General features: G+C 37.7%; 1 long non-coding RNA gene across 1 annotated transcript; it reads left to right on the top strand.

The window, feature by feature from the left end:
- The first annotated feature begins 27,382 nt into the window (after nucleotides 1-27,382).
- Nucleotides 27,383-52,989, top strand: LOC126822173 (uncharacterized). The gene is made up of 3 exons (XR_007680708.2): nucleotides 27,383-27,444; nucleotides 32,189-32,278; nucleotides 52,386-52,989. It is a non-coding gene; the product is annotated as an uncharacterized LOC126822173 (long non-coding RNA).
- Nucleotides 52,990-72,089: the final 19,100 nt, after the last annotated feature.

Raw genomic sequence — 72,089 nt, 5'->3', positions numbered from 1 at the left:
TATTTACTACAACATAATGGTAATTATAAGGTAGAGTCTTCACCCCCCTTCTACTCCTCGTAGAGAAGATAATGTGGATGAGCCGAGGGTAGTTTAGTAGTGTTAATGATTTAAAGTGTATGACAAAGATTAATGATATAGATGTATATAGGTAAAGATAAGGACCCTATACATTAAACAGGTGCTCCCTTAATATACAACCATCTGATAGACAGCTTCTCTCAACCATAACATTCTCTCTCTCTCTCTCTCACTAGCTAGGTACCATTCTCTCTCTCTCTCTCTCTCTCCCTCTCTCCTTCTTTCTCTCTCTCTCTGACTCCTCCATCAGTATACTTGTAGACTATATCACTGGATCAAAATAAAAGAATCAATTCATCAACTGAACTATTTTTGGGGATAAGATTCCTTTTAGAGATCCATCTTTCACAATCCCTCAAATGTTTTATGAAAGACATTGTATACATTGATGTATATTAATTAACATATATACTTATATGGATATGGATATACTACTTCTAAATTTTATTAAACATACATTATGCAAAATCTAAATCTGTCTATTGCTGGTCTTTCTTTAGGCCTGAAATGTTATCTAAATTATTAATTAGACATTCATTAACTTATACAGACCATAATCAACTCTCGATGGCATCGCTAGCCTGCGATTTTTATTGGATTAGGTTCCGATTTGCCGTTGGACAGTTTTTTATCCTACCGACTTTAGTAATGATGATCGAGGCTAGGCGGAAAATTCAATTGCTAAAATCTCGGTTCATAGTGGATCAATTTGAACGAAATTTTCAGCAAATTGTCTTTATATTATATAGTTTTTAACTATTATAGTGAGAACTGCCAGCTCTTTATCTAATCTCCCATAATGCATATTTAACATGCTACATTTCAATACACATACAGGTATGGTTATCAAGCAAATAATAGTGTGTTGATTTTAGTGAAATCTATTTCTATATGATTTATTTTACGGATAATTTGATAATTAGTTTCAATAGATTCATCAGGAAGTACGGATGATTAAACGATTACACATACGGGGGACCACCAACATACATATAACGGTCGTTCTCTCATAATAAAAGGCAGAAATAAATCTCACAAATTGTCCGACCCCTATCATTACGCGCGGCCTATTGTGTGGTGACCATTGACTAGACTAACCATTGTGTTCTCCCCCCACCTTGGAGTATGTTCAACCACCGTTAAGCTGGTGATTATAAGATAATTATCCACTATTAGTTGAACTGTAATTATTACAAGGGACGGTCATCTTTAACTCATGGTTTCCGATAACCTGTTTAAATGGCTGTAATAGTTATTGATGTATGCAGGAGATTCATTGAATATTAATATTAAAGAGGCATTATTCACGGACATGCGCTAACCTTTCAACTATCCAACCCCCAAATTGTATAAGATGATATTTGAGCCAATGGACAGAATCTGGCCCCATTACTGGTTCAACTCTTGCGGCAATCCGGGGGGGGGGGGGGCGGGCGCTCTCCCCCATCCACCCACCCGGCATGTGATGCGATTATTTTAAAAAAAAAAAAACTGTAATTCTTACAATCGAAATGAAAGAATATCTAACCCCAAGGATGGCGTATCTCTATCATGGATCCAAGGGATTGGTGTGGGCCCTCCTCCTCATAACACACTATACGTGGCGTGAGCCCATCTTTATAATTCGCTTCTTGTTTCAGAACAGTAAACCATTAAACCCCATTTCATTTTATTTTCCTTTTAAATGAAACTATTTTACAGTCAACCAGTTGAATGTAGCCGTGAAATGCTAAGTGCAAAATATTTTTCAAAGTTTAATTTCATGCTTTGCATTTTAAAGTATAGTCAAACAGTCATTTTACACAGTTACGTCAACTCAACTTCACAGAATGAATGAATTTCTTCGTTACTGGTGTCTATTTTTAAACAGTACTTGTTAACGCTTGTATCTACAGACTCGGAGACACTGACTCGAGATATTATAAAAAAGGAAATGGGATCTTCTGTTTGCACATTGTACCTACAACAACTTATATATATATACGCTGTTCTACAATTGTAGTCCCATGATATATGAGAGAGGGAGATTATGAATAGATTACAACAATATAACCAATTATTTAGTGTCAGATAAGAAAAGTGTGTGTAGTTGTTGAGATGGGCCGAAAAAATGTGGGACACTCAATTTATCATCAAGAAAGAGAGAGAGAGAGAGAGAGAGAGAGAGAGAGATTAATCTGTACTAACAGAAATAATGGGGACCCTGACCGGTATACACCATGCAGTGTGCCATTCAAGACATTTTGCCGAGTTTTTTTCATCCCATTCAAAAGGCGGGAAACTTTGGCAGATCAGTGTCTTTCCGGGCCATGGGGAAATCAGGTTGAAAAATCCCAAGGGGCAGAGAGAGAGAGGGGGGGGGGGAAGAGAGAGAGAGAGAGATAATAATCCACATATTGTACAATTTTATATCAATTATTAGCTAGAGCTTAGGGGTCTGGAGCCGTGGGAAGAAACCACAGTATCCAGAGAAACTGGGGATCAAAACACCATCTTTTGACTCAGTGACAGACCCTAAAGTAGTAACATTAGACAACACAATCCCATCCACTGACAACCAGGTTACCTTACTGATTCTTTCTTTTTGTAATTTTAGGTTTGGGCACGACATCACAATTTGTGATGTGTTTGGCCATTTATTTGTTTAATTTTAAGCCCAACCCACATTTTTAAGACTGAAATATGATGTTATTTTGTATTATTAGTGTTTATGCATGTAGTATTGTTTGCTTAAATATTTTTATTATTGTTAATTCATATTTCATTTTAATTCGTCATTAATAAATGACAATGTACACCATCCGTTCTTTTGTTTGTTTTTTGCTAGGGTAGGGGGGTTAGTTTGGATGGAAACACAAAAAATATTTTGTAAAGTTATTAAAAATCGGGTAGTCTTCGGATATCAATTGTAGGGAGAAAAAAAAACATTGATAACACCTTATTACATTTCAAAACTGTACCAATTAGCTTCATATCTTCGTGAGGAAATACTCAGGAACCCCTCCCAAATATTAACGTTTGGATTCCAACTAGATTTTTTACAATTGTCTTGCTAGTAATTGTGCACGGAGACCATTGTGTGAAGGTTATCTGAAACTGGCTATAAATTATAGTTGATAGTGATATAGTGTTACACAGTTTGTGACTGAATGACTTGTACTGTATCCTTTGTATTGAGAGAACGAGATTTGCCCTTAACATCTCCAGATTTCAACTGTTTTTACCGGATCTTATTACCTGTTATTCACTTGCTAGTTTAATTGGATGTTTTTGTGAAATTTTTCCTCGGAAGATTTAGTGTATATACGCTCTACATCTTTGATCTAAAGAAATCTAGTCAATCGTAGGAGGACTGCACCACACATTAATAATTATACAAGACAAACCCATGGACAGGACACAATATATATCAGAAAAAAAGACTACTAGTAAATGCAGGAGGACCGCACCACACCTTCACAGTTATACAAGACAAACCCATGGACAGGACACACAATATAAAAAAACTCTACTAGTAAATCCAGGAGGACTGCACCACACATTAATAATTACACAAGATAAACCCATGGACATGACACACAATATACACAGACATATCAAACAGTTAATGTTTATATCAGATCAAGTAAATCAATTCGTGGCCAGCCATCGGCATCCTCCAACCTCGTGGGTTTTCTCCTGGTCCTCCGGTTACCTCCCATTGCTAAAGACCCCTATGCACAAGCAAATTATTGAAATAAAATTGAACCTTATGTTTGTCATCAACTGGCGGGTCCAACATCGTGGGTTTTCTCCAGGTCCTCCGGTTACCTCCCACTGCTAAAGACCCCTACACGAATGCAAATTATTGAAATAAAATTAAGCCATATGTTAGTCCCGAAATTACCTAGTTTTGTCGAATGGATGTTAAACCCTCTCTCTCTATCTCTCTCTCTCTCTCTCTCTCTCTCTCTCTCTCTCTCTCTCTCTACTCTCTCTCTCTACTCTCTCTCTCTCTCTCTCTACTCTCTACTCTCTCTCTCTACTCTCTACTCTCTCTCTCTCTACTCTCTACTCTCTCTCTCTCTCTACTCTCTACTCTCTACTCTCTCTCTCTCTCTACTCTCTCTCTCTCTCTACTCTCTACTCTCTCTCTCTCTCTACTCTCTACTCTCTCTCTACTCTCTCTCTCTCTACTCTCTCTCTCTCTCTACTCTCTACTCTCTCTCTACTCTCTCTCTCTCTACTCTCTCTCTCTCTCTACTCTCTACTCTCTCTCTACTCTACTCTCTACTCTCTCTCTACTCTCTCTCTCTCTCTCTCTCTCTACTCTCTACTCTCTCTCTCTCTCTACTCTCTCTACTTTCTACTCTCTCTCTACTCTCTCTCTCTCTCTACTCTCTACTCTCTCTCTCTCTCTACTCTCTACTCTCTACTCTCTCTACTCTCTCTCTCTCTACTCTCTACTCTCTCTCTACTCTCTCTCTCTCTCTACTCTCTACTCTCTCTCTCTCTCTACTCTCTACTCTCTCTCTACTCTCTCTCTCTCTACTCTCTCTCTCTCTCTACTCTCTACTCTCTCTCTACTCTCTCTCTCTCTACTCTCTCTCTCTCTCTCTACTCTCTCTCTCTCTCTACTCTACTCTCTACTCTCTCTCTACTCTCTCTCTCTCTCTACTCTCTCTCTCTCTACTCTCTACTCTCTCTCTACTCTACTCTACTCTCTACTCTCTCTCTACTCTCTCTCTCTCTCTCTCTCTCTACTCTCTACTCTCTCTCTCTCTCTACTCTCTCTACTTTCTACTCTCTCTCTACTCTCTCTCTCTCTCTACTCTCTACTCTCTCTCTCTCTCTACTCTCTACTCTCTCTCTCTCTCTACTCTCTACTCTCTCTCTCTCTCTACTCTCTACTCTCTCTCTCTCTCTACTCTCTACTCTCTCTCTACTCTCTACTCTCTCTCTCTCTCTACTCTCTCTCTCTCTACTCTCTCTCTCTCTCTACTCTCTACTCTCTCTCTACTCTCTCTCTCTCTACTCTCTCTCTCTCTCTACTCTCTACTCTCTCTCTCTCTCTACTCTCTACTCTCTCTCTACTCTCTCTCTACTCTCTCTCTCTCTCTCTCTCTCTACTCTCTCTCTCTCACTCTCTCTCTCTCTACTCTCTACTCTCTCTCTACTCTCTACTCTCTCTCTCTCTCTACTCTCTACTCTCTCTCTACTCTCTACTCTCTCTCTACTCTCTCTCTACTCTCTCTCTCTCTCTCTCTCTCTACTCTCTCTCTCTCACTCTCTCTCTCTCTACTCTCTACTCTCTCTCTACTCTCTACTCTCTCTCTCTCTCTACTCTCTACTCTCTCTCTCTCTCTACTCTCTACTCTCTCTCTACTCTCTACTCTCTCTCTACTCTCTCTCTACTCTCTACTCTCTCTCTACTCTCTCTCTCTCTCTACTCTCTACTCTCTCTCTACTCTCTCTCTCTCTCTCTCTCTCTACTCTCTACTCTCTCTCTCTCTCTACTCTCTACTCTCTCTCTCTCTACTCTCTACTCTCTCTCTCTCTCTACTCTCTACTCTCTCTCTACTCTCTACTCTCTCTCTACTCTCTCTCTCTCTCTACTCTCTCTCTCTCTCTCTCTCTACTCTCTACTCTCTCTCTCTCTACTCTCTACTCTCTCTCTCTCTCTACTCTCTACTCTCTCTCTCTCTACTCTCTACTCTCTCTCTCTCTCTACTCTCTACTCTCTCTCTCTCTCTACTCTCTACTCTCTCTCTCTCTCTACTCTCTACTCTCTCTCTCTCTCTACTCTCTACTCTCTCTCTACTCTCTACTCTCTCTCTTCTCTCTACTCTCTACTCTCTCTCTACTCTCTCTCTCTCTCTACTCTCTCTCTCTCTCTCTCTGATGGAAATGTAGCTCAGTAATAAACTGTAATTGTAGTCCATACAATTGTCACCTGTGTATCTCAAGTTCAATTACTAACAGCAGGTTGATGACGTTTGTCAAAATAAAAATAACAAACTATATTTTATTAATTTTATTATTTCTTAAAGATAATGAAGTTATTATAATACAATAAAACTAGTCAAACAATACTGAATACCCATCAAGAATGTTACAGACGCAATTCAATTATTGTACCGTCAATACAAACCAATGAAAACAAAATCTTGTAAAAGGATTGTAACATTACATCATGTCAGTTAAAATTCAGATGCCAGAAAATTAATTTGAATACCCCTGAGTAAAATAAATATTTCCCAAGATTTCGGTTTACAATTTTGTTTATTTATGGTTGATAGATTGTTGATGGACTCCAGGGAGCTGACTTGATCCCTTCCCCCCCGAGGGGATCAAGAAGCGAACCTCACTGGGTTTGGCCTTACATATTGTATAGAGCTGAAAGGGTTTTTGTACTAATCAATTTATAATCTAAGACGTGTATTTATTGTAGCTCAGCATCTATTTAGATTCTAAACAGAAGCCTTGAAGCATTTCCACTCTAATGACTCTAATTAAATCTTGAGAAAAATTCCAGACAAAAAAAGTATAAATTATTTATTTTTTTTATCTTTGGTTATGATTATTATATATTTATTAGTATTTGATGTTTACATGAAAACTAAAAAGCAACCAGAGCAGAATGTATCAAGAAACAGCGGCTTCTGGTTATTCCCACCACCCCCTGGTAAAACTATAAGCTGATGCCATTGCCCCCACCCCCTGGTAAAATTCATAAACTATATATTTCAAGCCATTCCCCCCACCCCCTGGTAAAATTAATAACAAACTATATATCTCACGCCATTCCCCCCACCCCTTAGTAAGATTGATAACAAACTATATATCTCATGCCATTCCCCCAACCCCTTGCTAAAATTCATAACAAACTATATATTTCACGCCATCCCCCCACTCTCCTGGTAAAATTCACAGCAAACTATATATTTAATGCTATTCCCCCACCCCTTGACAAAATGACCCTTAGGAAAAATCAACTCCAGCTTTAAATTTATCTAGAAGGAATTTTTCCCAGAGTTGGTGGGGGTGGGGGGGTCGAGTGGGGTGTACATTTCCAAACACCTATATTTCAATTAAACTAAAATACATGTTTTCGTGTTTTACAGATGTTTATAGTCGTCACTTGATCGATGTCAATCTTGGATTAGAGAAATAATGAAATAAATGACAAACAGAATGTCAGATATCATTGTCACGTCATAGTTTAGAGAAATCACCAACACAACAACTCCAGGCTCGTATTTTCTCTCTCTCTCTCTCTCCTTGAAATGCATCCAGAAAAACAATTAATCGTACGTTGGCCTTGGTAATACACCTGTTATAATTTAAAACTCCCATCAAGAGTCTTATGTAAATTTCTGTGAAATTTAATATCGACTTGAGACCGAAACCCCTGATAGCCAAACTCACGTATGTTTCTTCAGTTCCAGTATTAATACAAACACCAACCACTTGTCTCAACAAATACTTCGGCATTCAAATCTGGTCCTAGTTAAACCAGGAGACGATTCCAATGTGGTCAAGCGTTTTAATAGTTTTGACAGCTTTTCTTACCCGGCGTTACTCAACCCGAAGCAATCGAGCCCCCCTGTCTCCATTACTTGTGATATCCTCCACATTTCCGATTAGCTACGATACTTGAGTGTATAAAAACGTGGGGCGAAACAATGGCCGTGTTTCTATAGCGATAAGAGGAAAAGAAGATAAGACTATACGATGATTATTACCATAAACTCCCCTGATAAAACTTTTAACACCAGATTCGCATCTTGTGTACGGTTCCTTGAAATGTTTATGGAGTGTTTTCTTGGTTTAGATTACGAGGACGTGACTGAAAAACAACGTAAATGTGTGAACGCTTTAGGGTCTGTAAGACATTTAAATAAGATTCACACCAAATTAACGTGACAGAGTTACAACCTTGGGATATTGAATAACCATTCTGCTCTTCAAGTCTTTTCTTATTTGGGAATAATTTACTAATAACACGGGAGAGTTGTGTATCAGATTTTTTATACCTCGATCGTTATATTAAATTTTGAGTTACAACCTTGGAATTTTGAAGTCTTTTCTTATTTGGGAATAATTTACTGATAACATGAGAGAGTCGCATATCAGATTTTATTATTAACGATATTTTATACCTTGATTGTTATATTTAAGTTTGGACGTCATCCAGAAACCAGCGCTATCAATGGGCCATCTTTTCTTTTATTGTGAAACACCTCAGGTGAAATCACACAGGTAGCAAAATAAGGTAGGGTATAAAAATGGGATTTGTGCGTTGATATCTAATGACAGGTAATTACCTGACCGTTAATGATAATAAACTATAACCCATTGTGTAGTCATGAATAACCAGAATAATATAACACAGCATTTCTTATATATCTTTTTGTTACGATGAAACGACTATACCTACTAGACTGTCACTCAACTATGCGTACCTGAACAAATGGTCTATCACAGTGACTGATTACTTGGAGCCATAGAAGACATTAAATATATGTTACTTCTTTCTTTCGCTTGTTTTTTTTTTTAAAAGTTACAAAAAAAGACACTGTGTGTGTGTGTGTTAAAGGAAAAAAGTATTAAAGATCATCCATTTTTTTCTAAAAATATAAATTTTTTAAGCTGGTTTACCGTGGCGATCAGTGGAGCTTTAGACGACATTAGATATTTTACCATATAAAAGACCATGTATGTTAATGTGTCATCATCTTTTTCTGAAAATATCAATTTTAAATATATTTTGCTTTTTAATTTTTTTTTGTTTTTTAAAATACAAAAAAACACCCTTCTGTGTGTAAAATTAATAAAGGATAGTTGCTTTTTTATTTATTGCAATAGTTCAGTGGAGTCTCAGAAGAAATAAGATATTTGTCAGTAAGTGCAGGAGGACCACATCACACACAAACAAAACCCATAAGACAAACCTGTGGACATTATACACAATATACACAGACATTTCAAACAATAAACAACAAATTAAACATAGTATATACCATATATATCGGGGGGGGGGGGGGAGAGGGGGATCTCGCTGGCTAAGTGGGTAAGAGGCTGGCTCACTAGCCTGGAGGTCGGGTGTTTGATCCCTGCATTGGCCGAGAAAGTTCATCCAGATTTTCCAGCGTGGTTCCCCCTTGTCAGTGATGCAGGATGGAGGGCCTGTCAAGGACAGCTGTCTAGTCATTTGGATGAGACGAAAAACCGAGGTCCCGTGTCCACAATGACGTGCACGTAAAAGATCCCTTGACAGTCGAATTCGATAAAAGAGTAGGCCGTAGTGCCGCTGTCCGGGCAAAATTTCCCTCATAGCACACTGTATAGCGTATGTCCGTCTTCATTAGCCCAGTTCGGAGCAGAACAGTAGGACGTTAAACCCCATTTCATTTCATTTCATATATCGGGGGGGGGGGGTAAATAGATCCTAGGAGGGGGGGGGGCTTGCTGCATGTGTCTACTCTGCTGGTACAGTCACAGGCCTTTAAATGATAAAAGTTTCACTCAAAATAGTCCGCTATGATGATAACTTGAAGTCTAATAACACACAAGATTTCTCTTTCTTTTCAAAAAAAAAAAATACCATAAAAAACCTGTGTGGTGTGTGTGAATTATTAGAAGGTCTTTCTTTTTACGACAATGTGTGACTTTTTTTTTTATATGAACTTTCAAAATGAGCAAAGAAACCCTAATTCACGCCTTTGTAGATATCAAAAACTATCATTATGATCGATTATAGATATTTCTCTTTCTGTTCAAAAAGAAAATACCACAAAAAACCTATCTGTTAATTATTAGAAGGTCTTTTTTTTTTACCACAATGTGTGACCTTTTCAATGTACGAACTTTGTAGGTATCAAAAACTTTCATTACGATCACTTATATAGATATGTATCTTTCTTTTTTAAAAGATAAAAATACGACCAAAAAAACCCTGTTTGTGGTAAATATTGGAAGATCTTTCTTTTACGACAACACGATATCATTTTCTCATTTATCTTCTTATCATATGAGCAAGAAAACACCTAATCACATGTTGGTAGGTATCATTAAAATGTTTTTGAAATGTAAATAAGAACTAGTAGTTGATATAATCTGATCATAAATTAATAATATTTCTATGTATATATTTAATATGTTACACGCCATGCTTGACTTTTTATAATCTCTAGTCTTTGAGTATGAAGGTGGGGTTGGGTGGCCGTGAGGTTAACCTGTGCACATTGTTGGATCATAAGGTCTGTTATTGAGTCGCCTACTCAACCTTGTGGCTTTTCTCCGTGTCCTCTGGTTTCCTCTCTCTCTCTCTCTCTCTCTCTCTCTCTTGGGTTTTCTCCAGGTCCTCTGGTTCTCTCTCTCTCTCTCTCTCTCTCTCTCTCAATCTCTCTCTCTCTCTTTATTCAATACACTGAACACAATACTATAAAATTATCAGATTTTGACTAGGCTTATCCCATCCTTATCAAAATACATTGGTCTCTCTCTCTCTCTCTCCCTCCCTCTCCCTCCCTCCCTCTCTCTCTCTCTCTCTCTCTCTCAGTGAGTATGGTGCCGACTCACTAACCATTATCAGTGTTGTTTGACGGATGGCCTGGCCAGGAACCACGCCATAAAATCCTAATGAAGGAATCGAATGCAGGACCTCCAGGTTAACGAGCCAACTTCTTACTGACTGAGCCACCGTGGCTCCCCCAGGCCAGACACGTCTAATTTCTCATTTCTGTATACTATTGACAGCTTGTTAAAGATCCCATGACAGTTAAAAATCAAAGTATTAGTAGACGGAACTGCTGCTGCTCTGGCAAAATGTTCCTCTTAATAGACTACTTGACACATTCTAATATTCATTAGCCCAGTTGGTGCAGAAAAGTAAGTCAATAAAGCCCATTTTATTTTATGTAATCAACTGGCATGGTTTCGAATCCCCGGTTGTATGTGACAAGGAGTAGGGTCGCCTGTCCAACCTGGTGGGTTTTCTCCAGGTCCTCCAGTTTCCTCCCACTGCTAAAGACCCCTACGCGCAAGCGAATTATTGAAATAAAATTAAACCATGTTAGTCCCGAAATAAACTAGTTTGTGTCGAGTGGACGTTAAACCCCACTCTCTCTCTCTCTCTCTCTCTCTCTCTCTCTCTCTCTCTCTCTCATTTTATGTAATATTTTAAGGGGGGTTGGATGGCTGAATGGTTAGCGTGTGCGTTGTATCATAAAGCCTGTCATTGAGTCAACTGGTGTGGTTTCGATTCCCTGGTTGTACCTGACAAGGAGGAAGGTCGCCTGTCCAACCTCATAGGATTTCTCCGGGTCCTCCGGTTTCCTCCCACTGCTAAAGACCCCTACGCGCAAACGAATTATGGAAATAAAATTGAACCATATGTTAGTCCCGAAAAGACCTAGTTTGTGTCGAGTGGACGTTAAACCCCATTTCTCTCTCTCTCTCTCTCTCTAATAATTTAAACACTTTTCAGATCACCCATAGAAAAAAAAAACGAAATTTATCATCTGTTTAACAAATGTAGGAACAAGAGAAATGGAATAATAGCCATTCTATCAGTGCTATTTTTCGTGCTTTGTTTTATTTTTTTTTGAGTTTTGTATGTCGACAAGCTGCACTCAATTCTCAAGGTCAACTATTCCATATTGTTACGGCCAAGTTAGATGACAGACAAGTCTAATTTTATCAATTATTGAGTACTGTAACCTGCAGACACAAGTATCCATTACATAAAATTTTTCTATTTTTTTTATGTAGATGTAGCAGTATTTTTTTTTTACCAATTTAATTTGATTTCTTCCAGCTGTTTTTGCGATTAGTGTAGCAAACAATGAAATTTATTATTTTATTGTTTCAATTCTTGTAAATTTCGAAATCAGAGAACTCGAGAATTTCACTAGGTAAAGGTCAAAACATTTTGTTTCATTTAGGTCTATGTGAGGAGAATTTTGACAAAGCTGCATTAATAGGCGTACTCGTGGATTTTTTTTAAACCATCTTTTTGGTGCAAATTATATGATAATGGTACCATTCGTTGAATAATTGAATGAAAATAGACTGAACAGCCATGTTTCCAGGGGGTGGATCCAGAGGGGGCATTTGGGGGGTCCAAACCCTCCCTGCTCAGCTACATAAAAAAATTGTAAAACAACACTTTTTATGAGAAAAGTGCCGCGTCTTGTGGCTTATCCTTTATCGTCAGATGGTTGAATTGGGAAACAGTCAAAGCCTTCATAATCCCTCTCACCTACTTTCAATTTCCTTTGCATTTCACCACCCCAAATTGGTAATGATTACCACTAGAAACCCCCACTTTCCTGCCCCCAAAAATTCCTGTTCGTTGCCCTCTACAGACAATTCAAACAAGCCAGAGCCACCAATAAATCTTGGGATAACATCTTTGAAAATTCCTCTTTTAAATCCACTGTTGATAAATTATCAGTTTGGTTTGGGAACATTTTAGAGTGGATTTAACCATGAAATATTAAACATTGTCCAAAAATAATCCTTGAGTGGCATTTAGCGATTGAACACATTAAAAAACACAACACAATTTACATGGAAATACAGTCTCGGTTTTAGAGGCATAGCACCATGTTTCGATAAATATTCTCTTATCATTTGTGCTTGATAACGCTATAATAAAAGAATACTTGTCAAAATGTCGTGCTATGCCTATAAAACGGTGATTGTATTTCCATACAAAATACAAATAACCCACAGAGACCTTGCATTCATTCATCCATTCATTCATTCATTCATTCATTCATTTTATTTGTTATCCTATGAATTTTTTTTAGCTGTGTTATTCCACATGCACTTCCTCCCTAGCCTTCTAATTCCATTTCTTCCCCCTTTTGAAAAAAAACAACCTTGATTAGCTTTCTAATTACCAGGAACAAACACCACCATTTTAAAATTAGCAGATGTCAAACAAAGCCACAAGCACCATAAAAAAACATGGTTGGTGTACATAGGAATGTGAACAATATTTTTTCTTTAAACTAATTTAATTTATTTTGGTGGTAATAGCGAACGGCATTGTGTTGTAATCTGTTTGTGCAATGGCTTCCAAGTCACGAGTTCTTGTTATTGCGTTGGCTGTGTCATTAAAACAGGACCACCAAGTACATAATTCTGGCATGTTTTGACACTATGTCTTGTTTGGTGGGAACCAAAATGGTGTCAACATCCTGAGATTTCAACACAAAAGTGCAACGTTAGTTTTGGGGAATTCCCTTACATGGGAAGTGGTATTAGATGTTCTTGAGAGAATCAGAGCCATGGTGACTCAGTGATTAAGGCATTGGCTCATTAACCAGGCGATCCAAGGTGAGAGAGAGATGGGATTTAACGTCCACTTGACACAAAATAGGTCATTTTGGGACTAACATATGGTTCAATTTTATTTCAATAATTCGCTTGCACGTATGACCCGGAGAAAACCCAAGAGGTTGAATAGGTGACCCTACTCCTTGTCGCGTACAACGATGACAGACCTTGTGATGTAACCCACACACATTAACTAACTTTTGATGAATAGAGAAGCTTCGTCATGACTTGGCTTAGAATTACGTCCTGTGTAAGCTACCAACAAGTTTCATATATAGATTACATCAACACATAAGGAATGTTTTTACTTGCTCGGATTCATTTTTTAAGTTTATGAGTTAATAAAATACGTTTATATATACAATATATCAGCCATATTGTCATCTTGTGTCAACACGAAGGTCTGAATATCAGCTCATAAAAATGTGAAACTGTCGCCATATTTTTCCTTGGAGAAACCTCTTGAGGTATCAATGAACGTTATTAAATGTTGCTTTATCTTATTGGTCACTTGAAACTCGTGTTTTTATTATTTGTTTATCAGATTTACGGACTTTATTTATATTCATACTTCGTTCCGCGATTTATTTATCTTTTGATCTGCCAGGGAGCCAAGTGGCTAAGTGAGTAAGGCATTGGTTTACCAACCAGGGAGTCCAGGGTTGGTGGAGAAAGATCCTTGCGATTTTTTGCCATGATTCCCCAGCGGTTTTGAATTCCAACTTTCAAGGGTTCTTTTACGTGCACACCAACCTCATTTTTTGTTCCATCCGCATGACTAGACACTGCCATTGCCATGCCATCTGTCCTGCACATACTGACAAGGGGGAACGGCACTGGAAAATTCACAAGAAATCGACCAACACTGGGAACGAAACCAGATCTCCCGGTTGGTGATCCAGTGCCTTTACTTACTGAGCCACTCACTGAGCCACTTAGCCACTCACTGAACATCTGCTGAGCCACTCACTGAACCACTCACTGAACCTCCACTGAACCACTCACTGAACCTCCACTGAACCACTCACTGAACCTCCGCTTAGTCAATCATTGAACCACCCACTGAGCCATTGCTACTCCCATTTAGAAAATAGATGAGTTTTGAATATGCAGGTTTGAAAAACTCTCTTTAAATACAAGAGTACTTGAGTTCAAAACTCAAAAATAAAACCCTTTATCTACTTTAATAATTACTGATACTACAATGAAACAAGTTATCTCCCTCAGCATATTTTAAAAAAAAAATTCATTTTAATAATTTCTTATAATACAATAAATGAGTTGTTGAATTTTCGTGATAAGAAGATGTTATTGAAATTAATCTACCCATCCTTTAAGATGCATGCTTCAATGGCTTTTCTTTATAATAGGTTGACAAGCTCTTAAACATATGCGAAATTTGATCAGGGGCACCCAGTAGTTAAACGCAGTTGTGTGTTAGATTCGTATCAAGTCTGTATTCAAATTTTCTATTCATCGAAATAGGTGAGAAGATGATCGTCCATTTATAGATGGTGATGAAGTGTAGGAAATTTATTCTCCATATCTTACGATCTTTCAAACTTGTTATTCATTGCTTATCGACAAAGCTATGTTACATTATGATTCGTCCAGATATGAAGTGATGTCTTCAACCTGTTTTCAATTATAAACCCAACTTGTTTGAAACAGGATTAACGTTATGCTGACATCTCTTTGTCAATGTATGCTTTAGTTACAGAATTTAGAAATGCGTTTTTGATTCTTATGCACTTTTATGAACCTCCAAAATCTAAATTTTTAATTTTTGCCCTTTTGTGTCTTGTAAGGGGGGGGGGGGGAAGAGAAATGGGTTTTACAGTTCACTTAAAATTAGAAATGCGTTTTTCATTATTATGTACTTTTATGAACCTTCAAAATCAAGATTTTTTCATTTACCCTTTTGTGTAGAGAGAGAGGGGGGAGGGAGGAGAGAGAGAGGGAGGGAGGAGAGAGAGAGGGAGGGAGGAGAGAGAGAGAGGGAGGAGAGAGAGGGAGGGAGGAGAGAGAGAGGGAGGGAGGAGAGAGAGTGTGAGAGAGAGAGAGAGCACAGAATGGAGTTTACAGTCCACTTGGGATTTAAAATTCGGAAGAAAGAGACAGATAGAGAGAGAGAGAGAGAGAGAGAGAGAGAGAGAGAGAGAGAGAGAGAGAGAGAGAGAGAGCACAGAATGGGGTTGACAGTCCACTTGGGAAGAGTTTAGAAAGAGAGAGTGAGAGAGAAAGAGAGAGAGAGAGAGAGAGAGAGAGAGAGAGAGAGCAAGCACAGAATGGGGTTGACAGTCCAATTAGGATTTAAAATGGGGAAGAGAGAGACAGATAGAGGGAGAGAGAGAGGGAAGGAGGAAAGAGAGAGAGAGGGAGAGAGAGAGAGTATTGAAAATAATACCATATGTTAATCTCGAACTGACTGGTAGTTTTGTGCTAAAAATATATTTTAATCTCATTTCATTCCTTTGATAAAGGAACAAAATGTTTTTCTTGACATATTGTCCTGCCCCCTTTAATCGGACAAGTGTTGAGGTGACATTACCTGTTATTTTATAAAGGTAGGCTTAACGATATAATGTTATTGTTGTATGTTTCACCTGTCAGTTCATAGGTCCGTTATCATTCACCTGTTCCTCATCATAACATCATCTTTTATCAACACCCTACCTGAAGACAAGTGTCACGTCTGAAATACCACCACCATATACTGGCTATACCTTGTCACAGGTGACATCAGGTGTAATGTCTTTTATATCAAGATGAAGCAATAAAACCTCTCTATACAGACCACATCATTAAATATAATCTTCAGGGAGTCTGTTTTCTTTGTTGAAAAATTAAATCATAAAACCTTTCCATACAGACCATGCCACTGAAATTAAATGTAATTATTACGTGGTCTCTTTTCTTTGTTAAAAAAAATTTTAAAATACAATGTTATAAAAATATGAATAAAAATATTTCTGAATCAGTATTTCTTTTTAAAATCTGATTGATGATAATCATTCATTTAAACATACATTATGACGTCACATTAACCCTTTCACTGCGTATACCCGGTAGTACCGGGTATTATAAAATGTCGGTAAAATGCCCGTACCCGGTATTACCGTGTACTCAGTAAAGCCCTCGCTAAAATTAGTACCGTAACTGCAAGTGCCATCTATTGTATTTTCTATACACTAGAACATATTTCCACGTGTTTCAAAGCAGCAAACCGTAAAATGGCGGAGTGCATTGTGACAACGTAGACGATGCACTCTCGACGAAGTCGTGAATGACGTCTTGCTGACCAACATGTGGACAATTTCGAGGCGGGTGATACACATAATTCGTTTCCAGTTACTTGATAATGATAGTAGTCAGGACAGTGATTGGTATTATGAAGTGTGTGATTTTTTGCGCGACGTTCCGCCCATGGCTAGCTATGTCTCCCGTGCATGATGAACAAGCCCAGTGTGAACACGATAGCCCTGTGTCTGCAGTAGATTCTGACAATAATTCTGATGTTGATAATAATGCTGACCTGCTGGATCGTAAAATACGTAGGTAATTCCTGATTCCCGAACGTTTAGATCTATTGACTGACTATATTGATAATGATATGGGACTTGGGGATGAAAGTGAAAGTGAAAGTAAAAACAAGGTATTGCAATCCGCACGTGGTCATGGCAGCGGGAGACGTGATGCGCGTGTTCGCGGCGGCATTGCTCATGGCTGCTATTGATATTTTTGTTCATTTTATATATCTTTATCAAAATCCAGTAAAAAAAACAATATCTTTTAAGTATTTCATGGAGAAAAATTCGTTTTTGTGTTAGCTTTAGTGTGAAATGAGAAATCCAAAATGGCCGCCATGACGTCACGTGACTACATTATTATGCAAATTTCCAAAATTCTATTTTTTCCTCTTAGCCCAACCTCATGCCCATCCCAACAGACAAAAAGATTTTTCATAAAAGCTTCCATAAGTACTGCTTGGCATTCAGTTCCAACCTCCCTTTTTTCCTCATTAAAGGGTCTAGCACAGGCAGTGGATTTACGTCTAGCATTGAAAGGGTTAATAATGACGTCATTGTATTAATCATTCATTTAAACATACATTATGCAAGAAGTAAATCTGCCTATTGCAGGTCTTTCTTTCTTTAGGCCTAAAATGTTATATAAACTATTAATTAAAGAATTATTACCGGTAACATGAAAAGACCTTAATCAACTCTCGATACCGTCTTATGCATCATTGGATTTGAATCCGACCTGCTGCTCAATTGATGATTAAATTAAAAAATTGAAAATCGGGACTATGTTTTTTTTATCGTACAGACTTTAGTAAAGATGATCGAGGCTAGACCGAAAATCCATACACTAACACACTAATTTGACTGATATTTTCATTATATTCTATTTACATTATCTAGTGTTTAACTATTATAGTGAGAACTGCCAGCTCTTTATCTAATCTCCCATAATGTATCTTTAATATGATGTTTTTTTTAGAAAAAAAAACTGTCCATTTTATTTCTTGATATTTCAGTTGGTACCTATGGCTAATGAACAAGCATTAGTGCACTCTTTGGGCACTTGTTGACAAAAGGGCGGATATTCATAGATCTGTGTTTTGTCCTTGGCATTTATCGTATTACTTCAAGTTTATTTCAACATTTTTTTCATTTAATGTTGGGTTTTTCTTTGTATATAATATCCCTGATCCATGTCACGTCTCATGTTTAAAGATGCATAATGTAAGATTTAGATAAAGAGTAGGCCGTTCTTGCTATAATAGTTTACAAAAAGAAAATGAAAACAGAATATGCTGAAAATTTCAGTCAAATTGCTTCCCTCTGAACCAAGATATTAGCCATTCAATTTTAGGCTAGTCTTGGTTTTCATTACTAATGTTGGTATGATAGCAAACAAAGTCTTGATTATCCAGTTTTACATTAAATTATCCATCACAAAATGTATTCTAATCCAGTAAATATCACAGGCTAACAATGGCATCGAGAGTTGATTATGGTCTTGATAAGTTAATTATAATTTAGATAACATTTAAGTCCTAAAGAAAAACCTGCAATAGGCAGATTTAGCTTACATTATCCCGCTTTAGACAAGAGGGGTTGGTTGGCCGAATAGTTAGCGTGTGCGCTGTATCATAAGGTTTGTCACCGAGTCAACTGGCGTGGTTTCGATTTCTTGGTTGTACGTGACAAGGAGTTGGATCGCCTGTTCAACCTCATGGGTTTTCTCCAGGTTCAACGGTTTCCTCCAATTGCTAAAGACCCCTACGCGCAAGCGAATTATTGAAAAAAAATTGAACCATATGTTAGTCCTGAAATAACCTTGTTTGTGTGGAGTGGACATTAAACCCCATCTTTCTCTCTCTCTCCCATTTCATCTCATTTCCTTTTTTAGTCAAGGCCTAGAGCTAAATGTCTGTTGTAATTCTAGTTTATCATTATGTCATTATCTCTCTCTCTCTCTCTCTCTCTCTCTCTCCTCGGCTCACTTTAAACAGTGTATAATAATTTTAAAAATAGAAAATATGAGTGAGTTAAATTTGAAAGACGGGTTTTAAATACATGAGTGAATCGTTGAAGCAATGAAAAGGTATTCATACATGTTTTTGTATAATACAGACACCTGATCGCAAGTGGAAAGGGTTAAACGAACCAGTTAAAGACGTTAGGAGATTAAAATAGTAGAGTAGGAATATCTTCACGGCAGGACGTACAATTGAAAGATGCGTGGAGGACTGTATCTCTACCCCTTGGGACTCATTTATAATCGCTTGAAGAATAATTCATTTTATTCCCCTCACAGCAGGAGTCAAAATCTCTCTACCACACTTCACTGGTCTCAATAACATCATGTCTGTAATTACTGTTAAACCTCTCCATTAAGACCACTTGTTTGTCTTGTCAGTGGGGATATTTTTAAATCTTTTTCCCCTTACCGCAATATCTTAAAGTAGTCTATACACTTCTAGATTGGTGCAGCATTAGAATTCCTGGAGTGCCTTTCATCACATGCATACCTTTCATTAGAAACACTTGTATTTTTAGCTATTTTTTAAGTCCGCTGATACTCTTACATTTTTATTTTTTTAACCTTATCAATGAGACTGTCCATTTCTAGAGTGGTTTTAATCGGGGGAGGGAGTGAATGGATAACACATGAGTGTTTAATCATAGGGTCTGTCATTGAGGCAAGTGGTGTGGTTTCGAATCCCCGGTTGTACGTGGCAAGGAGTAGGGTCGCCTGTCCAACCTCGTGGGTTTTCTCCGGGTCCGCTGACTGCTAAATACCCCTACACACAAGCAAATTATTGAAATAGAATTAAACCATATGTTAGTCCCGAAAAGACCTAGTTTGTGTCGAGTGGACGTTAAACCCCATTTGTCTCTTTCTTATTTTAAAAAATACCTAACCATATCAATGAGACCATAGATCTCTAGGCTCTAGACTCAACCTTTGTTTGGCAACGGCACACCTTGAAACACATGAAAAAATATGGCTAAATATATATGAAAAATATTTGAATTTTGCAAAATAAAAACATGGCACGTCATATACAGCATACAACCATAGACACAGACTAGTCATAGACACTTAGAATGACTCGAACAAAATAAAGAAAAAACACAGCTATGAACTTATAAGTAGACACCAGTGAATACTCAATTGGGCTCATGTGGATTTTACCATTTTCTTAGTGTGCTGTTTAAAATTTCGCGGCACACTTAGAAAGATCTTGCGGCACACTTAGAAAGATCTTGCGGCACACTTAGAAAGATCTTGCGGCACACTTAGAAAGATCTTGCGGCACACTGGTTAAGACCTTAGACGTCTAGAGTGTTATAGAATTATTATTTGAGGAGTGCCTTTATTCATGGTCAATCCTTTCCATTAAGACAGCTCGTGTTTGTGGTTTTTAAAGTAAGATCCTAGTATATCCATCTTACAAAAAAACCACAAATATGCAATAATTTGGGTCTCTTTGTGAGTTTGGGGGTACGACACTACAAAAAGAGATGTGTTTGGTCATTCATTCATTATTTTGTTATGAGAGAGAGAGAGAGAGAGAGAGAGAGAGAGAGAGAGTAGGATGTAGCTTGCTGTCTAAGTGCAGAAAAGTTTTAACTGTTTAAATAAGAATTATGTACAATATTAATTGTCTTCTTTATCCTTTCTATAACAAAGTTGGTATACATAAAAAAAAAACTTGACAGTTAGAATTTGAAATAAAGGGAGAGAGAGAAATGGGGTTTAATGTCCATTCAGCACAAATTAGGTCATTTCGGGACTAACCTATGGTTCAATTTTATTTCAATAATTCGCTTGCCCGTAGGGGTCTTTAGCAGTGGGAGGAAAACCGGAGGACCTGGAGAAAACCCACGAGGTTGAACAGGCGATCCTACTCCTTGTCACGTACAACCGGTGAATCAAAACCACGCCAGTTGACTCAATGACAGACCTTATGATACAACACGCACACACGCTAACCATTCGGCCATCAACCCCCCCCCCCCCCAGTTTTTATTCATGTACTATCTTTGAAGTTTCTTTTTTTTAAATTGGAATTTATATAAAATTTCTATAGATATCCCATTTTTTAACAAGTGCTAATTGCCTTTGTAAGATTCATTATGTTTTGGGATGTATTCCTTTGTGTTAAGTTTTTTTTTTTTTTACATTTATACAAAATACAGCAATTAGTTCGGTTTCAATATTTCTCGTATATTCTCTGATAAATTGAAAAAAAATAAAGATGAATATAAATAACAAAAAATTAAATTTTGATAATTTGAAATAAACATAGATTGTGATAGATAGAGATTCTCGAAAAAACGACCTTTTATCATTTTTAAATAGATAAATTGCGATAGAGATTCTCAAAAAAAAAAAACTTTGTTAAGTTTGAAATAGATAAAGATAGTTGTGAATTCTATAGAGATGTACAAGATAGACGCTGATAATTACTTTTATAAAGTAATTTAGAGATAGATAATGACTCATTAACATAATAGTTTGGGTCGTCATTCTCGAAAAAGTGAATTTGAAGTGGAGAGGAATAATAGAAGACGTTGGGCTACCACCTGTAGACCAGGAAAAATATTAAATGTATTTTCACATGTCATGTGGCAGGCCCAGCGTTTGTACGCCACTTGTCTCTTCACAGTGATAGTACAGGTATTTAAAGAGACAAAAGGGGCAGATAATACAGTTAGATCTCATCACACTAGCAGAACAATTCACCGAATAATAAAACCCCAGCCTCCATATTTATTAACTCAGTTAATGATGCAGAAAAATATCAACAGGGATAATTATTTTACGTTACTATCATCCTTATCGTTTTTAAAACAACATTGGTGTGCACGTTAAGGAACCCTTGACAGTTTGATTTCAAAATAAAAGTAGACTGTAGTGCCACTGCCTGGGCAAAATTTTCCATCATATATACACTACATGGGGTATTGCCATCATTATCCTAGTTAGTACTAAGAAGTGGTTATTATTTTCATACAATATTATTGTCTTTATCCATTCTGTAACAAGGTTATAACCCTTGACAGTTTGAATTTGAAATAAGAGTAGGTCAGTAGTGCCACTGCCTGGGCAAAATTTTTCATCATATGTACACTACATAGCGTATTGCCATCAATATCTTGGTTAGTGCGGAGAAGGAGTAATTATTTTCATACAATATTAGTCTCTTCTTTATCGTTTCTGTAACAACCTTGGTATGCATGTTAAATAACCCTTAACAATTGGATTTTGAAATAAAAGTAGGTTGTAGCGCCACTGCCTGGGCAAAATTTTGCGTCATATGTACACTACATGGGGTTTTGCCATCAATATCTTGCTTAGTGCTGAAAAGTAGTAATTATTTTAATAATAAGGTAACATCCTTGATGTGCATGTTAAAGAACCCTAAACATTTGGATTTTGAAATGAGAGTAGGCTGTAGCGCTGCTGTTCAAGCAAAAGTGCAGAAAAGTTGTTGTAATTATTTTAACAAGCCAACAGTGAGGCTGATGTCCCCCGCCGAAATAGGAAAATAATTAGAGGACACATATAAAAATCAAATTGCGTATCGCTCTGCTTACCCTGAGCAGAAAATGCTCATTATCAAACTTAGTCAAGGTATTACTGTAATGAAACTATACACCAAGTTTCATCAATCTCACTTAATTAGAACTAAAGTTATCGTGTCCCAAAGCATCAACCAATCAAATTGCTTATCTCTGCTTACCCTAAGCGGAAAATGCTCATCTTCGAACTCCATCAAGGCATTGACCTAATCAACACATACACCAAGTTTGAACATTCTAGCTCAATTAGGAAGAGAGTTATCGTGCCCCAAAGTATCAACCAATCAAATTGCTTATTTCTGCTTACCCTAAGCGGAAAATGTTCATTTTCGAACTCCATCAAGGCATTGACCTAATAAACACATACACCAAGTTTGAACATTCTAGCTCAATTAAAAGTTATCGTGTCCCAAAGCATCAACCAATCAAATTGCTTATCTCTGCTTACCCTAAGCGGAAAATGCTCATCTTCGAACTCCATCAAGGCATTGACCTAATCAACACATACACCAAGTTTGAACATTCTAGCCCAATTAGGAAGAGAGTTATCGTGTCCCAAAGCATCAACCAATCAAATTGCTTATCTCTGCTTACCCTTAGCGGAAAATGCTCATCTTCGAACTCCATCAAGGCATTGACCTAATAAACACATACACCAAGTTTGAACATTCTAGCTCAATTAGGAAGAGAGTTATTGTGTCCCAAAAAGTGTGACGGACAGACAGACGGACAGACAGACGGACAGACAGACAGACAGACAGACAGACGGACGAACCCATTTTAATAGTCCCCTGCTTTCTTCGAAAGGCGGGGGACAATAAGAATTATGTACAATATTAATGGGTTTTTTTTACTTTCAATTACAACGTTAGTATGCGAAAAAAAAAACCCTGACATTTGGAATTTGAAATAAAGAGTGAGAAAGAAATGAGGTTTAACGTCCACTCGATACAAACTAGGTCTTTTCGGAACTGTGCGTGCTGTATCGTAAGGTCTGTCATTAAGTCAACTGGCGTGGTTTCGAATCACAGGTTGTACGTGACAAGGAGTAGGGTCGTCAGTCCATGCTCGTGGGTTTTCTCTGGGTCTTTCGGTTTCCTTCCACTGCTAAAGACCCCTACGCACAATCAAATTATGAAATAAAATGGAACCATATGTTAGTCCCGAAAAGACCTAGTTTGTGTCAAGCGGGCGTTAAACTCTCTCTCTCCCCTATGACAAGGTAATTATATTATTCTATTGTTCTGTATAACTTTTTATGTATGTAAAATAATTTATCTTATGTCAACATGATTAATGGATATTTTTCAATTAATATTTAAAAAAAAAAAAAATCTTATTTTGTATATAAAAATAGAAGGAAAAATGTTAAGTGTTAAGTCTGACATAATGACAAATTAGAACCACATTTAGCTCCAGGCCTTGACTGAAAAATAAAATGGATCAAAATGGGAGAGAGAGAGAGAAATGGGGTTTAACATCCACTCGACACAAACTAGGTCTTTTCGGAATAAACATATGGTTCAATTTTATTTCAATAATTCGCTTGTGCGTAGGGGTCTTTAGCAGTGGGTGGAAACCGGAGGTCTGGAGATAACCCACCAAGTTGGACAGGCGACCCTACAACCAGGGAATCGAAACCACGTCAGTTGATTCAATGACAGACTTTATGATACCACGCACACTCGCTAACCATTCTGTCCAACAAGATACTGTTCCTTGTCTGTCCTATTTATATATATATATATAGAACCAGTGGCAGCTAATATTTGAAGAACCACTCCATGGACAAAATTCTACACCTCACATGAAACACAGAAATAGATAAATAAAAAACTTAAAATAGACGATGGATTTTACAGATGAAGCAGATGAAGAAAATGATGAAGCAGTCATTAATTAGGGTGAGAATTATTATAACATAGAAATATATGAATAAAAGATTTAAAATAGACGATGCATTTTACAGACCAGACATTGTAAATTTGTAAATTTATAAGGAAATGATGAAGCAGTCATTAATTAGGGTGAAAATTATTATAACATAGAAATATATAAATAAAAGATTTAAAATAGATGATGCATTTTTCCGACCAGACATTGTACCCCATAAAGGAAATGATGAAGCATTCATTAAGGGCGAGAATTATTATAATATTAATGGGAAAGTTTGTTGATTTATATGATATTGAAACAATGTTGCCTTTTTAGCCATCTCTCATTGTAAGTAATAGATTATATAGAGTATTATTATTATAATGATGGTATGTGTAGTGAGAAACCACACCGTGTTGTATAGTTACACAATATTACATTATTGTATGCATTGGGACCAATTTGTGTCAATTTCTATGTCCCAAATATTACCGATTTAACATGTCATGTCCATGGGTTTGTCGTATTGGTTTCTGTGTTATGTTGTATGTGTCGTCCACGGGTTTGTCGTATTGGATTCTATGTTGTGTTGTACATGTCATCCATGGGTTTGTCGTATTGGTATCTGTGTTGTGTTGTATGTGATGTCCACGGGTTTGTCTTATTGGTTTCTGTGTTTGGTTGTATGTGTCGTCCACGGGTTTGTCGTATTGGATTCTATGTTGTGTTGTCCATGTCGTCCATGGGTTTTTCATATTGGTTTCTGTGTTGTGTTGTATGTCTTGTCCATAGCTTTTTCGTATTGGTTCTGTTGTATGTGTTGTCCACGGGTCTGTCTTATTGGTATCTGTGTTGTGTTGTATGTGTCGTCCACGGGTTTGTTGTATTGGTTTCTATGTTGTGTTGTACATGTCGTCCATGGGTTTTTCGTATTGGTTTCTGTGTTGTATGTCTTGTCAAAAGGTTTGTCGTATTGGTTCTGTGTTCTGTTGTATGTTTTGTCCACGGGTCTGTCCATAGGTTTGTCGTATTGGTTCTGTTGTATGTTTTGTCCACGGGTTTGTCATACTGGCTTTTATTTATTTATGTATATGTGGTTCCTCCGCACTTACTACTAATCGACAGTGTGATCTCGATATGATACGAACCACTTATTGATATCCGACTACAACCACAGGCTGATGATTGTGATAAAAGATGTATTATTTCCTCAAGTCAACTCAGTATTCATTTCAGATAGAAATTCTAGAAAAACCTTGTCACGATTTCCTATGAAAGCCAGCGTAGAAAACAGACAAGTCATCCAAGCCCAGAGTTTACAAAGTATCTCGGACTTAAGTTAAGAATTTACTCAACTTTCAATCACTGTTTATGAGAAATATCTTTGATCCAGAAACACAATACTTTGCACATAGTTTGGTAATGATGTATTTGATACATTAAAACAATAAAAGTTTTATAAAGCGTTATTTTTAAGTTAAATTAAGGCAAACAATGCTTTGTGAACTTGGGATAAGATATTTGTTAAGGCCTACTGCAGATTTTGTCGTAGGTCGCTGAAATGTAAATAAGGTTAGGGCATGTGATTGTTGGCTAGATTGTAGGTTTAGGTTAGGGTAAGCATTGGGGCTATGTCCAGGGTTAGGGTTAGGGCTAGGTTATGGTTAGGGGTTAGGGTTGGGATTAGCGCTAGCCCCTGTTTACATCTTGTGACCTATGACGAAAAATTGAGCTGGCCTTATCATTTAGTACTAACCCCCAAAATATGTAACGAGACCAGACATATTCACAAACTGTTAAAATGTACGGGGGGTTGAATGGTTTGCACGTTGTATCATAACGCCTGTCATTCAGTCAATTAACTGGCGTGGTTACGTTTCCCTTGTTGTAAATTTCAAGGAGTAGGGTTTCCTGTCCAACCTCTTTGGTTTTCTTTGGGTCCTCCGGTTTTCTCCCACTGCTAAAGGCCCCTACGTGCAAGCGAATTATTGAAATAAAATTGAACCATATGTTAGTCCCGAAATGACCTAATTTGTGTCGAGTGGACGTTAAACCTCATTTCTATTTCTCTCTGTTAAAATGTAAGTAGACCATTGACCTCTGTAATGAGACCCCTATGATGGCGAGACATATTAAAAAACCTGTCTATTAAAATGTATATACACGGACAATGACCTCTGTCATGAGACCACTACAGGGGCAGATACAGAAATTTTTTGGAGGAGGGGGTTTGCCAGATTCCTGTTAAGAAAATTTGACAGTTTCGATTCCCTGGTTGTACGTGAGAAGGAGTAGGGTCGCCTGTCCAATCTCGTGGGTTTTATCTGGTTTCTCTGGTTGTACGTGACAAGGAGTAGGGTCGTCTGTCCAACCTCGTGGGTTTTCTCTGGGTCCTCAAATTTCCTCCCGCTGCTAAAGACCCCTACACCCAAGTGAGTTATGTAAATAAAATTGAAGCATATGTTAGTCCGAAAATGACCTAGTTTGTGTCGAGTGGACGTTAAACCCCATTTCTCTCTCTCTCTCTCTCTCTCTCTCTCTCTCTCTAATTTCCTCCCGCTGCTAAAGACCCCTACACCCAAGTGAGTTATGTAAATAAAATTGAAGCATATGTTAGTCCGAAAATGACCTAGTTTGTGTCGAGTGGATGTTAAACCTCATTTCTCTCTTGTTAGAAAGATAAAGACCAAGACCAAGAAAGAGAGAGATAATAATCCACTGAACTATATGTTAGTCCCAAAATGACCTAGCCTGTGTCAAGTTGACATTAAACCCCATTTCTCTCTCTGTGGTTCCGCCACTATATATCCGAACCCACAGTTTATATCGTTATAAGAACTATGTATAATTGTGTCGAGTTGCCATCAGGAAATCACCAATTTTACACACCGTTCTCAAATGTCATATAATTTCAATAAGTACTCGCCAATCACTGTTCCTTTTAACTCACCAATCATAAGGTCAAAATTAATGTAACCTTTAACCTTTGACATATTGTAACATTTTCTCTGAGTGAATTAATCAGCAATGGCCATTCTATTTATTTTATAAAAAGGTATTTATGATTATTATTTGATAATGGTTACATATTATATGCGGATCAGCTGTTCGTTTTATAGAAAGATGAAAAGGGGTATATAGCATCCTACTGTTCTACTCCGAACTGGGCTAATGACGATGGGCATACAGTGTTCAGTGAGAGAATTTTTGCCCCTGACAGCGGCGTTGATGATTGCATGATACATAAGCTGTTTAGTTTTCATACAAAGATGAAATGAAATGGTGTTTAATGTCATACTATTCTTCTCCGACTGGGCTAATGACGACAGGCATACAGTGTGCTGTGAGAGAAAGTTTTGCCCCGGACAGCAGCGTTGATGATTGCTTGCATGATACATCAGCTGTTTAGTTTTCATAGAAAGTTGAAATTTTACGAAATGAAATGGGGTTTAACATCCTACTTTTCTGCACCAGCTAGGCTAATCAAGACCAGGCATACACCAGGGGCCTGTTTCATGAAATTTTAACTAAGATAAAATCCAAATTTTAGTAATTTGATTGGATAATATTAGATTGATTTTAGTGCTTAGCCAATCAAAATTGAAGTATCTACTAAAATTTGGATTTTATCTTTAGTTAAAATTTCATGAAAGAGGGCCCAGGTGTTTTGTTTGATATAATTGAACCATTTTTGGACAAATATTCGTTTTAAAGATTCAATTTTCACAATATTGTACTTTGCAAGATATTAACAATACTCAAATGAAGGTCATCTGGAAAAAATTTGAATTAACCCAATTTCATAAATGAAAAAAAAAATTATGTTTCAGAATGAACTTTCATAATGTGTAGTTTATAAAGTATTTTAATTCAATCTCGCCAATGGAGGCGGGTTGGATGGCCAAATGGGTAGCACGTGCGCGTTGTATCATAAGGTGTGTCATTGAGTCAACTGGTGTGGTTTTAATTCCCCGGTTGTACGTGACAAAGAGTAGGGTCGCCTGTCCAACCTCATGGGTTTTCTCTGTGTTCTCCGGTTTCCTCCCACTGCTAAAGAGCCCTACACACTGAGTGGGCGTTAAACTCTCTCTCTCTCTCTCTTTCTCTCTCTCTCTCTCTCTCCCTTCAATGACAATCAGCTGGAGTTAATTTCAATTGACACAGTTTCATTAAATGAAATAAAAAAATCAACATACTTCTTGCCGGAAAATATAAAACATCCCACGATGGTATCAATATCCTGACACTGCCATTTTTGTCTGTGAATATAAATGCCTGTTTTAGTTGTATATATATTATTGTCAAGGATCTTGTTTTAGGAAGTTATGATGTAAACAGAAGACAATAGGAAAGACTGTTTCTTGTTAATATATTGCCAGGAATATTCTATAAATAAATATATTATTATGTTGGTACCATTTAAAGCTCTACACACGCAAGCGAATTATTGAAATAAAATTGAACCATGTGTTAGTCTCGATATGACCTAGTTTGTATCAAGTTGACATTAAACCCCATTTCTCTCTCTCTCCCTTTTAAAGTTTGGCATTGCCAATTTTTTTATGGTATCTAACGAAATGGTATGAAATGATATCTGCACTATGCAGGCTAATAAAAAACGGGCCTACGCCATAAAGTGTGCTATGAGGGAAATTTTGCCCAAGATAGTGGCATTGTGATCTACTCTTATTCCAAATTCCAACTGTCAAGGGTTAATTTATGTGTACACCAAAAAGTACATAGGAAATTTTACCCAGACATGGCGCGATGGCCTACTCTTATATCAAATTCCAGACGGCCCATGGATCTTTTACATGCCCGTTAATGTGTCACATCCGAACGACTAATCAGCTGTCATTGTCAGGCCTTCCGTCCTGTATCACATCCCAATGAACTACCGAGCCAGTGTGTGATACTCACTTAGCCAATGTGGCTTCCTGATTGAACATATTAAATACAATCTGGATGACAATACAATCTCTCTCTCTCTCTCTCTCTCTCTCTCTCTCTCTCTCTCTTTCGACTATGAAATAAAGAAGTATATGGTCCAGTGTATATATAGACTTACATATACGCGTTGCGGACCATTTTTGTCTATTTCTAGGTCCCAAATATTAGCGATTTAGCTCCTTTAAAATTTTAAATTCGACCATGAAATGGAGAAATATAAGATCCAGTGTATATATGTAGTGTGACCCATTTGTGTTTATTTCTAGGTCCCAAATATTAACGATTTAGCTCCTTTAAAATTGGGGGGGTTGGATGGCCGAATGGTTAGCGTGTGCGCGCTGTATCATGAGACCTGTCATTGAGTCAACTGGCGTGGTTTCGAATCCCCGGTTGTACGTGACAAGGAGTAGGGTTGCCTGTCCAACCTTGTCGGTTTTCTCAGGGTTCTCCTGTTTCCTCCCACTGCTAAAGACCCCTACACACAAGCAAATTATTGAAATAAAATTAAACCATATGTTTGTCCCGAAATAACCTAGTCTGTGTCGAGTGGACGTTAAACCCCATTTCTCTCTCTATCTCTCTCCTTTAAAATTTTAAATTCGACCATGAAATAGAGAAATATATGATCCGATGTTATAGTGTTACATATATAATATTATACAATACAAATCATTGTCAAGATCTTGGTATATTGCCAACACTACTTATAGTTTAAACTCTTTCTCGTATTGTTCCCAGCAAACTCTTAAAGTATTACAATCTGTTATACTTATGTCGTAAACTGAGAGTATTTAAACGACATCTTGACGAACACAAGTGCGCGATCATCTACTTTTCTATATCAGCGCATTTTGTCAACAGCGATTTTTATTTAAAGTAACGAACGCATGATTTTTAGATTTAGTCATTAGTATTATTAATGGAATTTTTAAATTTGGTTACTGACGGGCCACTTGGTGTTTGTAAGTGAAAATCTAGAAAGTTCAACAGTGAGAGAGAGAAATGGGGTTTAACGTCCACTTGTGGTTCTAGTTTGTCATTATGTAAGACTTAACACTTAACATTTTTCATTTTTACTTCTATTTTTACATACAAAATAAAAATTATTTTTATTAAAATAATAATTGAAAAACATCCATTAATCATGTTGACATAAGATAAATTATTTTACATCCATGATAAGTTATACAGAACAATAAAGAGGGAGAGAGAGAGAAATGGGGTTTAACATCCACTCGACACAAACTAGGTCTTTTCGAGACTAACATATGGTTCATTTTTATTTCAATAATTTGCTTGCATGTAGGGGTCTTTAGCAGTGGGAGGAAACCAGAGGACCCAGAGAAACTCCACGAGGTTGGACAGATGACCCTACTCCTTGTCACGTACAACCGGGAAATCGAAACCACACCGGTTGACTCAATGAAAAACCTTATGATACAACACTAACCATTCGGCCATCCCCCTAGAAAGTTCAAGTAAAATCTTTAATAAACTATAACACCATGGACTTTATAATACATGGACTGGTAACAGCTTAATGACGACCTAACCAGCGATGGGTGCCCTGCGGTAATTTGAGACAGTCACTCACGATTAAACGGAAGTTATTAACAAGTCATGTCCATATTATAAGGTCCATGATAATATATATATAGAAAAATGATAATAATATATATATTTAGGTGACATTTTATAGAATATGCTCTTTATATTACCTTAATTCTGACGTTTAAATATATTCATAGAATTTTTCCTCGGTAGTGCAGCATGGAGAGAGAGACTGGCAAGGAACAGCACACAGTTAGGATAAAAAGTATCCAAGGTCCCTTGTAGACATTGGTCTGTACGAGAAAGAACCCTTCACAATTTTTTCTGACGTGGTTTCCCCTTGTCAGTGGTGCAGAACGGAGGGCCTGACAAGAACAGCTGTCTAGTCCTTCGGATGAGACGAAAAACCGAGGTCCCGGGTATATATTTGAATGCACGTAAAAGATCCCCTGGCAGTTGGAATTTGATATAAGAGTAGGCCATAGTGCCGCTGTCCGGGCAAAATTTCCCTCATAGCACACTGTATGGCGTATGCCCGTCTTCATTAGCCCAGTATAGGAGCAGAACAGTAGGACATTAAACCCCATTTCATTTCATTTCATTTCCCTTCACAATTTGAATTTGACGAAGAGTAAACACAATCTGGTTAAAACACAGATCCTATTTCGTTTCGTTTTTTATTGTTCAAAATTTCGTTTTACTTGTCTTTACTACACTAGGATCTAGAAGAGTTGTTATGTAACCCGCGTTCTGGATGATGTGAGGGATTAGCCAATGAAACGGTCTGTTACAGCAAGTTTTTAGCGTGAGTTTCACGGAACTGTAGGTAACCCACTAGAAACATCAACGCTCATTGGTTAATCAGATGTCTGACATCATAGGGTCAAAAGCCGCTCGTATGACCTCTGACGCGACCTCCCACTACAACTGGTCAGATCTTCATGTAGTATAAGAATTGGAGTAAACATAAATGCTGCTGTCCGGACAAAAATATCCTCATCATACACTGCATGAAGTATGGCCATCTGCTTTCACCAGGTTGATTCAGAAACGTTAAACTCTATTTCGTTTGATTCCCTATTTGTGAGAGCGGTCCAGTTGGTGGAGATTCCCTATTTGTGAGAGCGGCCCAGTTGGTGGAGAAATCGAGAATGTTAAACCTCCATTTCATTTACTAATTGCAGGAGGACGAGTCTACTGTCAACACAACTCGTTTTGTGCCCTTTAAATCCTGAAATATAAAAATATAAACAATGTCTATAAGGTTAACCAATTTAATTTCTTTTTTTGTTCTTCAGAGTCTTTATCAATAAATGGCTTACTCAATTCTTGTGCGTGAGGTTTTATTAAATATTTGGAACTAAAAGATTTTAAGAAGAGCAACTACCGTAAGTATGTTTTGTTTTCAAATTACATGTAGTTTTTTTTCGAGAAGAAATTGGAGGTTGAGTTGGTATTTCAGAAGAAGAGAAATTCAAATTGGTATCAATCAGGATAGGTTTTGATTCAGTCCAACGATTATTTGATCCTCAGAAGCATGAGGTTCTTTTGGTAATTGCTACGTAGTTCTAATAAGTACGTATCTTTATTAATGCAATCTTAATATATTTTAATTACTGTAAGAACCCTTGCTTCATTTGTCATTTAATAAATAACATTTTACACCAAACTTCTTGTGTTTCTGTGTTGTGTTCTATAGTATAGAGAGGACAAATTGGAGTGGCCTATAATACGACGAACCCGTCTGACGATGAATATGTATAACGATTGACATAACAATTGATCTATGTGTAATAAAAATAAAACAAAGAACAATAGAAATAGAAGGAAATGTAGACCAAAACTTTATATCAATTAACTCAGATCTTGTTGAAAATCAGAACAAAATGGGCTTAACATCCACTTAACGCAAATTTAAGATGATCTAGTTTGTGGATTTAAATCTCTCTCTCTCTCTCTCTCTCTCTCTCTCTCTCTGCCCAGCATGCTCATTCACTAAACATCCCTGAAAATCAATGAATTAGCTCAGATCTTGAATATTTTTCTGGATTGGTTTCCCCTTGTCAGTGATGCAGGACAGAGGGCCTGACAAGGACAGCTGTCTAGTCGTTTGGATGGGATGAAAAACCGAGGTCCCATGTATACATTAATGTGCACGTAAAAGATCCCTTGGCAGTTGGAATTTGATATAAGAGTAGACTATAGTTCCACTGCCCAGGCAAAATTTCCCTCATAGCACACTGTATGGTGAATGCCTTATATTAACAGAATAAGAAATTAATTTTTTAGGTGGTGGGGGTGTTTGACGTGCCCTTACGGTCCCTACCGGGAATCGCCACTATGTACTTATTACTACCATTATCGCAAAAACATAACACCAACACTTGTGATTGTTATTCATTAAAATTGAGGGGAGGGGGGAGGGGCCCTTCGCTAGGAGCACAAAATTGGGGTTTCATTGGTAATTTGTAGCACACATCTGGACCCAAATATAACAATAAATGAAATGGGGTTTAACGTCCTACTGTTCTGCTCCGAACTGGGCTAATGAAGACGGGCATACACCATACAGTGTGCTATGAGGGAAATTTAACACATAATAAGTGAATTTTTTAGGGGGTGTGGGGGACGTGCCCATGGAGTCCCCGTCGGGAACCGCCACTACATTCGACACCTATTTACCTATTACTACCATTATCGCAAATTGGTGGGAAGGGGTCCTTCACTACGAGCTCAAAGTGTGCTATGAGGGAAATTTAACAGAATAAGAACTGAATTTTTTAGGGGGTGTGGGGGACGTGCCCATGGAGTTCCCGTCGGGAACCGCCTCTACGTTCGGCACCTATTTACCTATTACTACCATTATCGCAAAAACATAATATAATTTCCAGCCTTTAATCAATTCAATACTTGGAGAGGAAAGGACGCCTGGTACCAGTTATTCTAGTGTTGATATAAACTCAATGTACCTGTAGTCCTGGTCAAAGTTTTAGGCTCAATTACCAAGTTATAAAATCATTAAAGAGACACTTTCAACCCGAGAAAATGTCAAGTTGAAGTTTCTATTAAGTGAAAATATTATGTTGCTGGGTTTTTTTTGTCAAGAGGAAAATATTTAATAAATTTTGAGGGTTCTGGGAATTAAATATGTTGTATTTTAAGTCTTGACGTAAGTTGAGCCGAATAGATAAACTTCTATATTTGGACGGCACCAGAGAATAGGACAACAATTGTTGGTTTATTTTTGTCCTGTATAAGTATCCTGTTCTTGTTGTTGTAACTTTTATGCTCTATGTACATCATATACATCCAACGTCGTGGGTTTCTCCGGGTTCTCCAGTTTTCTCTCACTGCTAAAGACCCCTTTGCGCAAGCAAATTATTGAAATAAAATTGAACCGTAGTAAGTTCCCTATTGACCTAGTTTGTGTTGAGTGGACTTAAACACCTCTCTCTCTCTCTCTCTCTCTCTCTCTCTCTCTCATATATAGACCTTTCAGTTGACAGCCACCCAGGTGATTCTGGTAGAAACGGGGGTTGAAAAATCTTGTGGTTTGTCAGAGAACATGACAAGACTGGATCCAATGATAATCTAGTTGAAAATCTATTTCCCATGGCGCTTAACTACTGTGACGTTTTCTGCCTAATTCCAAAAGTCAAGTGGGTTTTTTTTATGCACACCAACAACACCAACGGCTAGACATCACATTTTTATCGTGTCAGAACGACTAGAAAACATTTCCCTTGACAGCCAGACAAGTGCTACCAATTGGAAGAGGGCTTGAGAAATGAGAAATGCTGAGATTTGTCAGAGAAAATGACCAAATTCGAACCCAAGGCAATGTTGTCCACAATCCAGTTTCCTTACCCCGCCCCCTAGTGTCTGTAATAAAGACGGAATTTCAGGCGGCAATCTTGTCCACAATCCAGTTCCCTTACTGGTCGAATACCACAGCCCCCTAGAACATGTATTAGATGAAGTTAGAATTTCTGGCTTCTTTTATGATATGATTGGCTCAGAGATGCTTGGGTGACGCTACACCTATTTTTGTTCAACTTCTGTCCTGGATTGATTTAAAGTTGGCAACCATTATCCGGAAACGTGCGGCCAGATTTCTACAATTTGAAAGAAAGTATATAAAAAACGTGTGTTAATGTGTGCTATATTGCTAGATAAACTTACTTTGTCAATATGGTTTGGTCGTCTTGGTGACATTCTAGCTGCTACCAATTTTATACGACAAAATGGTCATAGGATATAGTTAACGGTCTCTAATAATATTAATAATAACGTAAACATATGGAATTCATATTTATTTCCATTATGAGCAAATAAATAACACATGCTCCCCACCCCCATCCCTTTCTTTAAGGTAGAAAGGTTGCAGGAGTTCCCCCAGGAAACTGTTAAAAGATTTTTAGATTTGAGAATCATGCCTTTTGTTCTGTCATTATTTTCAATCCATTTGCAATAAGTTCATGATCGAGGCTCTAGAAAGGTTGGAGAGGTTCCTCAAGGAAACTGTTAAAGAGAGAGAGAGGGAGAGAGAGAGTTTAAAGTCCACTCAACACAAACTAAGCCATTTCGGGACTAACATATGGTTCAATTTTATTTCAATAATTCGCTTGCACGTGGGGATCTTTAGAAGTGGAAGAAGGAGGACCCAGAGACGAGGTTGGACAGGCGACCCTACTCCTTGTCACATACAACCGGGGAATCGAAACCACACCAGTTGACTCAATGACAGACCGTATGTTACTACGCACACACGCTAACCATTCGGCCATCCAACCCCTTAGGTAACAAACAGAACCCATGACAGTCGGAATTCGAAATATGAGTAGGCTATAGCTCCATGACGGGCAAATTTCTTTCATAGCACACTGTAAGGCCTGAAGATGGCCCATCTTCAATAGCCCAGTTGTGCAGGGGGGGTGGGGGGGGGGGGGTTGGTTGGCTGAATGGTTAGCTTGTGTGTGTTGTATCATAAAGTCTGTCATTGAGTCAGCTGGCGTGGTTTCGATTCCTTGGTTGTACGTGACAATGAGTAGGGTCGCCTGTCCAACCTTGTGGGTTTTCTCCGGGTCCTCCGGTTTCCTCCTGCTGCTATAAACCCCTCCATGCAAGCGAATTATTGAAATAGAATTAAACCATGTTAGTCCCGAAATGACCTAATTTGTGTCGAGTGGATGTTAAACCCCATTTCTCTCCCTCCAGTTGTGCAGATAAATAAGATGTAAAACCCCATTTAATTTCACATTTTATTCCCAGTTAATAAGTTTTTAATGATTTATTGATGTTGTCATATTGTCATATTAATATCTTTTCAAGTTGTAACATTTCCTGCTCAACAGAATCTTTCTATAAAATTATTTTTCAATATGGGTTATAAAAGTTATGATATTATGTTGATATGTTTGCATGGAGTCTATTATAAAATAATTATAGTAGGGGCCAAATCAATTTAAATTTAAATTTTACCTTTTCTTGGTCCTTATCGATAAATAACACACTTAGTTCTTGTGTGCAATATTTTGTTAGAATTTCCAAACTAAAAACTTTTGAGAAGAGCTACTTTTTGTTTTTGAATTATTTTTTTTCCGAGAGAAAGAGAGTAAGAAATGGGGTTTAATGTCCACTTGACACAAACTAGGTCATATCGGGACTAACATATGGTTTAATTTTATTTCAATAATTCGCTTGCGCGTAAGGGTCTTTAGCAGTAGGAGGAAACCAGAGGACCAGGAGAAAACCCATGAGGTTGGACAGGCGACCCTACTTTTTCCTGAAGAAATTGTAAATGAAATGGGGTTTAACATCCTAATGTTCTGCCCCGAACTGGACTAATGAAGACGGGCATACACCATACAGTGTGCTATGAGTGAAATTTTGTCCGGACAGCGGCACTACAGCCTACTCTTATATTGAATTCCAACTGTCAAGGAATCTTTTACATGCACGCCAATGTGTACAAGGGACCTCTGAACGACTAGACAGCTGTCCTTGTCAGGCCCTCAGTCCTTCACGTTTAAGGGCAGCTTTCGCTCCTGCTCCTCTCGACGCACGTTGGCTTTCCTTCGAAGGAGTCATTAAAGACTCCTGCAAATTAGCTAAATCTCTCTCCTAAATATTGAGATAAATAAATTACTTTCAGTTTTTGTTTACTTTTAAACTGCATATATTCAAGGTATCAGGAGCTTTTTATGGCTCCCGCACAATTTTATAAACATGAAGGACTGGGCCCTCCGTCCTGAATCACTGACAAGAACAACCACGACGGAAAGAAGAAATTGTAGTTTAAATTTTTAATCGGTGATTGTGAGGGACATAAAATCAAATTGTTGTGGCCTAGAGAATGAAATATATAGTTTATGGTATTATAAAGTGGTGTTTGAGTTATACTAAGTATATATAAATTGATTAATTTTCACCTTTCTAGATCATAAACTGGTGTTTATTGATTAGGAATCTAGTAAACATCCTTATTGAATATATATCAACTTATTAAATATATATCAACTTATTGAATATATCAACTTATTGAATATATCAACTTATTAAATATATATCAACTTATTAAATATATATCAACTTATTAAATATATATCATCTTATTGAATATATTTCAACTTATTAAATATATATCAACTTATCAACTTATTAAATATATATCAACTTATTGAATATATCAACTTATTGAATATATCAACTTATTAAATATATATCAACTTATTAAATATATATCATCTTATTGAATATATATCAACTTATTAAATATATATCAACTTATTAAATATATATCAACTTATTAAATATATATCATCTTATTGAATATATATCAACTTATTAAATATATATCAACTTATCAACTTATTAGATATATATTAATGGTCGAGAGCGAGACATTAAGTAATACACTGATACTGCAAGAGGCGTTAACCGAGTGTTGTTTCAATATATTACGCAAAGTCTTTAGCTCGAGACCATTAAACAACTTAAAATACAGACACTATTCCGCACGTGCTTTTCAATGAAAGACGTCACGCGAGTCCAATATTTCACCTAGTATAGATAATGTACGATAAGCAAGTTGCCCGTACATTATTGGAAATAATGGTACGCTAACATCAAAGGATGACGTCACATCTGTATTTTAAGAAGTAATAAAGATCTAAATCTGCCAATAGCATTAAAAACCGAATTGAAAATACACGATTATTATTTTTCCTTTTTAGAAGGGCAGAGTGCAAAAACTTAAAGAGCCACAAAAACTCAAAACACATAGTGCAAAGCATGTCATTGCATCTGTTTACATTAGCCCTGGGTAAAATGCATTCATCATTTTCTATGCATTCTTCTGTATTCATTAGTAGATTAAGTACGATTTCATTTTCCTGTAGTTATAGTAACTGTGGTATATTATTGTTCTATTCTACACCATTTTTTATATCAGGATTCTAATTGGGATAAATTCAGAAAACATGAAGGGGATAAAACGCAGATTTACACTAAACCCTGCTAATTTCTATATACAAATGATTTAAAATCTAGAAAAATTCTCATCTCGAGCAACAAAACAAAAACCGTTGGTGGGCCCCACCTCGAGTTACATCCAGTGTTTATTTAAGATGATGGCTGATCCAACTTTATCCCCTGTTATTCCACTAATGGCAGATAATTTGATGTAAAGGACTCGATGTTTAACTTATCTTATTGAACCTGTTTGAGTTTCCAAATCTCCCTAAGTAAGTGCTGGGTACCTTATCTGGTAAATTGTTAGTGGGGGCTTAATTGATGGGATAAGAAAAGCAGTCAAAATTCCTGATGTATTTGTTACTTCATTGTTGGATCTATGTTGCCTGGGAGATAAAACCTCTATTAATGTCTGGTTATCAACCTGCGCTGAGAGAGAGATAGAGAGGGAGAGAGAGAGAGAGAGAGAGTGGATCATTTTGGTACTACCATATGGTTAAATCGAAACCATGCCACTTGATTCCCCTGCCCTTTGGTTTAACATCCTGCTGTTCAGTCCCAAGTGTTTTTGTGCCTTTATTATACCGTTACTACAGAGGAGGTTTGTTAGTGGTTGGCTTGCTAACCAGGTGGTCTTCGGTTCCCTTCCAGTGTTGGCCGAGAAAGTTCTTTACCCTTGCCAGTGGTGCAGGGTGGACAATCTGACACTGACCAGTGCCCAGTGGTTGGTACGTCTCGAACCCTGTACACATTGGCGTGCACCTTAAAGAACACTTGACGGAATTCGAAATAAAATTAGGCAAAATTTGCTTCATAGCACACTGTATGGTGTATGCTTGTCTTCATTAGCCTAGTTTAATAGTAGAACAGTAAGACGTTAAACCTCATTTCATTTTGGGGAAATTTGGGATTATGCTTTTAAAGATATAAAATGGGAAGGGTAGCCTAGGCCTAAGAACAAAAGACTGGTTAATCATGGATAACATGACAAACCACACTGGTTAATCATGGATCAAGTGATAAACCAACAGAAGACCTTACACCTGATTAGAGTTATCAGTCCAGAGATAGACATAATCTTCTCTATGACATCATCCTTCAATAATATAGATCACATCAAAGGGGCTTAACTCTAAACAATGATAAAGCTAAGTGTTTGTTTTAGAGGAATTGTTTTTGGTGAGGATTTTAAATTGTCATGGTAATTATCAACTTTAAATGATAACAATGGTGGTGAGTGACACACCTCTACACACCTACCTGCTATATTCTTCTTCATCTTCCTGATAATCTGATTACAGAATTTTGGACAAGTTTCAACAATTTTAGTGTCAAGGTCTCAGGGAGAGAGGGGATCACAGTGGCTAAGTGGGTAAGACGCTGGCTCGCTAGCCTGGAGGTCGGGTGTTCGATCCCTGCATTGGCCGAGAAAGTTCATCCAGATTTTCCGGCGTGGTTTCCTCCTTGTCAGTGATGCAGTTAGGAGGGCCTGACAAGGACAGCTGTCTAGTCGTTCGGATGGGACAAAAACCAACATCCCGTGTACACATTGCCGTGCATGTAAAAGATCCCTTGACAGTTGGAATTCGATAAGAGTAGGCCATAGAGCCGCTGTCCGGGCAAAATTTCCCTCATAGCACTCTGTATGGTGTATGCCCGTCTTCATTAGCCCAGTTCGGAGCAGAACAGTAGGACGTAAAACCCCATTTCATTTCATTTCATTTCATTTCTCAGGGAGAGAGAGAGAGAGACACCACCCAACCCCTATAGGGAGAGGAACCTGTTGATAATAGAAGTGATCCAGAACAGAGAGAGGAATCCGTTTTTTAATTGGGAATGATTCATAACAGAGATTGGGATCTGTTGATAATGGGGAATGGTCTAGAACAGGGGTGGGAACCCTTTGATAATGGGGAATGATCCAGAACAGAGATGGGGACCCGTTAATAATTGGGAATAATCCAGAACAGAGATGGGGACCGGTTGATAATGGGAAATGATCCAGAGACTGGGACCCTTTGATAATGGGGAATGATCTAGAACAGATATTGGGAACCCGTTGATAAAGGGGGTGGTCCAGAACCCTCCAGATAAACCTAATCTTGTTGACCCATCAATCTGTTAACTTGACAGTCGACTCCTCATCTGTTAATATGAATGATAAAATTATGCGTATAATTGTGTGTGTATCGGCTAAATTTGATTAGGACGTGACAAAGATGCGAAGAACGTTGAGTGACAGGGAGGAGTGGATATTATAATATTTAATCTCGACTACTGTTCATGACCGTCCAGGCCTGATTAATTGGACACTGTATATACGATGTAAGACGATTTCACGTCTAATCTGATCACGTCACGTCAACCAGAAGTATGGATTAGTTGTATTATTTTCTCATTGTCGCGATTAGACGCTTCTTCATCTGAGTTAAAGAATGACGTATGCTTCGTTGATTCCGTTGCAATTGTCGTGTCCTCTCTCAGATAGATCCCCTCTCTCTCTCTCCTAATATAGACAGATTGTCCTTCTATTAAATTTCGTTCAATCCACCTGCTACAATGACAATAAACAGCAAGACTTCTGCCATAATGTTTTGTCATCTGCCCCCCCACACGGGAAATATAAGCCAACAGTTGAGCTCTAATCTTATTATATATGGTAAAGTGGTCAACGAAGCTCATTATTTAGATGAAAAAATAAAAAAATAATCTAAGTAAGAATAATAAGTGGTTTTGAGTATTTTGACCCGTATATTTATCCGTAAACATGTTTATTAGACGATGTTTGTTTTGTAATTTTATCTGTGAATATTGATGATGTTTGTGGCTGTCGATAAACGGACAAAATTACATATTGAATATAGATTGAAGTACTTAGACTGATAATATATATATATTAGGCCAAAATAAGAAATACATTTGTTTACGGTTACTCAACTGAACCGATTATATTTTTTAGGCAATATCGCTGAGCCTTAACTTTTTGTCTCTCAGTTTCAAGAGCTAATAATTCGATCTTGATTAGCTTTTATGTAGACAAATTCCAACACTCAAATTTTGGTAATATTTTCCAGAACCATATTTAGTAATTAAACTGTCTAAATCTGCCTATTGCAGGTCTAAATTATTAATTAGACTTAAATTAACTTATTCAGACCATAATAAACCGTCGATGCAATCATTAGCCTGTGATATATTCACCGGATTGGATAATTTAACGTAAAAATGGGTAATTTAACGTAAAAATGGATAATTGAGACTTTGTTTGTTATCATACCAACATTAGTAATGATGATCGAGGCTAGCCTAAAATTCAATGGCTAATATCTCGATTCAGAGTGAAGCAATTTGACTAAAATTTTCAGCATATTTTATTTTCATTATCTATTTTTGAACTATTATAGCAAGAACCCTCAGTTCATTTTACCTAAGGTAGAAATACAGACGTACTGATGCTTTGTTTTGCGGCAAATTAACCATAAACACAAGTACGATTTAGCTTGGCCTAATATATATACTTCTTATGTAGATAATGTTTAAACGATGTAAATCACTAAGACAAGAGACGTATCCTGACTTGTTACATTTTGTTTACGAACAATATGATCGAACTTGCTTTTGTACGAATTATTGATTTAAATTCATGTGAATTTATAAATTGATGTTTTGTTGACTCCCACATGAACTGTCGTACATTAAAAGGAGGAGGACTACACCACACACAACCAGAAATAAACTGGACGGACTAGGGAAATATTCGAAGAATAAAATACTTTCTTTAAGACAAATATGAAAACTATGGGTATCAGCGGGAGGAAACCGGAGGACCAAGAGAAAACCCACAAGGTTGGAGACAGAAATGAAAACTATGGGTATATCAGTGATGTCCAGGCTTTAAATTAATAATATTAGCTTTACCTGGCAAAATAACAGGTACTAATGAACTGTTACCTGACATTTTTAAACTTGATATCTGACATGTATTAATAAAAAAACATTAAAAGCACTGAAAATAGACAAATCAGTGATTGACAAAATGACAGAGAGCCGAGGTATTGTGCATGATAAATCTTCAATATGTTCTTGACAATATCTGAGACAGGTGTCGTAAAATCCAGGTAGCCCCCACCCCACCCCACCCTCCAACAGCTCTACGAATCATGGCCCTAAATCCGTGCTACGTCACTAAGCATGTTTAATGTGTATGTATATATGCGTAGGATGGGATGAATAAAGCATCTGTATTTAAATAAAGTAACCATTGACAATGTGACGGTCAAGCAGAAACGGTTTTATTATGATTTGACATCATGGAGGGTGCAATAAGATTATGTTCAGTGAACCGTGTCAATGATACAGTGACTGGATCACATCAAAGACCTGGGGATAGGTTAAACCTATAGTTAAATCAATAGATTTATATACCTTTGATAACAAAATCAGTGAACCAGATAATCCATGTCTTAATATCCTTTAGTTTTAACCAATCTTTACCTGTTATCTTCACATATATATATACATACTTACATGGGGTATTGTTTGTGTATTTTACGTAGATTTTGGGTTGAAAATAGTTCACGATTTTATTGCTTTACTCGTCTATGGTCTGTAATAAACATTAATCCGATCTAGGGTCAAAAGATAATTTTGATCTTCTTTGTGCTTGCTTGATAATTATGTGTAGGATAAAGCAGGAGGCTGAGGTTAAGCTGTGGAAAGAAAGACTGAAGAAAATAACCAGAGAAAAAGAAAAACCGAGGCCATAGGTTTATAATTCAGAGTATAAATTAAATGAAATGAAACGAAATGAAAAAGGGTTTAACAACCTACTTTTCCACACCAATATGCCATAAAATTGCTGGGCTACTTTTCACCGATTGCAACTGCCGAGGGTTCTTTTATGTGCAAGGAGGTGGGGGGTGGATGGCTGAATGGTAAGCATGTGTGCGTTATATCATAAGGTCTGTCATTGATTCAACTGGCATGGTTTCGATTCCTCGGTTGTACATGGCAAGGAGTAGTGTCGCCTGTCAAACTTCGAGGGTTTTCTCTGGGTCCTCTGGTTTCCCCTCTCTCTCTCTCTCTCTCTCTCTCTCGTTTTACTCAGATTAACATGTGCCCCTCTCCCCGTTTGGCACCATCAATCATCCATTGTAAATTTTACACTAGTAAAAAAACCTGTAAGGGGGCCCCTCATCCTTTGAGGCCCTTGGCACGTGCTTATTTTGTGTAATGGTTAATCCAGGGTTGGTTAAATATTTACCTGCAGATGTTGGTTTATAAAGTGGTGTAATATATATACATATAGGTATAGGTATTTACATATACACTCCTTATACTTATATACATATACATTGTATATATTTGAGTTTATTTTGATTTATGTAGATACAGAAATAATACTTTATTATATGATATTATAAATTCCTATATACTGTACACAAGACAATAAAAACATTAGATTGTTCAAAAGAGAGAGAGAGAGAGAGACAGAGAGAGAGAGAGAGATGAGATGAGATGAGATGAGATGAGATGAGATGGGGTTTAATGTCCTACTGTTCTGCTCGGACTGGGCTAATGAAAATGGGGGCTAATGAAAATGGGCATACACCATACATGTACAGTGTGATATCATGATATGAGGGAAATTTTGCCCAGGCAGTGGCACTATGGCCTACTCTTACATCAAATTCTAACTGCCCAGGGATCTTTAATGTGCACGCCAAAATAACGTATACATAGGACCTCGGTTTTTCGTCCCATCCAAACGACTAAACAGTTGTCCTTGTCAGGCCTGCGCGTCCTGTATCACTGACAAGGGGAAACCACGTCCTAAAATCCTGATAAACTTTCTCGGCCAATGCAGGGATCGAACACCCTACCTCCAGACTAGTGAGCCAGTGTCTTACCCACATAGCCCCTGTGGCTCCCCTGAGAATTTAAAGTAGCTAAGTCTCTAACTCAGTATCATCCAAAGTCTTCGACATAAAAACACGAATTATTTGTCAATTTAAATCAACATTGATGTTCTGAGAGAGAAATGGGTTTTAACATCCACTGGACACTAATGCATTCATTCACTCAACGACCGTCATTACTTTTATAGAACCAGCTTTAACAATATAACTCTCAGCGGCTTTAAACAGGCTGTTTGCTAAATCTGTCAATTGCAGGTCATTCTTAGACATTTATTAACATGGCAAGACCATAATCAACTCTCGATGCCATCAGATGGCTCTGATTTTAAGTAAATTAGACGGGTTCGGCCATTGAATGATTTAATTTAAAAATGGAGACTAGAATAACCAGTACAATGGCTACGATCAATGCACACATCTTGTCAAAACTACAACTATTGATAAGTTCCTCCAGAATAAAGTACCAGTAATTTGAATGAAATTTTCAATGTATTCATTTTACATTATCTATTTTTGAACTATTATAGCAAGAACCACCAGCTCTTTATCTAAATCTTACATAATGGCCCTTTAAGTTCTAATTGGTATCATTTTGTAGTATGCTGACGATGTAATACCATATCAATTTATTGTTAAATGATGGATTTATCTTGATAAAGTCGTCTCAGACGTCAAGTGACATGAACTTATTAATAATTATAAATGTGTGTCAATGACGTGTGTCGTCAGTGTTATATAATACAGACACGTTATATCTACCGGTGTATATCTATAACAAATGACACCCTTATCAAAGGTGTTAATACACGGCTATCTATTCCAGTCAGGGAGGGGGGGGGGGGTGGATGACCGAATGGTTAGCATGTGCACGCTGTATCATAAAGTCTGACATTGAGTCAACTGACATGGTTTCGAATCCCTGTTTGTACCTGACAAGGAGTAGGGTTGCCTGTCCAACGTGGTGGGTTTTCTCCGGGTCCTCCGGTTTCCTCCCACTGCTAAAGACCCCTATGTGCAAGCAAATTATTGAAATAAAATTGAACCACATGTTAGTCCCGAAATGACCTAGTCATGTTAAACCCCATTTCATTTCATCTGCTTCTACAATCAGATCTTTTACTCCATTGGTTAACACTCCCTGATGTAAGTAATTGTTATGTATAAAGACATACAGTCATTAGAATGTCATCCATCTTGATATAGACAAAATCTAATTAGCTATTACATGTAGATATATATAATCAATTATTCTCTAATTGTTGACTAGAGGCTATAATAGACAGGGTCACGTATTGTATTAATATATAACTATAGATATTGTATCCGTAATTCACAGATTGACAGGCCTTTAACAATAGACAATAGTTGGTCGCCAGCCAATTACATGTCCATTAAAAACGAGCTAGCGATGGGTACAGTCTTCTCTTCTTACTTATTGTTCTTTTTCGTCTTCAGCTCCATTCATAAAGTCCTTTAGGCTTCCCGTGTATTATTTTCTTTTAACATTTTCTTTTCATTTTAGAAACAATGAAAGTAGAGGATTGAAAATAGCCATTAGTCTGCGGATCTTGCGAAAACAATCGTGTATTATTATTGAACAGGTTCTCAACTATTGAGATTCTGTTAAAATAACCTCTTCTGTTGAAACACCTGTAAAAGGAAATGGTCCGAAGTTGTTGATGAATGAATGGACGGACGTTATATTGCAACAGGTAGTAGGGACCAGTGATTCGATGCTTGGCCTTACTCCACGTAAAATAAACATCATAAACTGTTAGCATTCATCGTCATCAACAGACAACATCATTACATCAGACGGTATTATTGGAGCAGACGGCCATCATTTATTGCAGCCGTTGACATTAAATACAATAGATATAACGCTGTAACCTCCATAATCAGATTCAGACGGAGGGAAGAATATAAAAAATATATCGAGTTTCAACATTTTAATTCAAATGTCAAAGTCAATCTGATCTGAAAGTCGCATGATTTTTTCGGATATTAAGTTGCTGTCAATTTCTTGAATTAAGATACTGTAATCATTAAAGGATGAACATCGTTGTTGGATTTGTTTCGCTAGCTCGTTCACCAGAAGGTCATGGTGTTGGTTGAGAAAGGGCCTTCTCATTAGTGTGACGGAGGATCACGGTGGCTAAGTGGGTAAGATGCTGGCCTGCTAGCCTGGAGATTGGGTGTTCGATCCCTGCATTGGCCAAGAAAGTTCATCCAGATTTTCCGGCGTGGTTCTCCCTTGTCAGTGATACAGGACAGAGGGGCTCTGACAAGAACAGCTGTCTAGTCGTTTGGATGGGACGAAAAACTGAGGTCCCGTGTACACATTGGCGTGCATGTAAAAGATCCCTTTACAGTTGGAATTCTATATAAGTTTAGGCCGTAGTGCCGCTGTATGGGCAAAATTTCCCTCATAGCACACTGTATGACGTATGCCCGTCTTCATTAGCCCAGTTCGGAGCAAAACAGTAGGACGTTAAACCCCATTTCATTTCATTTCATTTCATTTCATTAGTGTGGCACTAGCTCATGCACCAGAAGGTACGGTGTTGCCTGAGATGAGAAAGTGCCTTGTTATAAGTGTGGCACTAGCTAGCTCACCATAAGGTCACGGTGTTGGTTTAAAAAGTGCCTTTTCATTAGTGTGGCACTAGCTCACTCACCAGGTCATGGTGTAGCCTAAGAAAGTGCCTATTTTCCAGCATGATTTCCCCATTTCAGTGGTGTAGGACAGAGGATAGTGTCAAGTAATTCAGTTGGCAGTTTTTTCAATATTAATTTACATAATAAAAAAACTATCTGTAATATTGAATTGGTACTACTAATAATAAAAGGTGGGTTGGATGGCCGATGGTTAGCACATGCGCGTTTTGATTTCCCGGTTGTAAGTGACAAGAAGTAGAGTTGTCTGTTCAACCTCGTGGGTTTTCTCTGGTCCTCCAGTTTCCTCCCACTGCTAAAGACCCCTACGCACAAGCGAATTATGGAAATAAAATTGAACCATGTGTTAGTCCCGAAATGACCTAGTTTGTGTCGAGTGGATGTTAAACCCCATCTCTCAAAATCATTTATTCACATCACAAAAAATATATATTTTATTACATTGTGTGAACAGGAATTAACTCAGAATTGACTCTGTACCTATATAACAAGTGGTATAAACATTAATATTTATAGTATTTTTTTGTAAAAACAGGGTGGACCATTGATAAATTTAACCTTTTCTCTAAGTGGTTTGACATTATTAAAAAACTTTTTAACTCCAAATGGTCTTCATCGACGTTCTCATGATAATGTTATAACAAATACCACGGTTTGGTGTATCGTTCTTATGTCGTGTCTATCTCGGTTCGGAATAAAATTAATTTTATTGTTAAATTGTATTTTTGTTAGATCAAGTCTTTTTATATTCTAGTCACATCTTCTATTAAAATAGAGAATGAACGAAGAGAAATGTCAATGAATATGGTAGCATCATGGAAACCGATAGCTTGAATATATGCAAGTTTAAAAATAAACAAAAACTGAAAGTAGTTTATTATGCTCAATATTTAGGAGAGTGTTTTAGCTAATTTGCAGGAGTTTTTAATGACTCCCGCGAAGGAAAGTCAAGGTGATCGAGAAGAGCAAGAGCGAAAGTGCACCTTAAATGTGAAGGACTACTTTTTTTTCTCCAACTGGGTTAATGAAGATGGGCATAAGCCGTATAGGGCGGCAGACCACCATTAATTTCAATCCCTCTTCGCTAGTCTGGAGAGAGAGTTTAATATCCACTTGTCTACTCGACACAAACTAGGTCATTTCGGGACTAACACATAACATAGTGGGAGAAAACCAGAGGACCCGGAGAAAACCCACGAGGTTGGATAGGCGACCCTACTCCTTGTTTCATCTTTTTAAATTATTTATTGGTTTATTGTTAAAAGACTCTCTACAGGGATATTGCAAAACTCTATATTACTTATGGTGGTCTATTATCAGGTGTCCTAGAAATGTGTCAGAAGTGATATCTGATGCTCTAGAAATGTACCAGAGGTGGTATCAGATGTTCTAGAAATGTATCATAAGTGATATCATATGTTCTATAAATGTATCATAAGTGGTATCAGATGTTCTATAAATGTATCATACATGGTATCGGGTGTTCTAGAAATATATCATAAGTGGTATCAGATGGTCTAAAAATGTGCCAGAAGTGTTAAATGACCAAGCCGTTGTCTGTTATCAGGTGTTCTAGAAAGATGTATAAGCCTCTTTAAATGACCTAACGGTTTCAGAAGTGGTATCAAGTGGTCTAGAAAGATGTATAAGTCTCTTTAAATGGCCTAGCGGTTTGTTGTTGAAAGAGTCTATACATTGGGGGATTACACTGATATAACAAACCTGTATATTACCTAAGGTCAGCCATTATACATCGCGGTCTTTCAAGTGGGTTTTTAGATATGTTTGTATGTTATTCAAGTGTGAGCGTCTCAATGGTGAACGAAAAAAAACCTTCCCTCCCCGAACCCATTCTTTCACCGATGAGCGGACATCTTTTAAAGCACCTCACGAACGTTACACATCTATAGCAATCAAAATATACACAGATGAACCACAGAACGTGGACTCTCTAAACCTACTTCATCCCAATGCTCTAAATTTAAGGGGATTAAATTTCGTGCACATAAAACCCTCTTTTATTTCATTCTTAGAGGATTAACAAGTGACAGAGCCGAGAATGTGCTGTTTAAACGTCCGTTTGGTTTAATGAGGGTGGCGATGTCCGGTTTAGATTTACCGATAACGTGATCAATAATGCCTACAACGATCATTATATATTCTTCATCCCGTCTCAGATTTAAAATCCTGCTGCAGGTCCTGGTGTTAACCCCTTAAAATACACACATATTGTACACCATCAAAGGTGAATTAAAATATTGACCCTAGTTAATGACACACCCGTATCCATAACATGAGATTATACGATATCTTAACAAGTCTCTCATAAACTTTACGTTATTTTAAAATGAATTTGATATGAAAGAAACGGCAACTTTAAGGTGTGAAAACCATTGGTATATATCTCTTATTATCAAAGGGGGTTGGGTGGTCGAATGGTTAACGTGTGGACGTTAGATCATAAGATTTATCATTGAGTCAATTGGCGTGGTTTCGATTCCCGGGTCGTAAGTGATAAGGAGTATGGTCGCCTGTCCAACCACATGGATTTTCTCCGAGACCTCCAGTTTCAAGCCACTGCTAAAGACCCCTACATGCAAGCGAATTATTGAAATAAAATTGAATCATATGTAAATGATCTAGTCAAGTGGACCTCTCTCTCTCTCTCTCTCTCTCTCTCTCTCTCTCTCATTTTCGGTGTTCAAGTATTGTTTAACAGTATTCACCCTGTCAACACCCAACTTCCATCTGTACTTCTCAGTCATCCATTCCTTTTGTTTACATAACCAAGAATTCTATCAGATGAAGTCCTCCGCCAATACTTGACAATAGCAATTGGATGTAGAATAGTTGCAAGGAACAATGTATAGTTGTTAGGATGGAATAAAAAGAACACTTTGGCATGCACGTAAAAGAACTCTTAAGTGTTGGATTTCGATATAAGAGAAGACTGTAACGCTGCTGCCCGGGCAAAATTTCCCTCATAGCACACTGTAGGGTGTATACCTGTGTTCATTAGCCCAGTAGGAGCAGAAAAGTAGGACATTAAAATCTCATTTTATTTATGCTCAGCACACTGTATGGCACATGCCCGTCTTCATTAGCCCAGTCGATGCAGAAAAGTAGGACGTTAAACCCCATTTCATTTCTGCTCAGATTTAGAATAATTGAATGTAAATACTTGATAAGACATGAGACAATATCTGTAAATATAAAACCAGACATTGTAAATATACGTGTAATTATATTAAAATAATAATAATAGTACAGATATATTATAATCCTACTTATAAAATAATAAATTATCATTTTTACTATCAATTATTTACAAAGAAATCTGATATAAATGTTTTCAAGTTGTTGATTGTCATTTGAAAGATTTTCATTCCTTTAAAGTTACACCCAACACTATTGTGTGTGTGTGTGAGAGAGCGAGAGAGAGAGGGGGAGAAAGAGAGAGAGAGAGAGAGAGAGAGAGAGAGAGAGTGGGGGAGAGAGAAAGAGAGAGAGAGAGAGAGAGAGAGAGAGAGAGGGGAAGAGAGGGAGAGAGAATGACAGAGAGTCTAATGGCCATTAGGTCATTTCGGGACTAACATATGGTTCAATTTTATTTTAATAATTCATTTGTGCATAGGGGTCTTTAGCAGTGGCTGGAAACTGGAGGACCCAGAGAAAACCCATGAGGTTGGACAGCCGACCCTACTCCTTGTCACGTACAACCAGGGAATCAAAACCACGCCAGTTGACTCAACTGATACACTAACCATTCGGCCATCCAAGCCCCCAAGAAATAAAATGAAATGAAATGGGGTTTAACGACCTACTATTCTGCTCCGACTGGGCTAATGAAGATGGGTATCCGTCATACAGTGTCAAGGGTTTATTTATGTGCATGCCAACGTGTAAACAGGACCTCATTTTTTGCATACCCTCCGAAGGACTACACTTAAGAAAACATTGTGTCTCTTTATGCGCTTATCAATGATAATTCCATTCAAGATCATTCTTGCATATGCTGTACAGTGTACTACAACTACAATCAGTCAAGGTTTTTTTATATGGAGGACCTCAGTTTTTACATCCCATCCGAACAACTACTCATTCTAGAAAACACTGTGTCTCTTTATTCGCTTATCAATAATAATTCCATTCAAGATTATACTTGCCAACATCTACATGATGGCCTACAGCTGGTCAAAAGTTCATAAGTTACTAATAAATTTATACATTGATTTATTCAGCCAGAGGTCGTGTGGGGTCAATGAATGACATAATGATAACGAGCGTGGGTTTTATCTACCTGTTTATCTCACCTGTAGTAGGTGGATGAATAAATCATCTTTTACCTAAAACCTCTCTTTCCACCTTTACCTGTAAATTTTGAAAACTGTCATCTTTTACCTAAGACTCTTCTTTCCAACTTCTCTGAAACCACTTTTTCCATCTTAACCTAAAAATTTTGAAAAAAAATTGCTTTACATTTATAATTATTATGAAATACACAAGAATAGTAGAATGGGGTTTAACGTCCTACTTGCAATCTACTCCGACTGGACTAATGAGAGAGTAAGAGAAATGGGGTTTAACATCCACTCGATCAGCACAAACTATGTTTGTTTTCCATTTTGAGTGAAGTCTGTATGACTACAGGCCCGGGACTGTACAGCGCAGTGGACGCTTACGGCTAGCCCCTGGATCCATCCACTTAATCTGATATAATGTACGTTTGTTGTTTGTGGTTTCAGTATATTGTGTCTTGTCTATAGATTTGGTTTGTATAATTGTTTGTCCCCCTGTACTTACTAATAATATATGAAATGAAATGGAGTTTAACGTCCTACTGTTTTGCTCTGAACTGGCCTAATGAAAATGAAATGAAATGGGGTTTAACGTCCTACTGGTCTGCTTCTAACCTCAGTTTTTCATCCCATCCGAACGACTAGACAGCTGTCCTTGTCAGGCCCTCTGTCCTGCATCACTGACAAGGGGAAACCATGCCGGAAAATAGTGATGATCTTTCTCGGCCAATGCAGGGATCGAACACCCGACCTCTGGCCTAATGAAGACGGACTAATAATATATAGTTTGTGTGTGGTGCAGTCATCCTGCCCTTAGTAATAATACATTGTTTGTTTGTTTACAATGATAGGCTGATTGTCACCATGTATAAATAAAGTTCATAGAAAGTTGAAAGTGTCGTATCAAGTAGGATTATATGATTTACATCTAATCTGTTCACTTGTCATTCAATTATAAAAATTACACGACATATGATGATGACGTCCGTGAACACCATCTTCACACGATCAGTTTCTCCATGTTTCTGTACTATTAATTATATCGGTGGATTTAAATTGTCAGATTATGCAACTATAAATCTGTCATTTTAATAATGATTATAACAAATTGTCCTGTCAAATATTTCCAGGTATGAAAGTGAAAGGTCAGGAGTTTTGCTTTTCTGCTCTGACTGGGCTAATGAAAACAGGCCTACACCATATACAGTGTGCACTGACTGGGCTAATGAAGACGGGCCTGCACCATACAGTGTGCACCAACTCGGCTAATGAAGACGGGCCTGCACCATACAGTGTGCACCGACTGGGCTAATGAAGACGGGCCTACACCATACAGTGTGCACCGACTGGGCTAATAAAAATGGGCGTACACCATACAGTGTGCACCGACTGGGCTAATAAAAATGGGCGTACACCATACAGTGTGCATCGACTCGGCTAATGAAGACGGGCCTACACCATACAGTGTGCACCAACTGAAGTAATAAAGACGGGCCTGCATCAGTGTGCACCGACTGGGCTAAGGAAGACACTCCTACACCATACAGTGTGTTGAGGGAAATTTTCCCCTGACAGCGACTCTACAGCTTCTCTTTTTTCAAATTTCAACTGTCAGGACCTCGTTTTTTTGTCTCATCCGAACAACTAGACAGCGGGGGAAACCAAACTAACACTATACAAAAGTATTTAACATAAATATAAATTAATACCTTTAAGAATAAAAAAATAAGTTCATATTCCATTTTAAAACTTTGGTTTGGTTTAATGAATGAATGAATGAATGGCAAATCACTAAGTCAAGTCTGATGGTTTCGATGTACGTGTCCAGAAGTTTAATTGGTTGTCCAACCTCGTGTGTTTTCTCTGGGTCCTCTGGTTTCTTCCCACCGCTAAGGACCACTATGCGTAAACAAATAGAAATTATCCATGTGCTATGACGAACATTTTGCCCAGACAACAGCCCTAAGGCCTACTCTTATATTGAATTCTGACTGCCAAGGGATCTTGCACCAATAACAAGGGGAAAACACTGAGTCAAGTGTTATGGTTTCAATGTACGTGACAAGAAGTAGGATCGCTTATTCAAACCTTGTGGGTTTTCTCCATGGTCCTCCGTCCGGTTTCTTCCCACAGCTGAAGACACCTAGGCGTAAGCAAATAAAAATGATCCATGTGTTAGTTCCGAGATAAACTAGTTTATGTCCTGCAGACGTTAAACCACATTTCTCTTTTCTGAAGACAGATAATGACAGAGAAATTAGATGAAATGGGGGTTTAAATGACCGCTAAACGCAAGCGAATTGTTGAAATAAAATTGAACCATATGTTAATCCCGAAATGACCTGGGCTAATAAAGACGGACATCGACTGAATATAAAATTAGATAAACAATAACCAATAGTTTATGTTAATATTGATCTACGTTCTATCCTGACGACAAACATCCACGTCAAAAGTACGGCCGTGACGATTAAACCATCTGCATAAATAGTGGATATTCTTCTACCACAATACAAGCCAACACATTCCAACTCCCACTACAAGTATTTAGCACCAATTACAATCCATTAATTGATAGGCAAACATTATTCTCAAAGATGATATTTACTCCATACAAACCAATTCACAAAAGACGACGGGCAGAGAAAAAAGGCATATTGATACAAAATTTACCTTAACCACTTATCACTATTTGTATGTTTTCATATAAAAATAGCCATTGTTACTGCTTTATATATTCAATGTCTAACCCGCGTTTGATTAAATAAAACTCGAAACTTCTTTCAATCAGTTGACAAATAGAATCATTTAATTATCCTATAGAATGTCGTCTAGTATTCGTTGGAATTTAGAAAAGTTTGAATTTGTATGTTTTTGTATGAAAATAGTCATTGTTACCCCGGGATATAATTATATATCTCTCCCCTCTTAATAAAAATAAAAACTCTGGTCCTTTTAATAAAATAAAAAATTAACTCGGCTCATTTTTAGTCAATACACATCAATTCTTTCAAATGCTTAAAATGTTTGTCACTATAACATAGACCATTTAGTTGTGGGCTACCTGTTTTTTTATACATTTCACCGATATGGTTACTTGTATAGGTAATATAATTTACTTCAATATGCTTACATTCATATTTCATGTGGCATATAGCGAGAGAGAGAGAGAGAGAAAAATGGGGTTTAACGTCCACTCGACACAAACTAGGTCATTTTGGGACTAACATATGGTTTAATTTTATTTCAATAATTTGCTTGCACGTAGGGGTTTATAGCAGTGGGAGGAAACCGGAGGACCCGGAGAAAACCCACGAGGTTGGACAGGCAACCCTACTTCTTGTCAAGTACAACCGGGGGTGGCATATAGCAGATCATGACTCGTACTAGTATTATACAATGTTTTTCTCTGGGATATATTCCTACTTATTGTTAGTTTTTATTTTTGAGTGAAGTCTGTATCAGTCCAGGCCCAGGACATTCAGCGGAGTAGACACGTACGGCTAGCCCCCAAATCTATTCACTTAATCTAATATGTACGTTTGTTTGTGATTTCTGAGTCTGATTTGTTTTGTGTAATTATGTATGGTGCAGTCCCCCTGCAATTACTATTTTAATAACATAAAATAAAACACGAAACTTCTTTCAATTAAGGATGAATAGAATCATTATATTATCTACAGAATTGAGGGGCGTACTCAGGAATTTGAGCAGAGGGGGTCCGGTGTGAGGAAAACGTCATTTTCTGCGGGGTTACTCGAGAGTTTTTTATAAAATCAGAACCTCTATGACAATATTTCTACTCATTTAGATGTATAGGATTGGGGGATGGGGGACTGGATGGCTAAATGGTTAGCTTAGCATGTGTGCACTGTTTCATAAGGTCTGTCATTGAGTCAATTGGTGTGGTTTCAATTCCCCGGTTGTACATGACAAGGAGTAGGGTCGCCTGTCCAACCTCGGGGTCCTCCAGTTTCCTCCCACTGCTAAAGACCCCCTACATGCAAGCGAATTATTGAAATAAAATGAACCATGTGTTAGTCCCGAAATGGCCTAGTTTGTGTTGAGTGGACGGTAAACACCATTTTTCTCTCTCTCTCTCTCTCTCTCTCTCTCTCTCTCTTGCTCTCTCTCTCTCTCTCTGTGTATAGGATTAGAATGTGTCATGTTTACAGCTGACCATTCAATTTTGATAATGAGTGGCCAATTTACACTGTTAAAAAATAAACAACCCAATTAATTATTGATGTATAATGATTAATTTTTGAACAGTGGTCAGAAAATTAAATACTTGTAAATTGAACACTCATTATCAAAATTAATCAGTCAGCTTTAAACAGGACACAACTACAAATTAGATGATTTTTGGCGATTTGAAATGATTTTTACGTATTAAATGAATGTGAAAGAAATTAATGATACTCGGGTTACAGTGTAGTTAACTTTATTTCACTGTTTTGTTAAAATTGGGACCATAAAATATTGATGTAACTATATTCAATTTTGAATTGGTTTAAATATAAGCGTCTGAAGAAGCTATTTTTAATTACTTTATCACACTGGAGCAATGTAAAGACAACCTTTCCCTTTATTTTGTTTTGTTACATTCGTGACCATAAAACATTGATGTAACTATATTGAAATTTGATAAATTTGAGATTGTTAATGTGTTAAGTTAATCGAGGTTATATGATTTATAACAAACATCCTGTGCTTATAGATAAAATATTCATATCTCCCAGAGAAACAAATATCCTGTCGGTTCTTCGAAAACAACCAAAACTTGCAGATTAATTCTACTATGAAATGAAATTAAATGGGGTTTAACGTCCTACTGTTTTGCTCCGAAATGGGCTAATGAAGACGGGCATACGCCATACAGTGTGCTATGAGGGAAATTTTGCCCGGACAGCAGCACTTATATCGAATTCCAACTGTCAAGGGATCTTTTACGTGCACGCCAATGTGTACACAGGACCTCGATTTTCCGTTTCATCCGAATGACTAGACAGCTTGTCCTTGTCAGGCCCTCCGTCCTGCATCACTGACAAGGGGGAACAACGCCAGAAATTCTGGATGAACTTTCTCGGCCTATACATAGATTGAACACCTAACCTCCAGGCTAACGAGCCAGCATCTTACCCACTTAACCACCGTGATCCCCCAAACTGTTTACAATATTGTAGTTGGTCGATAAATTTTACTATTTCTATACACTGTTTGATGAGTCTCTTGTAGTTTTCATCATAGGTGAGCCACGATAGCTCATTGAGTGAGGCCACTTGCTCACTAACCCTAATCTTAACCCTAACCAGTAGGTACTCGGTTCGATACTGATGTTGGCCGAGAAAATGTCTACCAGAATTTCTATCCTGGTTTCTCCTTGAATGGAGGAGGGAGTTGGATGGCCAAATGGTTAGCGCGTGTGCACGTTGTATCATAAGGTCTGTCATTGAGTCAACTGGCAAGGTTTCAATTCCCTGGTTATACGTGACAAGGAGTAGGATCGCCTGTCCAAACTCATGGGTTTTCTCCGGGTCCTTCGGTTTCCTCCAACTGCTAAGGACCCCTACGCACAAGCGAATTATTGAAATAAAATTGATCCATGTGTTAGTCCCGAAATGATCTAGTTTGTGTCAAGTTGACGTTAAACCCCATTTCTCTCTCTCTCTCTTCTCTCTCTCTCTCTCTCTCTCTCTCTCTCTCTCATTTCATTTAGTGCAACGTTCATCGTTCTTCTTATGGCCGGCATCGCAGAGTTTCAAAAGTCACCAAGACCTACTAATACTAATCTTGACTTATAAATCTTCAAGGATACATCCCTATTTGTACCAATTCCAAGAGGTTTTTATTGTATTTAAAAGCTTTTTATTGTTGTAATATGATCAAGAAGATTTAAGATAATCCATCAATAACATTGATAAGGGGATTAAGTAAGATACATGTATATTTGAATAACGGTAAACTGTATGTTTCACAGTCAAGGTTAAAACCAACGCCAGATTATTATTAAGTAAATAAAGTATTTCAAGTGTTTTGAATGAGTTACGTGTCAACTCACTATTATACGATCATAGGTTATCTTTCTCACACTTAAAAATCTTCACACCGGAAATAATAACACAATTACCTCCCAATTACCTCCCTTGTTTTCCTATTCCCACCATGAAATAGCTATATTCAAACGTTTGAATTTGAAGTTGAAAATGATATTTTTGCCAATTTCTCAACTGGCAATAGTGAATTATAGGATTAATAGAATTATTCTTTAACAAGGTAGAACTGTTTATAGAATCCATCTATTTTAGGGCTTTATTTTAATGCATTTTTAAAATATATCTTAAAAATATGAAATTGTAACTTTAAAGACGACAACTTCTGGGGTTATACTATCGTCAGCCGGTTAAAGTTCTTTTAGTAGTTGGATTTCGATATTTTGGACCACAATGAAGTTGCTGTATTCATGAATCAGAATAACAGGAAAATGTGTTTGTGGCCTTCAAATTTTCCAAATTATCTTGGTAGGTCCCTACACGGTAAGCCCCACAGATTCGCCTCTCGCAGAAGACTGGCGACACCATCTGTAACACAAAATTTTTTTCAGGTATTTTGGGCTGGAGTCTGTACGCCTATGAATGCCATCCATGTGTACTGGACACTAAGCATGGGAATTCAGTTGGAAAGAATTGACAGCCAACTGTCATGGGATGTCTCATGTGCCCCCAATGAATATACGCAGGACCTCAGTTTTTTGTCCCATCCAAAGGACTAAACACTGTTCCTTGCCAGGCGTTATGTTCAGTACCCAGTGCCCTCCACCCAGTTCCCAGCTCCCTTCGCCCGGCACCATTGACCATTGACCAGCACCCACTGCCCCCGCTCGCCGGCACTTTTGACAAGGGGACACCAGACTGAAAAATCTCAATGCAGAACGGAGGGCCTGGCAAGGACAGCTTTCTAGTCCTTCGGATGACACGAAAAACCGAGGTCCCGTGTATACATTGGAATGCACGTAAAAGATCCCTTGGCAGTTGGAATTTGATATAAAAGTAGGCAATAGTGCCGCTGCCCGGGCAAAATTTCCCTCATAGCACACTGTATGGCATATGCACGTCTTCATTAGCCCAGTATAGGAGCAGAACAGTAGGACATTAAACCCCATTTCATTTCATTTTCATTTCAGACCTCACCATTAGTCCAGTCATGAACTGTACTGTACCAAGTGAAGGTTAAACTCTCTCTCTCTCTCTCTCTCTCTCCCTCTCTCTCTCCCCTCTCTCTCTCTCTCTCTCTCTCTCTCTCTCTCTCTCTCACTCTCAGGTATCAATAAGAGCAACTGTACTTGAAGTAACAACAATTAAAACAATAGCCAAGTGTGCCCAAGAGAACCTGTTATGTTAATATTACTACAAATACCTACGTCTTAATATCCGTGTTCTGCTAAAACATCAAACACACGAACCTTCAAACTTACCCCACGCAAAAATCCATCATCAACCATTGTTTGTCACCATTTCTTACCAAAATATTTTCTAATTTTTTCTGAATGATTTATGTCGGATAATAAACCTGTCCCCCGTTTAATAGATGATGGACCGCGCTAGACAGTAATATATATCCAGCTATATATATATATAAATAAAAGATGGGCTAGACTTGTATATATCATTTTTTTAATTTATGAGATTCCTTAAGCATGTGTAATGATAATCACTTCACTCAAATCAGAGAAGAATATTGAATTATACGTATTTTTGTATCAATAAATCAGGGGTGTTTATTTGTATTGGTAAATCAGGGGTGTTAATTTGTATCAACAAATCAGGGGTGTTAATTTGTATCAACAAATCAGGGGCATTTATTTGTATTGGTAAATCAGGGGTGTATATTTGTATTGATACAAAAGGGGTGTATATTTGTATTGATACCACAGGGGTGTTTTTGAAATTGATAAATCAGGGGTGTTTATTTATGTATATAAATCAGGGGTGTTTTTGTATTGAAATTGAGGGTGGTTTTTGTATTGATATTATCATGAATGTTGATATAATCAGTGACATATTGTATTTTTAAATGTTTTGCGTAAAGAGTTCTGAAGCATTATTTCTAGAGAACTTGGTGGTTATTTGGACTCTAATATTAATGAGTAGTGTTGAGCATATTCTGCCTCATGCATGACACTCATCATTAGAGAATGACATATGGGGAGGAGCAGTATGGGAGACTAAGCCGACCAAAAATACTGTCAAGGGGGTTACATGTAAACGTTTGAATGCAAGGAAGAGTACCTATAAGCAGAAACACAGGGGTCCAGGCAAATTTCATTAATGGCAAAGGTCATTACATTGTAACCCAGGTATCATTTAATCTTGTGTATCTAGCACTAATTTCTTTCACATTCATTTAATATCAAATCTTTGTTTAAAAACTCGTAAAAATCGTTTAAAATCACCAAAAAATCATCTAATTTGTACTTGTGTCCAGTTTAAAGTTGACTGATTAATTTTGATAATGAGTGTCCAATTTACAAGTGTTTTTAATTTCTCGATCACTGTTAAAAAAATAATCATTATACATCAATAAACCATTAAACACTTCTAAATTGGACACTCATTATCAAAATTGAACGGTCAGCTTTAAACTGGACACAAGCACAAATTAGATGATTCTGGGTGATTTTAAAAGATTTTTACAAATTTTTAAATAAAGATTTGATATTAAATGAATGTGAAAGAAATTAGTGGTAGATACACAACATTAAATGATACCTGGGTTACAGTGTTAAACATTAATCCATTTGATGTAGAAAATTTGGCCAATAAATTTCATTGGTACTCTGGGCATTTTCTTCTCAATATATTAAATATCTCATATAACTGTAAGAATCTCTTCAATCACATCCAAATATTTGATTATTAATACACTATAATTATTTCCAATTTACTCACTTCAAAACAGGTCTTTGATTTTTATAACAATAATATTGATAAACATCCTCGGACGTTATTTACCTTGAACTTTATTAGATTTAGTATACAGGTGTAAATACCTATCAGGTGATGTGATTTAGGATACAGGTGTAAAAACCTGTGGTGTGATTGAGTTTTGTTAGTTTATTTATCGGCAACTGAGTAGACTCCTCAAGATTTCTTCGGCTGTCAGTTGGATGAGTATTTTGGGCAAGAAATGGTACATTTTGGGCAAGAAATGGCATATTTTGGAAATGAAATGGCATATATTTGGCAGAAAATTGTTTCTTTGGAACGGAGGGCCTGACAAGGACAGCTGTCTAGTCGTTCGGATGAGACGAAAACCAAGGCCCCGTGTACACATTGGCGTGCACGTAAAAGATCCCTCGGCAGTTGGAATTCAATATAAGAGTAGTGCCGCTGTCCGGGCAAAACTCCCTCATAGCACACTGTATGATGTATGCCCGTCTTCATTAGCCCAGTTCGGAGCAGAACAGTAGGACGTTAAACCCCATTTCATCTCATTTCATTTCATTTGTTTCTTTGGATGCACTAAGGAGGTTGCATATCATTCCTCATACCACTGGTTGCATGAGCCACTGTGGATCAGTGAGTATGGTGCTAGCTGACTGACTGGTTAACAAGGAGTACCTGGGTTCGATCTTGGTATTAACCCAGGAAGTTCCCCAGGATAGTTCAGTTTGTTTTCCCCATTGTCATTGGGATCGTGGGTTCATTCCCGGTTTTGGCAGAGAAAATTTGTCGTGATTTTCTGGCGTAGTTTCTCCCTTGTCAGTGGTGCAGGACTGAGGGACTGACAAGGATAGCTGTCTAGTCGTTCCGACAGGACAAAAAATCAAGGTCCCATGTACACATTGGCATGCACGTAAAAGATCCCTTGGCAGTTGGAATTCTGAGTAGGCACACTGCATCGTATAATATGCCTGTCTTCATTAGCCCCATTTCATTTCATTTTATTTAATACTCCTTTTCTTCATGACCTTAAACATGAACCACAGTGCCACAGGAGTAACAGTGCCACAGCATTTTTCTACATGATTCCCCCTTGTCTGTGGGCTGACTTGGAACATAGTCTAGTTTTTCAGATGGGATGAAAATCTAGTTTAACGTGCATGCACTACTCTTTGGGCAAAATTTTCCTTGTTGGTGTAGAAAAAAGTAGGATGCGAAACCTGTATTTAATTTAGTACCCTCTATTCTACTTTATTGAAAATCTAATTAAGATATAATCCCTGATCAAACAAACTTTATTGTGTCTTTTTATATTCATTATTTCAAGGAGTTCACAAGGGGCAAGGTTGATAAATTCTATCTCCAAAAACAGGGGCTTTAGTTGGCTAAATATGAAAATAAACAGCTTAACAAATCCCTACGACGACCACGAGGAGGACAAGAAGATAACAAAACTGTCAACAATCTCTCTACAGATCCCCTTCACCCCCTCCCCTCCCCCCTCTTCAATATTGATTTGGCTATATTCTCAACAACACTACAAACATTCGAGATATGCAAATTTTAACACTCACTTGTCAAATCTTGTAGGTTTTTATCGCTACGGGATTTCCGGTCTTTTAAGTATTGTTCCCTATTTACTAGTAGACTATTAACATTCATATTTCCTCACCACTTGCTAGCCCCTATTCAATTTCATGGAAATTTTCTCGCTAAATTATGATCCTGTTTGACAATGGAAAATTGCTATTGATCGAACAGATTATGTAAATAGAATTTGGGTTTTATTTTGTAAAAAGAATTTACAAATTGATACTAGTGATATTCTTATAAAAACCTTTTTATAATGATCCGCTTAAAGAAATGAAAAAGATTTCTTTTGAAGAAAATAATTATTTATTTAGATGAAGTTATAACTTGTACTATAACTCATGAAATTAATTTGGGGGTATCAGAAAGGACACTTTCGATGTTGTATCATTGTTCAAAGAAATGAACAAGATTTCTTTCAAAGTTTTTTATTTTTGGGGTATCAGAAAGGACGCTTTCAATGTTGTATCATAGCTCAAAGAAATTAACAAGATTTCTTTTGAAGAATAGAATAATTTTTTTTGGTTGTGTATGCATTGGTCCAATAAATGTATTGAAGAAAATTTTAACTTGTACTCCGGAAATTTATGAGGTAGTGTGTGCACTTAACTTGTACTCTAAACTAGTTTCGGAACTCTGGCAATAGGCTATACTATATACCGGAAAACACCGAAAAACACTGAAATCAACCGGAAAACACCATGTTATACTGAATACCGGAAAACACACTAAATACCGGAAAACACACTAAATACCGGAAAACACCTTAAATAGGTAACCCGGAGAAGGGCTATACTATAACCCTAACCCTAAACCTAACCCAGGCACACAGAGGACGAGGCTCCGGGTTACCTATTCAGGGTGCCAGTCTCTGGGTTACCTATTTAGGGTATTTTCCGGTATTTAGTGTGTTTTCCGGTATTTAGTGTGTTTTCCGGTATTCAGTATAACATGATGTTTTCTGGTAGTTTTCTGGTGTTTTCTGGTAGTTTTCCGGTATTGGAAGGAACAATTTCGTTAATTATAAATGACTTTACCAGGGGAATCGTACAATTCATTGTACTAATAAGAGTTCCGTGTGATATTGCAAATAGTTTGTTTTAAAATCTTTACTTATATGGAATTGATGTAGCTTTTAGGCTTTGATTTTTCCCATGGTGGCTTAGTGAGTATCGTATTTGCGGGTCATTAAAGTGTTAGACGAAAAGATCCCTTTTAGAATTTTCAGGACTGGTTTCACTTTGTAAGTAGGGGGTTGGGTGGCCGATTGGTTAACGGTTGGGCGTTGCGTCATAATGTATGTAATTGAGTCAAGTGGTATGGATGGTTTCGATTCTCAAATTGTCCTGACAAGGAGTAGGGTCACTTGTTCAAAATCGTGGGTTTTCCCCGGGTGTTCTGGTTTCCTCCCACAGCTAAAGACACCTACGCACAAGCCAATTGATGAAACAAAATTGAACCATATATTAGTCCCGAAATGACCTAGTTTGTGTCGAGTGGATGTTAAACTCCATTTCTCTCTGTCTCTCTCATTTTATTATTATTATTATTAAGATTTTTTATAGCTGCATTTCCACCATGTGTGCTAAAAAGCGTTTTTCAATAAACAAATCGATGGCTTGGAATGCACCTGTACTATGTCCATTTTTTAAGGTTTGAGAAAAAAACGTATTTTAAGATTTCAATAAGCTATAAAAGAGTAAGTTATCAGTGGATGTATATGGTTTCAGGAAAGATTATTGCTTGAATCAATTCAAATAGGCTGATAGAGACGCACTTCAACTTAAGCACAGCATACAGCTGATTTTTGGATAAATGTGATCCACAATGACTTATGTCCGTACTTTTTTGTCAGAATAATTGCACAAAAGACTTATGTCCGGACATGGACTATGTGTGTTCTAAAGAAATATGTGGGTAGTGCACAACAAATGACTTATGTCCGTACTTTTTTGTTCAAATTGATGTACAAATGACTTATGTCCGCACTTTTTTGCCAGAATAAATGCACAAAAGACTTATGTCCGGACATGGACTATGTGTGCTCTAAAGAAATATGTGGGTAGTACATAACACTTATGGTTATTTTGCCTTTTCGACAGCTTTAAATTGTCAGGGGACTTGTATCTTTTTACACAACAAGCGCCCTGGAATAAGGATTTTTAATATCTAAAAATCTTATTTTCACCAAAAATGGACATAGTACAGTTGTGCTCTAAGCCATCGAAATGTCTGTTTTCATTAGATTGCTTAGTGCAGAAAAGTTGAACATGCATTATGTACGAGCTAAATCTGCTTATTTTGGCTTCAAATGTTATATGAATTATGATTTAGACATTTATTAACAAGACAGGTGGATGACAGGTATTAAAACGGATTGAAACATGATTGCCATTTAATGATTTAATTTAAAAATGGTGAATCATTGCTTAGTGTCGATTAACACGTAACATAGCTCCGATAATGAACAGTCTATACTACATCTTGAAACACACATAACTTCTCTCAGAATAAAGTAATTTGTATAAAATTTCAATATATTAATTTTTCATTATCTTTTTTTGAACAACTATTATAGCAAGAACGGTCAGCTCTTTATCTAAATCTTACATAATGTACCTTTAAACCTCTTGTTGTTTGGGGGATTGGATGGCTGAATGGTTAGCGTGCGAGCGCTGTATCATAAATCTGTCATTGAGTCGACTGGCGTGGTTTCGATTCCACGGCTGTACATGACAAGGAGTAGGGTCGCCTGTCCAACCTCGTGGGTTTTCTCTGTGTCCTCCGGTTTCCTCCCACTGCTAAAGACCCCTACGCGCAAGTGAATTATTGAAATAAAACATTGAACCATATGTTAGTCCCGAAATGACATAGTTTTTGTGTCGAGTCAACGTTAAACACAATTCTCTCTCTCTCTCTCTCTCTCTCTCTCTCTCTCTCTCTCTCTCTCTTGTTGTTTTCAAGATATTTTTCTCCAATTTTTTTTCTGTTTCTACACTAATCCATCAAAATCAGAACTACGCGTCGTCAATTTAAGAAAACCCTAAACGACCCAGTTACCTCCCTGTCACACATGAAGGACGATATTATTTTTTATGTTATTTAATCTTGGTTTATGAATGAAAGTGAATGGTAAATCACTTGAAACATCCTGTTAAATATTTGTTTATACTTTCTCAGACCCACGTACTTCAACAGTTAAATCAATAGAAAATATGATGATAGTCTCGTGATTTTATTACGACTTTATAAAAATTATGATATAAAATAATATGAAATGGTGTTTAACGTCCTACTGTTCTGCTCTGAACTGAGCTAATGAAGACGGGCATACGCCATACAGTGTGTTATGAGGGAAATTTTGCCCGTATACTACGGACTACTTATATTTCGAATCCAACTGTCAGGGATCTTTTACGTGCACGCCAATGTGTAAATGGGATCTTGGTTTTTCATCCCATTCACAAACGACTAGACCACTATCCTTGTCAGGCCCTCCATCCTGCATCACTGACAAGGGGGGACCACGCCGGAAAATCTGCATGAACTTTCTCGGCCAATGCAGGGATCGAACACCCGACCTCCAGGCTAGCGTTCCAGCGTCTTACCCACTTAGCCACCGTGACCCTCAAAGTGGAGTTAAACCCCATTTCTCTCTTTCTCTCTCTTTCTTAAACGACCACAAAAGGTCTGTCATTGACTTAAGTGGCATGGGTTTTCTCTGGGTTTTCCGGGTCTTCCGACTGCTAAAACCCCCTAAGCGCAAGCGAATTATTGAAATAAAATTGAACCATGTGTTAGTCCCAAAATGACCTAGTTTGTGTCGAGTGGAGGTTAAACTCCATTTCTCTCTCTCATTTCATTAGTGCCATTGTTCTACTTATGGCGCACATCTCTTTGTTATTGAAATGAAATTGAACCATTTGTTAGTCCCAAGATGACCTAGTTTGTGTGGAGTGGATGTTAAACCCTCCCCCTCTCTCTCTCTCCCTCTCTCTCTCTCTCCCTCTCTCCATACTCTAAAGACCCCTACGCGCAAGCGAATTATTGAAATAAAATTAAACCATATGTTAGTCCTGAGATGACCTAGTCTGTGTGGAGTGGATGTTAAACCCTCTCTCTCTCTCTCTCCCTCTCTCTCTCTCTTTCTCTCTCTCTCTCTCTGTTCATACTGCTTTACCCCAATCCAGCCCCCCTCACCTGGTCTTCCACCCACAAACTGTCCATACTTGTTATAAACTATACAGGTGTCCAACCTGTATTAAACGAGAGAGTATGATAACAGTATTACTACATGTACACAGTAAGTGTTTGAACTGTATAAATTAATAATAAGACATATAATAATATCTAGATTCAACATCAGTGACTCATCATGGTCAATATTTTAACAGCAGTTATAATCTTACCAGGTTTCAAATACTCATATTCAAAATTTAAAGAGATTTCTCATTGGTGAGGTTTAGACTTGGGTGGTCATCATACGTTTTCCTCAGAGAAAGAGAGAGAGAAATGGGGTTTAACGTCCACTCAACACAAACTAGGTCATTTCGGGACTAACATATGGTTTAATTTTATTTCAATAATTCGCTTGTGCGTAGGGGTCTTTAGCAATGGGAGAAAACCAGAGGACCCGGAGAAAACACATGAGGTTGGACAGGCGACCCTACTCTTTGTCACGTACGTTCTCCTCGGCAGCTCCCATTTCATATGACTCTTTCAATCCAATCAGATTAAAATAAAGATCTATATTTCGTTTCGTTTTTTTTTTATACTTTTGATGGCCTTTACTACGTAAAGATCTGACCGGTTGTAGTGGAAGCTCGTGTCAGAGGTCATACAAGCGGCTTTCAACCCAATGACATCATACATATGATTTACCAGCGTTGACTTTTCTAGTGGATTACCTATAGTTCCGTGCACCTCACGCTAAAAACTTGCTGTAACAGACCGTTTCATTGGCTAATCCCTCACATCATCCAGAACACATCAGTGATAACAACTCTTCCAGATCCTAGTGTAGTAAAGACAAGTTAAACAAGATTTTGAACTATAAAAAAACGAAACGAAATAGGATCTGTGTTTTAATCAGCTTGTGTTCAGTCAGTCTGTAAGTAATTGGGATTTAATGTCCACTACCACCTAGAAAACTCAAGTGTTCTGGAAAAGATGAAAGATTAACTGTTCTAGAAAAGATCAAATATTTTAGAAGGATGAAAAATCAAAGATCAGATGTTCTAGAAGATGAAAGATCAAGTGTTCTAGAAAAGATTAGGTGTTCTAGAACAATGAAAAATCAAGTATTCTAGAAAAGATCAGGTGTTCTAGCAGGTGTTCTAAAAAAGATCAGGTGTTCTAGAACAATGAAAGATCAAGCGTTCTAGAAAAGATTAGGTGTTCTAGAACAATGAAAGATCAAGCATTCTAGAAGGAATCAGGTGTTCAAGAACAATGAAAGATCAGGTACTCTAGAAAGATAAGTTGTTCTAGAAAAGATCAGGTGTTCTAGAAAAGATCAGGTGTTCTAAAAAAGATCAGGTGTTCTAGAAAAGATCAGGTGTTCTAGAACAATGAAAGATCAAGCATTCTAGAAGGAATTGAGTGTTCTAGAAAAATGAAAGAACAAGTGTTCTAGAAAGAATCAGATGTACTAGAACAATGAAAGATCAGGTACTCTAGAAAGATGAAGTGTTCTAGAACGATGAAATATCTGGTGTTCTAGAAAAGATGAAAGATGAAGAGTTCTTGAAAAATCAGATCAGATCTTGTTGATCAAAGATCTGACCCTAAGTTCACAATCATTCTCAGACTGAATAGACCTTTATAAAACTTTTCTTGTTTTAATGTATCAAATACATCAATAAGAAACTATGAGCAAAGTTTTGTGTTTCTGGATCAAAGATATTTCTCATAAACAGTGATTGAAAGTTGGGTAAATTTTTAAATTCAGCCTGAGAATTATTTGTGAACTTGGGACCGGTTCTATTGAAAGATTATAAGATGTTGCATCCTGTGTCTTAGTAACGTGTCTCTTTAACATGTAAGTAATGATGTCATGCAGTTATCTTGTCGTCCACTTGTGGTTAGAATGATTAAATATTAACAGTACGTAGATACAATACAAGCGAACACTCCTTTTTCTTATCGTTATATATTTGCTGGCTCCATCTAACTACCCACATATCTCAATTCTTGATGACCCTTTAAAATGTCTTCAATAACCCACAAGTATAAAATAATGTGCCGAATATATGACTTAATTGGCTTAGTGATATCGTTGAATTAGAGGCAATAAACATATTTTAAAAAATCATTGTTTCTGCAATAAAAGTATTTTAGAAAAAGCCGAGCACGTAGACCGACGTGTAGTCTTTTTGAAGTCATTCACCTGTGAATGAAACCTATTGACAGTCCCCAATTAGGAGGCAACGATAACGCAATAGGGAAATTTATATAGTACATAGTATTTATGTTAAGTAATTTTTTAAATTTGATATGAAGGAACATTGTAGAAGTTGGTCTGTTGTAAGTTGTTCATCTGTAACTAAAAAAAACATTGACTGCGTCTACCATGCAGAGCGAATAGAGTATGCTCATATCACGCTATAATTACATATGCAATTATGTTTGTGAGGAAGTAGATGCATTGAGATGAACAGATGGAAAGCTAGGTTTATACTGTACGTATATACGAAAAAAAACCTAACAAACACATGTACTTGTCATATTGTCATGTAAAAACATCTGCTAGCAAAAATATGCGATACACCAAAATAATGTGCCTTAAGCAAGTCTTCAAAGTTGTATGTATGTATGCATATTTAATTTATTTATGTCACGAAGGGAAGATAGTAAAATGTTAGAAGAGAGAGAGAGAGTGAGAGAGAGAGAGAGAGAGTGAGAGAGATAGAGAGGGAGAGAGAGAGAGAGGGAGAGAGAGAAAGAGAGGGAGAGAGAGAGAGAGAGAGAAAGAGAGAGAGAGAGGGTTTAACGTCCACTCGACACAAACTAATTTCGGGACTAACGTATGGTTCAATTTTATTTCAATAATCCGCTTGCGCGTAGGGGTCTTTAACAGTGGGAGGAAACCAGAGAAAACCCACAAGGTTTGACAGGCGACCCTACTCCTTGTCACGTACAACCAGAACCATGCCAGTTGACTCAATGATAGACCTTATGATTCAATGTGGACGCGCTAACATTTCGCGCCCTCCTCCCCTTCTTTGATCTGCACCCATCTACACATTGGCGTGCACTAAAAGAACCCTTGACAGTTGGAATTTCATATAAGAGTAGGCCTTGGCGCCGCTGTCCAGGCAAAATTTACCTTATATCACACTTCCTGGCATATGGCCGTCTTCATTAGCCTAGGTCGGTGCACAAAAGTTACATTCCATTTCATTTCATCTTACAAAACTAAGTCAGATACTGTTCATTTTTGATCTTTGACAATGAATGACTTTTGACCTTCATTGTCACTCAAGTTTTTATAATTTTGGTTAAAATGCCATAAAATGAAAACTGATTAGAGCATCATAAATCTTATTTTACTATATTATTATATACCTATATATCTACTAAACCCTTTCATCTCCGACACCAAGTTATGGCCGGGTCATGACATATAGGGCCCAACATGCCACAATTCTCAAGGAAATATTCGTTTCAAATCAATTTTATCTTAAGTGTTTTGTATGTTAATCTGAAAGTTTTGGTCAAATTATGGTTATATGATGACATGATTTTGATACTAAGTAATAATTTCTTATATAAACTTTAAATGTTGATAATTCTATTGACATATTTCATGGGTTGTTAATGGTGGGTGTTGTTAAAGACAGAGGGAGAGAGAGAGAGAGAGAGAGAGAGAGAGAGAGAGAGAGGGAGGGTGGGAAAGGGAGGGGGAGAGAAAGAGAGAGGGGAGAGAGAGAGACAGAGACAGAGAGTTTAACGTTCACTGGGCACAAACTAGGTCATTTCGGGACTAACACATTGTTCTATTTTATTTCAATAATTCGCTTGCGTGTAGGGGTCTGGAGAAAACTCATGTGGTTGGACAGGTGGAGGGTTGGAGAGACTATAAATAGAAGGGACTGGTACTGAGAAGAGGGAGGGTAATGTTTTGGGTATTTGTAGTGTGTCTAGTATGTAGTTTGAAATTGTTGAAGTTTAACGTCAACTCGACACAAGCTAGGTCATTTCAGGACTAACAAATGGTCTACGGGATCTTTAGCAGTAGGAGGGAACCGGAGGTCTTGGAGAAAACTCCAGTGGTTGGACAGGCGTCCCTACTCCTTGTCACGTACAACCGGGGAATCGAAACCACGCCAGTTGACTCAATGACACACGCGCTAACCATTCGGCCACCAAATCCCCCTGGCTTCTATAGACTGATTGTCACTTTAAAAACATTAAAAATGACATGACACCCCTGTTCTTACTTTTACAATATCATTTTAAAAAAAACTTAAAATCTACACCCCCGTACTTCTGATGTACGTACTCTTACTGGTTGGTTTTATACAACAATTATTATCCCTGTCAAGACGTCCTGACACAACGCCGTACTGACAATTTAATAAAAGCTTTCAAATAGACAGAAGATTGCGTGAAAGGTATGCATGATTAAATAAATTCTTAAAATGAGTGATGAGTATTGTTCCAGTGTATGGGCTTTGGATCATAAGGTCTATCATTGAGTCAAGGGGCGTGGTTTCGATTTCCCGCTTATATATAACAAAGAGTAGGGTCGTCTGTCTAGCCTAGTGGGGTTTTTCTGTAGGTCCTCCCGTATCCCATTGTATGTGACAAGGAGTAGGGTCGCTTGTCCAACCTCGTGGGTTTTCTCCATGTCTTCTGGTTTCCTCCCACTGGTAAAGATCCCTATGTGCAAGACAATTATTGAAATAAAATTAAACCATATGTTAGTCCTGAATTGACGTAGTTTTTGTCAAGTGGATGTTAAATCTCACTTCTCTCGCTCTCTCTCTCTCTCTCTCCCTCTCTCTCTCTCTCGCCCTCTCTCTCCTCTCTCTCGCCCTCTCTCTCCTCTCTCTCGCCCTCTCTCTCTCTCTCTCTCCTCTCTCTTGCCCTCTCTCTCTCTCGCTCTCTCTCTCTCGCCCTCTCTCTCCTCTCTCTCGCCCTCTCTCTCTCTCTCTCTCCTCTCTCTCGCCCTCTCTCTCTCCTCTCTCTTGCCCCCTCTCTCTCTCTCGCCCTCTCTCTCTCTCTCTCCCTCTCTCTCTCTCTCGCCCTCTCTCTCTCTCTCGCCCTCTCTCTCTCTCCTCTCTCTCGCCCTCTCTCTCTCCTCTCTCTTGCCCTCTCTCTCTCTCTCTCCCTCTCTCTCTCTCTCGCCCTCTCTCTCTCTCTCGCCCTCTCTCTCTCTCCTCTCTCTCGCCCTCTCTCTCTCCTCTCTCTTGCCCTCTCTCTCTCTCTCTCCCCCTCTAGTCCTCTCTCTCTCTCTCGCCCTCTCTCTCTCTCTCTCCCTCTCTCTCGCCCTCTCTCTCTCCTCTCTCTTGTCCTCTCTCTCTCTCTCTCCCTCTCTCTCTCTCTTGCCCTCTCTCTCTCTCTCTCCCTCTCTCTCTCTCTTGCCCTCTCTCTCTCTCTCGCCCTCTCTCTCTCTCCTCTCTCTCTCTATTTATCTCTACTCGTCCATTAATTAACATGCCTTTATTAAAATCTAATTGAACCATATGTTAGTCCCGAAATGACCTAGTTTGTGTCGAGTGGATGTTAAACCCCCTCTCTCTCTTCTATTTTACTATTGTACTATACTGTATGGGTGTTTCAATATTTTCATACATTTATATCCAGATAATAATCAAACATGGGTATACTCGATCCTCCTAGATTTGGAAGCAGCTAAAACTTCTTTTCTCATCTTCTAGATGTAAATTGGTAAAAAAAATGTAATTTTCATCCGAAGACATTAACGCAGCAAATTATTCAAATAAAATTGGAACATATGTTAGTACCAAAATCACATCTTTTTGATGTAGAATTATGTATTTTTTACCTGCGGCAAAGATTCCCCTCATAACACACGGTGATGTGCAGAAAAGTAGGATGTTGAACATATTCTTATCATAGGCTCTAAAGAATCTGTCTTACAATATATTTTCTGTTTGATCCGAGGGGGGTTGGATGGCTGAATGGTTAGCGTGCGTGCGCTGTATCACAAAGTCTGTCATTGAGTCGACCGGCGTGGTTTCGAATCCCCGGTTGTACGTGGCAAGGAGTAGGGTCGCCTGTCCAACCTCGTGGGTTTTTCTCCGGGTCCTCCGGTTTCCTCCCACTGCTAAAGAC

This window comes from Patella vulgata, chromosome 5 (genome assembly GCF_932274485.2).
Source record: "Patella vulgata chromosome 5, xgPatVulg1.2, whole genome shotgun sequence".
In the NCBI taxonomy this organism is placed as follows: domain Eukaryota; kingdom Metazoa; phylum Mollusca; class Gastropoda; family Patellidae; genus Patella; species Patella vulgata.
Note: the sequence above shows the minus strand (reverse complement) of the source record. Positions and strands in the feature narration are given on the sequence as shown.